The sequence below is a fragment of the Lutra lutra genome, chromosome 11 (genome assembly GCF_902655055.1).
Source record: "Lutra lutra chromosome 11, mLutLut1.2, whole genome shotgun sequence".
Classification (NCBI taxonomy): Eukaryota; Metazoa; Chordata; class Mammalia; order Carnivora; family Mustelidae; genus Lutra; species Lutra lutra.
The window spans coordinates 7,010,587-7,082,675 of record NC_062288.1 but is presented as its reverse complement, the minus strand read 5'-3'; the positions used below and the strand labels follow the sequence as shown (position 1 = coordinate 7,082,675).

General features: G+C 38.1%; 1 pseudogene; it reads right to left on the bottom strand.

The window, feature by feature from the left end:
• Window positions 1–40,541: 40,541 nt before the first annotated feature.
• On the bottom strand, window positions 40,542–41,591 carry LOC125081161 (mesoderm-specific transcript homolog protein-like; annotated as a pseudogene).
• Between the last annotated feature and the right edge of the window lie 30,498 nt (window positions 41,592–72,089).

Genomic DNA, 72,089 nt, shown 5'->3' with positions numbered 1-72,089 from the left:
CATCCAACATTAAAACTTTTGTCACTCTGAAAGGTGTGTCATGGTATCTGTGGTTTTAGCTTGCAAATCTGTGACTACTCTGATATTTACATGCTTAACAGCCATTTGGATTTCTTTTTTGTGAAGTGACAGTCCAAGTCATTAGCCCATTCTATAGAGTATGCTAACTTTTTTTAGTAATTTGTTGAACTTCTATTTTACATACCAATGTGAGTTATCATTGTGATAACGGAAATCTGTGTTCTAAGGTGGCTGACCAGTCCATCAGGGGAATCTCAGTCCTGGGCCCAGGGTCATTCCATACCCCACCACCACCACCCCACCAACCACAGCCATAAGAGTGGCAAAGATACGGAAGTAAAAGTATATAAATTAATCCTTTGTTTGTGCTCGGGGGTCAGACCTGGGGAGATTACTCCCTTCTGAGCCTCCTGGCATTGGTTTCCTAGTGCTGTCCGGTTTTTCCATCAGGAGATGCAGTCCAGGTTCCGTAACAATTATACCATTCAGTCACTAATTGCAATGTGTGGACTTTCCCCCACACCACCAGCAATTCTCCAACATCAGCCAAATGTCCTATAATTCACCTCAAAATTCTGACATTATCTACCTAGGAGTAGCATCAGATCTCAGTCCCATAAGATCTCAGGTTAAGGACTCAGTCCCATAAGACTGCCCCCACTTCAGAAGCTAATTGAAAGTCCAGGTTGCTCGCTGTGCCTCTGACTGACCACCTATAAATCAGAGGTTCTCACAACCCCTCCTTGGGTTCAATTAATTTGCTAGAGCAGCTCAAGGATGGAATTCAGGAAACCAGTTCACTCATGAGATGACTGGTTTATTACAGTGGATATTAAAGAATACTAATCAATATCCACATGAAGAAATACATAGGGTAACATATGAAAATGATGTATTTTGCTTCTCTTATATATAGAATTTTATGATTGAAATTTTGGGCCATCTATACAATAGAAATAAGCACACCTTATAGTAATACGAGATTTTGATACTAGTTTCTTTCCTGCCTCTTCTACATGAAAAAATTTAATCAACCTTAAAGACCATGTTCTAATATTATCAACTCCAAAAATATTTCTTAAGAATTTGTTCCTAATATATTACATTTATTAAATGAGATGATCATTATTTATTTGGCTAAATCTCAGGGGGACAGAGTTTTAAACAGATGGGCTAAATTTATTCATATTTTGTTTCATATAGAGCTCCTTGCCCTATGATAAGAATATGGTAGGTCCTCAAACCAGTATTTTTTTATTAATAAATATGTTAATTTCACAAACACATATTGAGTGGCTACTATGTCCAAGAACTGTTCTAGGAGCTTGGGAAACATTCATGAACAAAACAAAGATTTCTCTTCCTATGAGGCTGTTGCCTAATTGGGGAGATGTAGAAAATACTCAATAAACGTAAAGATGCATGTATTATATGGAATAATAAAAAACTATGAGTGCTTTGTCAAAGAGGAATCTCAAAGCAAGGTGTAAGAGTGTGGGCAAGGTGGTTGTGCCATTGCAAAGTGACTGTTTGAACATAGATGTCGTCTTTGAGGTGTTCACATGAGAATGGTTCAGGAATGGAGACAGTCATGCCCAATAGGGGAGGACAATGGAATGTTCCAGAAAGGCCAAAAGCTATTGTGGTCAGTGCAGTGTGGCTTGTGCGATAAAGGGTGAGGAAGGGAGAAGTAGGTGGTTTGGTTAGAAGATGACTGGGGCTGAGCCCAGTTCCTGTTGGAATCCTAGGTCGTAGTGAGTTCTTTGGCCCTAACTGAAGAAAGTAGACTTAGGAGGGACTGAACAGAAGGCACACCATTTGATTACTCTGTCAAAGGAAAATTTAAGTGACTAGGTAAGAATAGGAGATAGGTGACCAGTTGAGAAGCATGTACGGTTATCCAAGCGGACAGTACTTTGTAAAAAAAGAACAGTTAAAAATATTGAAAACAAATTTTAAAAATGGGTAAAAGCACTATTTGTGTGAGCAGAGAAGCTCAGAAAAAAAAAAAAAAAAGCCTTTTTTTTTCCTTAGTTTAAGCTTTGCCTATTCTCTTGCTTCATTTCATTCCAAGGCAGAAGCACAGATCAAAAGAGAGAAGACAAGACAAGCAGGGGCAGAGAATAATAAAGAAATTTAGATATCATGCTTGACTGCACTTACCCTGTGGAAACCCAGTAGAAAATGCACTCAAGACAGACTTTGAAAGGGTGAGAGATTACAAGCGTGGATATTTGAAGATGAAAATGACTCTAATCCTGTTTCCTCAAGGTGGAGTCTCCGATCACTTGTTTTCACTGTGTTATCCAAACAGGAGTGGCTTAGCTCTTTGCAGACTGTCCTGCTGACAGTACAACTTAGACCGGTCAAGGAGATTGAAATGAACTAGGATGTTTTTGACCATCACTCCCTAGAATTCGCAGCATGTGCAGTTGGCTTTTGATACTGACAACGACAGCTCCCTGCAGGGGTAGCTACGGAGGCTTTGTGTCTGTGATGACAGTCAGCAGGGCTTTCTTCTCCGACGAAGCCATCAAGCTCATATTCAAACGAGGCTGATGTGCCCACCTCTGGTGCGTGTGGTCCTCTAACGAACATCACCAACACGGTATATTATGGTGATTTCACTTCATAACGCCATCAGGAGCAAATAGATCAATGTTCTTTTCAGCATTTCTAACTGCCTGCTACAGACAATGTGAAATTTTTCTCCTGGCTAGAATTTCAGAACCCAGATCTGCCTCCTTTTGTGTGACACTTGTTTGCTTGTGGCCTGTGGACTTACAAATGGAAGGTCTCAGAAACACAGGGAGTCATTGTTTGGACCCTAGCCAATGCGGTTCTTTCTTATTTATTTATTTTTTTTCTTTAAACAACCTTATTGGGGCGCCTGGGTGGTTCAGTGGGTTAAGCCTCTGCCTTCGGCTCAGGTCATGGTCTCAGGGTCCTGGGATCGAGCCCCGCATCGGGCTCTCTGCTCAGCGGGGAGTCTGCTTCTCCTCTCTCTGCCTGCCTCTCTGCCTACTTGTGATCTCCCTCTGTCACATAAACAAATAAAACCTTAAAAAAAAAAACTTTGTTAAACAACCTTATTGATAATAGATACACAAAGAACTGAACACATTTAATGTATACAATTTGATGAATTCAGACATGGGCAAATACCCATGTTATCAGCATAATTGAGATAATAGAGATTCGGATGTTTTCCAAAGTTTCTTTGTGTCTCCTTAGCTTTCTCCTTTCCTTTCCTTCCCTCCCATTCCTTCCCCTCTCCTACCCCCTCCCTTTTCCTCTCCTACCCTCCCTGTCCTGCCCCCCTTCCCTTTCCTTTTTGTTTTGTGGTAACAAACAGCATGAGATCTCAACAAATTTTGAAAGGAGCCATACCATATGTGTCGTTACCTACAGACACTGTGTTCTACAGCAGAATTGAAACTTTATACTCACTGTAGTTCTTCATTATTTCTGCATTTTCTGCCAGGCCAGCCTCCAGCCTATGCATCAGCTTCTAAAATGACAGGGACCTGAGGTCCCTGCCATGTGGTATATTCTGTTTTCAGCTTGTTCTCCTACTTGGACAAAATTCTGTACTAATTCTGAGCTCCAGGGTCATGGGGAGTAATTCCAGTCCTCCTTCCCCAGAAAGCTCTTCATCTGTGTGAAGACAGTAGCTCTGCTATCCTGCAGGTATAAGCCTGTAATTCATACAGAGGTCCTGCTGCAGAAGAACCCCCACACCCTGGTTTTCATCTGTGTACCTTCTCCCGTCCCGTAATGCTCTTCTTTTTTTTTTTTTTTTAAGATTTTATTAATTAAATAAATAATTAAATAAATAATTTGACAGAGATCACAAGCAGGCAGAGAGGCAGGCAGAGAGAGGGAGGGGGAAGCAGGCTCCATTCCCTTCTTAAGTACTGGCAGTGAATTGACCAGCTAGTTACGATGTTTTCAGTCCTCTGAAGGTTGGAGTCCAACCCAGCCTCATTGCCAGGCCCGGTGTCCCTCCTTCTAGAGTTGAGACCACTTAAAGCCTCCTGTTGGCTCAGCTAACACCCAAGTCTATGGGGTTGTCCTGAGTGGAGTCAAGGTCATTGCTGAATCCCTATAGTGTGTCTGGTTGGAGAGACCCCTCTGTGGAGTTCTACTGAAGAGGTCCTATTCAGACCATAACAAGGAAATAAAATTCTCTAGTTTCTGGGGACTTTCAGGATTCTACTTAATCATATTCCTATTAGTAAGTAATAATAATAATCGATATTACTATTCTTTTTTAAGATGTTATTTATTTGACAGTGAGAAAGAGAGAGAGAGCACAAGCAGGAGGAGCGACAGGCAGAAGGAGAGGGAGAAGCAGGCTCCCTGCTGAACGGGGAACCTGATGTGGGGCTCGATCCCAGTACCCTGGGATCATGACCTGAGCCAAAGGAAGACACTTAACTGACTGAGCCACCCAGGCACCCCATAATAGATATTAATATTCTATAATAATAAAAGCAAAACAAAGTAGTATAGATTCTAAGTTTTAACCTCATTTTGCACAATTTCAGTGATTTGGGGGGGAATCCAACAGGTGGAGGCTAACAGGGAAAGAATTCACCAGAGGCAGAACAAAGAGACAGTGGTTTATAGAATATGCTGGAAAGGAGTGGTCGGCAGTGCAGCAGAAGAGAGACTGTCTGCCAGGAGACAGTGGTGGGGGGCTGTCGTTAAGGGGAGAGTGAGGAGGTGTAGGAACAAGGAATATATGGAATGATCCTTCTTTGTGACCTGTGCCTGGTTGAAAGAGGCCCATTGGTCAGCTAGGGGTTAAGGCTCTTTCGACATGTGTCACCTAAAGGGCCTGCTGGCATGGCAGCCCAGTGGTCATTGCGGGACCATTTACCTTTGATTGCTCAAGTCCGCTGCCTAAAAACAGCCTCTATAAGATCGTGTTCTTGCTATTCTATCCCAGTACTTACCATTTCTGCATTGTCCTAACACTTTACCTTTTCTGAAGTATTTTACATTTATTACTATCTCCTAGCTATTACATCCCCCCTTCATAGAGGGGCAGAAACTATGTAGTAGTGTTTTTTTTTTTTAATCTTTCAGAAGATAATTGCATTTATTCTGATGAAAAAATGATAATAGAGAGCCATTGTTTACATGTGGAAAAATCAGGAAAATCTATCACACTGGGGAGAAGAGACATTGCTGACTTTTTATAGGGTTTTCTATCTGCAGATCCTACCTCCTTGCCTCTTCTGTGCCATACCCCATAAGGAGCACCCCACCCTTTCCCCTTACCCCACTAACCGCCCTCCCCCCCCCCCGTTTCATCCCTCTGATTTTCCACCACTGCCAGGTTTTAAGTTCAACCACATTTTTTTAAAAAATTGAAGCATAATTGACATATAATATCATATTAGTTTCAGGTGTACAACAGGATGATTCCATATTTGTATATATTGAGGCAAGGTCACCACAGTAAGTACAGTTAGCATCCCTCACCATGCAGAGTAGATGAAATGTATATATATGTACACATTGAATACATAATGTGTACAATGTTGCTAAAACCAGCCTTTCTGTTCTCCTGATGCTGGACCTTTTATTCATGCCTTTTGATCTTTAAAAACCTAGGCTGACTTTGGTTCTGCCTTTTTTTTCTGTTTACTTTCCTCTCCCACTTTGACCTTCAAACCCTGAAATGCAAACCAAGTCCATCAATTGCACTAGGAAGCCTTAGAAACTGCCCTGGGGCTCTCTGTTCCCCAGCTGCCAAACCATTGGCAGCCTGTTCTTAGAACCAGGAGCAGCTGACGTTTGAATACAGAAACACCATCTTTAACATGGTGCAAGGAGCCACCTCCTCATGGATTCCCAGAAGTCTCCAGTCACATCAGATGTCCAGGCCATCCTGTTCAACCTCTCAGGCCCTTCCCCTTTTCTCCTCTGTGTACCCCTTCTCTCACTAGAGGATTTGAGGGGCTGGAGGAGCCCCTCAACTCAATGCGGGCTTCAGATCTCAGCTTCCTGAATTAGGGAAGTCTACACTGGGTTGCTGATGGACAGATCTCCTGATAATACAATGTTTAAAAGTGCTATGGGCCTCATACCATTGCACTTATTCGAAATGTTATTTTTAACCTGAGTGTAGTTAGGACTAAGTCTAAGACTTTTGTTTGGAAATAATTTCAAACTTACAGAAATGTTGCAAAATCATAATAATATAAAAATAATCCATATGCACTTTATCCAATACACTTGGTATCGACATTTTACCTCCTGAGTGTGCATTTTTTTTTTTAATGAACCATCTGAGAATCAGCTACAAAGTTCAAAGTGCATTTCTTAAGAACCAGATAGTCTCTCGTACAACCACGAAACAGTTATCAATGTCAGTAAGCTTAACATTTTTACCATACTCTTCTTGAAACAGTGCTCCATAGGGTAAATGAGCTTGAAACAGGAAATTCAAACCTTGTTTTTTAAGAACACTGTTTCTTCCTAATCTTATCAGACCCCATGAACAGATCTACTACTGTCTTGGCAGAGGCTTGGGCTGAAGGTCACTGGTACGAATAAGCAGGACCCTGCATTTCTTACCCCAGATGAGAGTCCAAGACCCCATCAGTTTGTATGTTTTCTGGAACATGCCCTGGGCCCCTCTTCTTCTCCTAAAGATACCCTCCTGATAACAGGGACCTCGTTCTAATGTTAAGTCTCCACCCCAAAGTGAACATGGTTGTATGTTACATGTCTGTTCAGTGTCCATGCCCCATATTTCCTCGTGACGGAGCTTCCCCATCCTCTCATCAATATGTGTTTCTCCAACCCTTATGATTTTTTTTTAAAGATTTTATTTATTTATTTGACAGAGATCCCAAGTAGGCAGAGAGGCAGGCAGAGAGAGAGAGAGGAGGAAGCAGGCTCCCTGCCAAGCAGAGAGCCCGATGCGGGACTCAATCCCAGGACCCTGAGATCATGACCTGAGCCGAAGGCAGAGGCTTAATCCACTGAGCCACCCAGGCGCCCATCTCCAACCCCTATGGTTATACAAATCCGGTTCTCTCCCACTTTGCGCAGGTGGATCTGAAGCTTGACCTCCTGTCTCCTCTTCTGGTTGCCTCTCGAGTAAACCCTTTCTTTGCTGCACATTCGAGGTTTTAGTGATTGGCTTTGCTGCATTTTGGGCAGATGAACTTGGGTATGGTATGTTATCTATTTTAATTTATGTTTTCAGTCGCTCCTTTATAATTTATTTTTTTCCCTTTGCTGTAGGGTCAGTCTAGGAACATGTATTACATTTGGTCATCATGTCTTTTTAATGTATTTTAATTTGGAACATTTGCCCTGCCTTCCTGCCTTCTCTCTTTTTTCTCTTTTTTCTTAAATTTCCCCCTCCCTCCTTCCCTTCTTCTTTCTTTCTTCCCCTTTCTTTCTCTCTCTCTCTCCCTTTCTTTCTATCTTTCTTTCTTTCTCTCTCTCTCTCCCTCTTCCTTCCTTCCTTCCTTTCTTTCTTTCTTTCTTTCTTTCTTTCTTTCTTTCTTTCTTCTTTCTTTCTTTTGTTATGCTTTATTGCATTTCTTCTTTTTTTATCCTTTTCATTAACAATACTGGTCTTTTCTCATTTTTAATAACAAACATTTCTTATTATGAGTTGCCTAATATTACCTTACGATTCTGGCCAGAATAATTGTGATTAAAGAATAAGAACAATGCCGGGCCCATCAAAACCTCTTTACCTCCAGGAAGGGTGCTCCTGCCACCCATCATACCACCATTATATCCCTATCCCTGGGCCAGTGATTGCTGCATAACAGGTGCTCAGTAAGTGAATAAATAAATGAAGTAAAGTATCTGTAGCATCTACAATTCACTACCCAGACGTAACTACCCTTGATCCATATTTATCTCCAGGGTTTTTTCCCCATGAGTACACTGAGCCAAGAGAATCCTAGAAGAGCTCTGCCTCAGCAGGCCAAGGTCATGACCATTTTCCAGGTGGCAGTGATCCACCTGTGAACACATAGGCTCAGGAGAGCCTCGAGCAAGCAGTCAGGCATAGCTGTTCTGTTATAAAAATTAATTTTTATGGGTTGTGTGTTTACTATTCATAATATCTCCAGCATTGACAAAGGTCACTCTTTAGTGTTCCAAATGGGAAAGGAAAAGCACGATTGAAAAGATGACTCTTTATCATCTTACCTTTCGGACAGGCAGGTGGGTCACGTCAAAGGTGAGAAGCCTGGGCCAGGTCATGCCGGAGAAGACAGGAAGGTGTGGTGAATGCTGGAGCTGGAAGCCTTGGCAACACCTCAGGCACTGGCAAAGAATGACAGATAACCTTGGATTTCCTGGGTAGAAACTTCTTTCCCACCCATGACCTTCTTGAAGTTTGACACTTTCGTCCATTGCCCTACCTCCTAAATGTTTGTAAATATGCATGTAAGCAGGCATGTCCTTCTGGATGTCTTCCAGGAGGCAGTATCTAGGTTAGCATGCTTTCTTATCAACTGCTATCACGTTTAGCTATGCATGTATTGACTGGTAATGGCTGCAGAGTATTTTATCTTATCGACACAATTAGTGCGAAACAATTTCTTATTTGATGATATTGAAGTCATTTAGAGTTTTTCTCATCTCAAAATAACACTACAATGAAAACTGTTGCAAAATCTTTCTGCATGTCTCTGATGATCAAAGAAGTTGAACAGATGGTCAAAGATACACGTATCTTTACAGATTTTGAGGATACTGTTAAAGCAATCTTGCAAATGTCTACACTAAGTTATATACCTAGTTGTGAAGAATGAAGGTCTATTTCTTTAAAACTCTTTCCATCACTGGTTAATAGTTTTTTTTTTTTCTAATTTAATGAATATATTACCATTTTTGTTGATTTAAATTTCACATATTTGATCACCATTTTATTAAATACGTCTCTGTCTTTAAAGTTACGGAATTTCCTTTTCAGATGCGGTCTTCCTTATTAAATAATTCTTTGTCTTGGCGGTCCTGGCTGACTCAGTCACTGAAGCATCCAATGCTTGGTTTCAGCTCAGGTCATGATCTCAGGGTCGTGAGATAGAGCCTAGCTCTGCACTTGGTGGGGAGTCTGCTTGAGATCCTCTCCCTCCTTCTTCCTCACCCCTCTGTACCTCCAAATAAATAAATAAATAAATAAAATCTTTTTAAAAATAATAGTCAATGTTCATATTATTGTACAAATCATAATTAATTCATTAAAGGTGTTAACAACATGCATATATTTCAAATTCCTTTTCATTTTGTCCTTGTTTATTTAGTGAATTTTTATTCTGTTTGCTTTTGATTTGTCTTGGGTATTTTTACTGTTTTCTTTACAGAATTAATAACGTCTAACTGGGGATCTGCACGGCATTAAGACTAATTAAGTGAGTCCATCTACATACAGGACAAGAAACTAGGGGAGGAGATGAAATTATGCTTAGAGTCCTCCCCTGGAGAGAGCGTGGGCAAACTCAGAGTTCAAACACCTAACATGGGAAGGTAGATGGACGTCTCAAGAGTCACCTGGTACCTTAGTTTTTCCAGAGGAACTTACTGAGGCATATTACTTTAAACATCCCTCGGTGCTCCAGCAATGCCATCCCAACTGGGTATTAATTTTAAATACCGGAGGAAAGGAAATATTTCACAAATACACTGCTGTCATCCCAGAAACAGACAGAAGGGGACAATTCAGGCTGCGATCATCATCTCTGCCTGCCTCTTTCCCTGCTCTATGTCAACCTCCCAATAAAGGGCAATTCATCCAGCTTTAAAACATAGTGCCTGTAACAATCTGATTTTCTTCAAAACGTTTTCAGTGATGTAAAATCTATATTAGTTTCTTTTTTGCTCTTATTTTTAGAAACTTATACCAGAGTGAGGCTGGACCGAGATCCATCATTTCCTCTTATTTCCTCTAGCCCTTTCTTTGCTTTTAATTAACCCTTCTAAACAAAGCTGACTTACTGTAAACGTTCAAAAAAATCTTCACGCTGATGTCCCTGCTTTAGTGTGCTTTTAAGGATTTTATTTTCCTGAAACAGAAAGGGGGCTGAGGGATAAAAATAAGGAAGTTTATTATCAATGAGATTAAGCAAATTAACTGCTACAAATAAGATGATAATTTTTTTAAAAAATGTCCAAATGCCAATCATCAGTCTCAGAATAAAATTACTTAAAACTGAAGATAAGCTAGAATGTTTTATTGTAACTTTTCAACATTATTAGAGTTTATTCAAAAACAAAAGTAAATAACAAAATAAAATCCAAGGCATGGTCTAACATGGTTGGTATACAAAAATATAAGGCTCATTTCTGCACCCCCCCCCACACAAACTCTGAGCACGTGAAGGGCAGAATGAACAAATTCTGGGATTATTGCTCATATGAATTTTGCAGATGAGAAACTTCAAGCTCAGACGTTAAAGTGATTCAGGGTCACATCATTTATTAGTATGACAGTTGAGGCACAAACTCATATTTTTAAACTACTAAATAACTCTCTTGCTTATAGTACGGTTGCTTCTATCAGGTGTTAAATTTATTCTCAATATTATTTCTGAAATGAATTAACACTGTGATAATCAGGTATTCCTAAGTAACAACAACCAACAAAAACACAGAAACAAACAAGCAGACGCTCTGATGGAGAATATTCCAGAAATGAAATGAGGAATCAGTTCAATGCTCCTGAAAGGGATCCTCAGGGAACTCATGGCAGGGTACCTTGAACTCCTGCATTTGGGGATCAGAATCCCCTGCAAGGCCAAGTTCTTGAAATGAAATAATTCTGCTGCACACACATCAGAAATAATTTTCTGCCTCACTCTCGGTTCAATTAGAGTCTCCGAATGGCTCCAGGTTAAATAAAGTGAAACTGGCATGCTGGCTGCTGGGAATGCTGATTTTGAGAAGGATCGTAAATAGGTATATATATTTTTTCTGTTTGTGGAAACTGTACACATGGACATTTCTGGTAGGCAGACACACAAGTGCACATGGCAGAGTGGAGTCTTGGCCCATCTTATGAGCCCAATTGGATCAACTGCACAGGTTCCTTGATTAATTGGGCGGGGATTGTTTAAGACAGCCAAAAGAAACCAATTTGGCCAAAAAATATCAACTTAATGGCCATTGAGCAAGACAGTGAGAAGCCTGGAATTACTAGAAGATGTGAGAAACATCGCGTTTCAAGGTGTTCCTTTGAATCTTTTGTGAAGAGGCGGGATGTGGGTTTCTCTACACAAATAATTATATCTGTGTTGATCTATTGTTGATATAATGGCTGAAAAGTAAAAATTATATTAGTTACAAGAAGCCAAATGACATTTGCGCAGATGTTTTAAACCCTGACTCCCTTCCCACCTTCTTAAGGTGGATGGGGCCTTTCCTGTGTTTCTGTTTGGGGGCGAGGGTAGGAGGGACTTGGCTTTGGGCCACTGGATTGCTCCCCCCTCCAGTTCAGTTTGCAGGGGTGCTGGGAGGAGGAGGAATGTATCATCCCAGTCCATGGATCCTTCTGAGATCGATGGGTGGTGTAAAAATGAAACAATGGGTCCACTCCTCCTACCCAGCCCTGGTCTTTTTACAGGAACTCTCGTTCCCCGGTATCACAGTGTATTCTACTATTGGGGCTCCAGAAAATCTACTTTTGCTTTTACTTTTCCTCCAGTTATTATGCTTTTCTCATTTGGAAAGTGGTCTGCTCTCCTATGAATATGTCCTTGGTAATATGTTTGTGGTTTTCTTCAAACATGGATCAACCATTTCAGAAGTGCATTATTGTATGCCCTGGATTCCTTTCATTAACAAGTAAGTTTGTCCTGTCACTTGTAAGCATGCACTTACTTCAGACTTGCATTTTCTTGGTCCATGTAAAAGGAACCTTCTGGATTTCTTTAAGACTACAGGTTCTTCAAGTTACTAGCTTCCAGTAAATGAATTTCTGAACAGATGTAAGAGACAAGACAGATGATAATGTAGGTGAGTAAGAAACAAAATGACAAGGGGTTGCATTTGACTACTAAAGACCCAGTTCTTGAATGATGGATGTAACTGGGAGCTGCTGCCATCCAGTTGTGGCCTCAGGAAAGGCCTGGGTAGGGAACGGTGCTCGGGCATGAGGGCGGGCTGCTTTTCAGTGCGAGGTGACAAGAAACACCAGACTTGTCATGGAAGGCTTTTGGACACAGTGAGAAACTGCAGAGACTGCCCAGAACACTTGTAGGAGAATGCTGGTCAGAACTGGGGCTCACAACACCATGATTTGAAGGGATTCCCTCCATATCTGTTCTAATTTTATGGTCGCACCTTTTTTTAGACTTCTTCCTTCCTTGGTGGGGATTCTGGCCCAGGAGACCATCTGTCCCCAGAGCTGTATTTCAGAGCTGGAGAGTTACATGGAGAGTGGCCCCGTTGACCCTATTTTAAGATCCAGTGTATAGTCCAAGAGTGTTGTAACTTTACTGTGAAAAAGTAAAAGGAAAACCAAACAGGATTCAAAGTACAACTATTTCCCTTTCCTAGGATTGGCCAAAAATGTTGGCTTTTGTGAAAAAAATAATTAAAAAGATTACAAAGATACAGAAAGAACTTTGGTTAAGTAGTTATTTGTGTAGATGAGGTAACAGGGTTAAGGATTTACATGTCATTTTCAGAGGTATTGCTTTTTGAAAGAAATAGAAAATCTCCCACATACTTCTTCTTCTCATGGAGTGGGGCTTAGGAAAAGCAAACTCAGTGGAGATAAAAGGGGGATCGTGCCATTTCCCAGTCAGGATCCTGAAGGAAAAGTCAGAAAGCAGTCTCTCCACGAGCCCAGTTTGCTCTAATTTCTCTAAGGAACAAATACTTTAACCAAATGTATTTTATGTTTCACCCTTTTTAGAACTGTCAAGTCTGTTAATAATTTTCTTCCTTGGTACAATTGGAAGAAAGATTAATCATTTCACTCTATATATATACCACGGCATCAATCTGGCATTCAATCAAAACCTAAAATTAGCTACTAAATTAAAATTTCTCTTGGTTTTCTACCTTTCTCATGGAAATTAGGTACAATTACTCATGTGGTTTTGTAGTCAGAGTCTCTTTCTTTTTCTATTTAAACATAGCTAATAAAACTAGTATGAATATAGAAAACAGGGAAAGAATGGAATCCAGTGGTCTAAAAATAATTGTTTATCAATGGGCTTTGACACAATGTTTGCGACAAGTTTTCTTTGTAACCTTCTAAATGTCAAATTCTCTCCCATTAAAGTGTATATTCAGATGCCTGAATACAGCTTTGCTCTGATGTTCGTCTGCGTAACTAATTGTTGCTTGATAATAAAATGCCATTTCAGAAACATTTGACTTATTTAATCCATGCTACCTTTCAGGAAATAGAAACATTAAAAAAATCAGCAAACTTCTTTAATGTTCTTTGAAATGTTTAAATAGACAGTGTCATGAAAGTCCAAATAAATTTAGATTTAAACATCGTCATCACCAGGCCTCACTTCCCGCTGCCAAATTCTGAAGCCTGGTTAATCTCCCGAAGGCAGGGCTACCTACCCGTCCACCTGCCCTTAGGCAGAGAAGCCAGGATGGGAGGCCACCAACCAATTAGAGAGAACAGAACTTCAAAAGCTCTATAGTACTTCTCTGAGAGAACATGGTCCCTACTTGAAGATGTCAAAGCGTAGAGTGTTGCTGATACTGTAAAATAATGTTTCCTCATTTTAAAGAAGCCAGTGATCAGATTTTTATACCTGTTATCTTCTGAGAAGTTTCTCTCGTCTTCCATAGCATGTATGAAATCACTTGCTTCTGAAAGCTCAAAATGCCATTTTCCTCGATGACCAAATTTAGCTGTCATTTGACATTTCTGAGCCTCCATGTCCCCATGACGAAAGAGTTATTTCCCATATTTTTGTAAGGGATAATTGCCACAAGGTAGTAAAGTACTTGGCAAAGTTATCTACATTCAAGGGGCTCACAAAACATATCAGAGACAGACAGGAGTTTGTCTCTGTCCTAGTTGGCAAAGTTTTCAATTTACATTGGAAAAACCATTTTTGTTTGTATAATAAGTGACCCAGAGAAAGAAAACCTGGGTTTGCTGCAAACACAGAGATGTGTCCAGACTCAGGCGATTCCTATCCTTCAATCCCTATTCCAAACTTTGGGTTTGCTCCAGTTTGCTACCTTTTCATGTCAGAGAAGTGTCCATCATTCCAGGAATCACTTTCTGACGTGAATGTTTCCAAAACAGCGAGGGAGGATTGAGGATCAGACGGACTTTCTCATCACACTTTCATCTGTGCGTAATCCTCCCTGTAGCTCTTACTAGCTGGAGATGGACCATGTGGGCAAGATTGGAGAAACCCATTTAACAGGACTTTTAAGACTCTTTAAGCTCTCTGTCAGTGAGTTGAGAAAGAAAAAGTAGATGGAGATCATATAATCACCCAACAATATTTGCATTAAATTGGTAATCCTATTTTTTATCCTGAAATCATCCATTCTGTGATCATTACACTCCCTTTCTGTTGCACTGAACTGTTTCCATTAGTTAATTACTAGCATCTTCTAGAATGTGTTTTATTTGGATTGCTGCAAATCCGGACGAATTAGATGACATAGCTCCTGGATGGTATAAGAATGCACAGTGAGTCCCCCTTTTGCCCAAGGCCAGATGCCAGCTGATATTTAACAACTGATTGCAAAGCCAAGGGTGTGTCAGAAAGAGGCAAAGTTGTCACGATGTTCATCTCTCCCCTAAAAGAATATACTGTGGCAGTGAGTTCAAAGAACCTAGAAACAATCACATTCATCACAAGCCCTTATTCATGTTAGGCAGAGAACTATCAAAAATTCAGTCCAACAAAAAAATGTTCACTCAGTTATGCGCAGGAATATTTTTAGCAATATTTGAAAGCGCTGTTTATTTAGTAAATAAATCTCTTCCTGCTTGTTCTGTTGAATACATTGGACACAAATCACAGGCTCCACAAAACGTATTAAATGTAACAATGATAAATTCTGACATCAATTTTTTTCCTCCAATAGTTTTGGAGTAGAATAATCAATAATCACTCTGTAGAAGACCAGTTCTATAAATGCCTCAATGTGGTTTGTGGTGTGTGTGTATTTAAAGGTAAAAATTTGTTTTTCTCTATCCAAGTGTTCTAAATGTTCTTGAATCAAATATTTTTAGATCTGCTTTTCAGTAGACTTCACCATTTTAGGACACCTATTTCATGAGTTGAGCTGAAATTGAGAAAAATGAAAAATGTGAATGACAGAATTCTAGAAACAACACAAAAAATGAAAAACGCAACCATGTTGACTCCTAGCCTGGTACTAGGCACTGCTCTTAATCCAAAGACAGAAAGAGAGATAATAAATTAAAGGGTCAGGACTCAAACAGTGTAGCTACAGAGGTTTCTCTTGGCAGAAAGGAAAGCTGGGCATGGAGGGGGGGGGTCTCCCATTTCTCTGAAAATCCTGTGTTTCATAAACAGTTCAGTGAGGATCAAGGGGACTGCTGTATCATTTCATATGTTGGCGTGTGTGGATTTGCAATGTTTTTGATAAGAAATAAGACTTTCTCTGTCATTGTAAAATCACCATGGAGTGGATTTAATGATGTAGGCACCAGAAAAGATGACATAGTGAGGGAAAAAAATGGCAACAATGGCTATGAATAGAGAAAGACAATCTCAGCACTGCCAGAAATGAATGAAGACACTTTGATGATGCACTGTGGCCTGATTTTACAGGTGTAAACCACAGCAAGCCAACTTTGGACCACTGCTTATTTGCGTGCTAAATTTGTCAGTCTTAGAAACAATACATTAATATCTTAATGTAGTATTTTCTATAATTCTATGTATTTTTCTTTTTTCTTTTTTTTTTTTTAAGATTTTCTTTATTTATCAGAGAGAGAGAGCGAGTGCACAAGCAGGAGTAGCAGCAGGGAGAGGGAGAAGCAGGCTCCCTGCTGAGCAAGGAGCCCAGCACAAGACTCCGATCCCAGGACCCTGGAATCATGACCTGAGTCAAAGGCAGATGCTTAACAGAAGGAGCCACCCAGGCATCCTGTGTTTATTTTCTGATACATGTTGATTTATGTGTTTTTATGTTATGTTTTTTGGCTTCCAAAGGTTCATATCTATTTAACTACATTACATACCTATAATGAAATGGAGCAGCAATTTTAAGAGTGGAGTCAAACCGTCCTCCCTCCCGTGCTCCCCTCCCCCCACAAGAAACTCAGGGAGAGTAACTACATCGTCCTGTATCTTAGGTCTCATTTATGTAAAATGGGCATTATACAAACTTCTTCACAAATGAAGAAGGAAGCAAATGATGAGCATAATCCCAGCATTGTTTAAACGTAAACTAGAAGTTAATAATATTAGCTGTACTCTTATTATTGTTAATATTATCATGACATGATAAAAGCAGACATTAGCTGGGAGTAAGCCTTCTTATTCTTGTTTCAGAGAAAATTTTCCCAGGACACAAGTAAAAAGCCTTTTGATACCTACAAATAAAGCCAAGTGTTAGTATGAGACCTAGTTTGCTTCCTATCAACTGCCTTAAGTGCGGAAACCAGTGGCTGCCGTGTATGGCACAATGCTCAAGACGATTTTGTAAAGAGAGCCAGGTAGTTGTACAATATTTTGCTCACAGGCTATGTGAAGTCTTTATTTTATGACTATGAGCTCTGTTTGGCAGTATTCCTTCTGTTATGCAGATACACAGTCTCATTACCCAGAAGAATAACACTCATTGACATTCTCTACCTTCTTCTTGTGTTCTGGAGGAGGATCAACTATTGATTAGGGACCCATCAAACAACAGATTTTAAATCCCCCTTTCAGATAAGGTATGTTGCAATGGCTAAGATCGCTTAGTTATTCAGAGCTTTGGAAAGTGTGACGCAAGAGTTACTCTGACGAACATAAACAACTCAACAGGGCATGTTTCAAATAAATAAAACTTTAGTAAGTTGTAGGTCAGCATTGGAGAAGATCTCCACGTTATTTTACCTTTTCTGTGACTCTGCAACTGAGGGGACCCCCTGACAGTGTATAATGGAACCATCCCCCCCCCAAAGAAAACAGAGAGAAAAAAGAATACAGAAATAAAACCAAAAGGGGGGGAACCCTGTGGGCTGATACGATGAAACATTCATTTTTGTGGGAAAGCAGCCAAAATGATTTATACTTCAATACTCCATACTGAAATCAAAGAGAATGGGGTAGAAATGCCGATACAACTCTGGATGGAGAGAGCTCTGAAGCATGGTACTGCAAAAGAATATTTTGATTGAGACATTTAATGGCAATTCAAACAGACTAATTATGAATTAAGGTACTAAAAATGCATGTGATTTCACTTCTGAGGCAACAGCTGAATTTTTATTTCTAGATGCAATATTTGGCTACTCATCATAGTATGATTGGGACAATATAACTTTATTGTGTAAGTGATTTTGTGCCAACAATGTGAAAAATGAATTTCAGAGCCCGCTTTTATGCAAAATGGAATGCGTTGAAGATATCACTTAGACTCTCTTGGTTCTTTAGCATTTACAAACAAATCACATGAAAACTAATGTTTTTCATGTGTTTCCAAAAATATTGTTATTAGCATTAGTCTCACAAAAATAGACATTTTCATCTTGACTACATACACATAATGCATTACGTTCAAATTCAGTTTTCCTTACCAAGAAGGTTCAAAAAGAGTTATGATTATAAACTACACGTAGAGTAATATCATAAATTGAAGTATGAGGAATTTATATATTTAAACCCCTTATATCATTTATGTGCAATTTATCTTTACTGTAAAGATGTGTAGACCTGCAGAGTACTGTGTGTATTGTTACGTAGTTCGAATCAGTGAGGTTGGAAGTGCAGGTGTGTGTTTCAGGTTTCTGGTTGTCACATACATGATTTTCTATAATAGATGAAGTGAATGTTGACCATTTATTCTAAAAACACTCTAAGGGCCTCATTTAGAAATAATTCTTGAGGGGTGCTGGGTGGCCCAGTTGGTTAAGCAGCTGCCTTTGGCTCAAGTCATGATCCCAGGGTTCTGGGGTTGAGCCCCACTTTGGGCTCCTTGCTCAGCGGGAAGCCTGCTTTCTCCCTCTCCCTCTGTCTGTTGCTCTGCCTACTGTGTTCTCTGTCTCAATGTCATATAAATAAAAAATAAAAAAAAAAAAGAAATTAAAAAAAATTCTTGACCTTATTCTCATTTTTCTTTTCCTGTTTATTTGTTACAATGTCCTTATCACTGATAGTATAGTTCTGCTTCTCCCTGAGTTATAGAAATGATAATGCCCAAATCAAAATGGTACCCTATCAACTTCCATCTCATTGCATTACTCAGGCAACTGAATCATGGGTGGTGCAGTGCTTTAAACAAAATAAGCAAAGGAAAGCACTCTGAAATTAGTTTAGAATATTAGTTTTAATATTTTTTGTCATTGATTTGAAGGTAGCTAACTTTAATTTTATATAATGGGGCCACTTCAAAATAAAAGATTATAATCCACAAAGTCCTTTTTTAAATTTTTTTAAACATTTTTTAAAGATTTTATTTATTTCTTTGACAGATGAAGATCACGAGTAGGAAGAGAGGCAGGCGGGGGTGGAGGGGCACAGGGACCCTGCTAAGCAGAAAGCCCAATGCAGGGCTCTATCCCAGGACCTTGAGATTATGACCTGAGCTGAAGGCAGAGGCCTAACCCACAGAGCCACCCAGATGCCCCCAAAATACTTTTTTAATTAAAGGAAAATACAGTCCATCTTCTCATAAGAATAACTTTTTTTAATGATCCTGTGAATGGGCTTTCTTCTTAAATATTGGAAATTTGACATGATTTAATCATTTAAACATTGGTAAACATATGCTTCTTATGTATAAAGACCTGAGAAGGAATATCAAATTTTATAGAGGATTTAAATTCATCTTTTCATGATAAATTAGAAGCATTTTAATATGTATATTGCATTACATAGTTAATTCCAAACATGTATTCAAGTGTCACAATTTCATAGAAATAAATCTAATTACAATGCAATATTTCTCATGGAAACAACAAATGAACTGATGTATTTATAGCTTTCTGGAGCTTTCTAATTTGGTAAAAGCTAAACACATTAAAAGTCATGAGTGTCTTATCAACAAAATTAAGAAATACTATTATTACAGAGTACCTGTGCAATGGCTATTAAGAAATGTCTTAGCTATGAACAGCATAAAATATGTAGATGCAAATAACAGAAAAATTGCTCTAATCAGACATCAGTTGATATTTCTGAATATCTTTCCACTGAAAAAAGATGACCTTACTAAAAAATATTAAGAGTCAGAAAACCAGGTCTGATGGGAGAATTTTTTTCCATTAATAAGATTCTAAAAGAAAGAGTCAGAGTATGTGGGCAGTCAGTTCTGATTAGTGAGTATGTTACAGTACTTTCAAAGTTCTGATGTATTACTTCCTAAATGTACTTCTTGAAGCATGTCCCTTGTTAATTAAAATTTCTGAATCACCCAGCTTTAACTTTATGAGCTCCATTCTGAACTCTATCCCTGAAACTTCCCTAAGATACTGGATAAGACCAGCCATTTCGGAAGGTAATCGAATATGGTCATGTAAATGGAAGTCTTTGGGGTCAAAAGACTCCACATTGGCATTTTAGGACTCATTTCTTGACATGGCCATGTAGGGAGAATAAATAAATGTACAAATTTAAAATACTAAATAAATAGCTTTCTAGCTTGTCTTCCTGATGGCATCCTGCTGATCCTCTAATGTTTTGCTTGAACACCACTTACTCCATGATCCTTTCCCTGACTGCCTTCTCCCTGCCTCTACATCAGGAGTTTTTTTTATCACATTGTCTGCTAAGCTACCAACACACCTCATCCCTGACATCCCTCTTTCATTGCATGTCATCATGGTGCCCATGTCTAGACTCACTAGACTCCACCTTGGAAAGAACATCAGTGACGTCTTTTTTAATGTCATATCTTGTCTCTTTGGTATAATACCCAGTACAGAGTAAATGCCTCAATAAATATTTGTGCATTAAGTTGAAGACTAGATAGGCTCCTTCCAGAGATTTGTGTCTGGAGCCTTACTTCACAGAGGAAAATATTTCCACTCAGCTAAATAACTACATTTCTTAGATCCCCTAGAGGTAAGCTATTGTCATGTGACTAAGTTCTGGTCAGTATTACATTATGCGAGTGTAGTCTGGATTTTCAGAAAATCGTCCTAAGAAGGGGTGCATCCCTCTTTATACTTTCTCCCTAGGGCATGCCTTAAATGTGTGCTAAATGCATCATAGGCAGCAACTGGAAGTCCAGCCACCATCTTGCACCATGAAAAAAGGGGCCTAACCCCGGGCATATGGGTGAAAGGAGCTGAAAGGATGCTTAGAGGCTTAGTGGCGCCACCACACTGGGCCAGTGACATGGGCTGAAGTGGTTCCCCCAAAGGTCTTACGTTTAAGTCGTAACCACAAGTATCTCAAAATGTGACTGGATTTGGAGGTTGGGTCTTATAGAGGTAATTAAGATAAAATGAGATCATTAGGTTGGGCCCTGAAGCAATACAACTACTATTTTTGTGAGAAGAGGGACAGACATGCACAGAAGGAAGACCTGGTGAAGACAGAGAAAAGACAGCCATCTAGACGTCAAGCAAAGGGGCCCCAGAAGGAACTGATCCTGCTGTCCCCCTGATCTTGACTTTCAGGCCCTAGAACTGTGAGAAAATAGATTTCTGTCATTTAATCCACACCCAGACCACAACACTTTGTTAAAGCAACCCTAGAAAACTAACACAGGTCTTGGTACAGAGAATTGGGATGTTGCTACAGCAAATGCCCAAAATACCAGAACTGTGTCATGGGCAGAGGCTGGGAAAATTTTGAGGTGCATGTTGGAAAATGCCTAGAATGCCTTGAAGAGGTTGCTGGTAGAAAAATGAGCACTAAAGAGATTCTGGTGACTGCTCAAGAAGAAAAGAGAGCTGTAGAGAAATCTACATGTTAGTGGTATACATGTATTGTTATGAACAGAATGCTGGCAGAATGTGAACATTGAAGTCACTTCTTGTTAGATCTCAGATGGAAATGTAGGGGATGTTATTGGAACCCGGAAGAAAGGTGATCCTTGTTAAAAAGTGGCAAAGGACTTGTTCAAAATGTTTTCTAGTGTATTGTGGAAAGTTGAACTTGTAAGTGATGGACAGTTACCTGAGATTTCTAAGCAAAATGTTGAAGATCCAGCCTGGTTTTTCTCTATTGCTTATAGTAAAATATAAGAGAGAGTTATATAAGTTGAAGAAGAAATTGTTAAGCAAAAAAGAACCAGAACGTGAAGATTTGGAAAATCCTCACCCTCTTCATATTGCAAAAAATTTAGAATGTTCTGGAGAGAACTTCAGGAGTATAAGTGGACAACCATTTTTTAAAAAAGATTATAATGTGTGACTTATGGATACAATCAGCCATCTCACCAGAAGTCGGGAATAGAGATGGGAAGCATACAGAGATCTGTGGGGGACCTTCTTATCTGATGCCTTGGCCTTGGGAACTGCATGAAAGACCAAAAAGGTTTTTGAGAAATTGTTACTAACAGAAATGTTCAGTTTTCACTGAAGGAGATAGAAACAAAATGAAGGAAGGTGTCAGACTTCTGTGATTCTTAGGATGGGGCCATACACATATCTGGTGGCAAACATTCACTATCCTCCAGGGAAGAACGACCTTGAAGGTGGTTCAAAGTTTGGCAGAACTGCCGCTCCCACCATAAGCCTAGAAGACACGGGTCCAGAAGGCAGGGCTGTCTTCTCAGTCCCAAAGATTAGAGCCATCTCCTCAGATTCTGAGGGTGGGGCTATCTTCTGCAGGGCTGAGGGGGGGGGTGGTTATTCCCATGGGCCCAGAGGACAGATCATGGAGCCAAAGGGAATGATGCTCAAACCTTACAATCTAATGGAATTGGGTAGTTCAGATGGCTAAACAACCGCCTTCAGCTCAGGTCATGATCCCAGGATCCTGGGATTGAGTCCTATTAGGCTCCTTGTTCCACAGGGAGCCTGCTTTTCCCTCTGCCCCTTTCCCCCATTTTTTTTACCCCTGTCTCTCTCAAATAAATAAATAAATAAAATCTTTTAAAAATTAAAAAAAAAAAATCCAATGCAATTAACTGTGTTAGCTTTCAGACTTGCTTGGGATCCATGACTCCTTTCTTCTTTCCTCCTTTATCCTTCTCTGTTTTGGAATGCGAATGCCCATCCTATGACTGTCTATACATTGTATTCTGGAGGCAGATAATTTTTTGTTTGGTTTCACAGTTTCAGAGCTGGAGAAGACTTTTGCTTCAGGATAAATTATAACCTGTCTCACCCTTACTTGATTAAGATGATATTTAGATGAGATTTTTAATTTAGAGCTGGGGCTGGTATTGGATGAGACTTTGGTGGCTGTTGTGATAGGGTGACCATATTTCCCCGGGGAGAAAGACGTGGATTTGGAAGGACAGATAGAAGAATGTTATGTGTAGAATTCTGTCCCTTCCAAACTCATAGGTTGATATCCTAACCCCCAGAAGCTCTGAATGTGACTCTTTGGAGACGGGGATTTTACGGAGGTAATTGAGGTAAAGTTAGGTTGTTAGGGTGGACCTAATCTGATTATTACTGGTATTCTTACAAGAAGTGTTAAGGACACAAAAATACAGAGAAGGAAGACCCATGAAGACACAGAAAGAAGATAAGTATCTACAAGCCCAGGAAAGAGGTCTTAGAAGAAACCAAACCTATTAGCACTTTAATATGAATTTTTAGCTTCCAGAATTATGAGAAAACAATTTTCTGTTGTTTAAGCTGCTCAGTCTATGGTACTTTGCTATGGTTGCCCTTACAAATTAATACATCCCAGATGCCTGCCTCAATACTTTTGTTATGTGAAAGAGAAATACACTTATATCCTATTGAAGACACCAGTACTTGGGGATTTTAGGTAATAGATAACTAAATCAAATCATATATAGTCCAGGGAGTTGGAGAATGAGATAGATCACAACAATGTCTGCAGACTTCTTAGTGGAAACTTTAAGCCAAAAGAAAACTTCACTCAAAATCATAAAGTATACTTTCCAGGTTAGAAGTCTGTATTGATCAAATTAAGAATCAAACATAATAGATTTTTTAATGCATATTTTCAGGTATGCCAATGGGCCCTTTCTCATGGAATACTAGGAGAAATGATCCATCAAAACAATAAACAAGTAGTGGGACCAAGTAGCAGGAATTTCTCTCATGACGCTGAAGAGAAGCTTCAGGGCAAAAATGTTGCAGCTGGTTTTTAGAGCAATAGCCAGATTGTAGCTGGGGAATAAAAAGGCAGTTAGGGTGGAATGCAAACTATTTAATGAGTCATATGCCATCAGCACTGAGCAGTTAGAAGCAATGCCAGCCCAATCACAATGGATGCAAGCTGTGAACATGATGAATAGCTAGATTGTGTTTTACTGACTAGATATTAGCCTCACTTGGGCTGGCTTCATGGTCACACCATTTATGCAGTAGGCACCAACACTTTCGCAAGAGCCCTGCGTTTTGTTTTATGTTCTGTTTTTCAGTCATTAAGTTCTCAACTTGATCCGTGCACTTGTGTTTTTTGTGAAGTCTGAAGGACCAGCGGAGCATGCATAAAAGCAGGGGGCATCCACCAGGTGGCGTTGTGTGCATGTGGGCTCAGGCCCAGGCCTGGGCAGTCTGCGCCCAGAGTAATTGGGCTGGAGGTTGTGTGTGCACATGAGGGCCAGTCCCAGGCGTAGAACCTGAGCTAAGATTAGTACCAGCAATGGCAGCAGAAGCAGGAGCTGCAGAGAGAGCCAGCTTGCTTTAGGAAAGGAGCCATTCCTCCTTGGGACAGTTTTCTCTGGCTTTTACAACTGCTGCAACATGTCAAAACAAATACCCACAATCTAATTAAACTTTAAAATCATCACCTTTGATAGAAAATAACACTATTTTCATATTGAAATGTCCTTGTCCTGAAAGACATAGCAATAAATGCACAAACATAAATTTTGAATTATATAAAAATCATGAAGCCATTTTCATTTCTGGTACAACCATTAGAAGTTACAACAGGTAACAGACTAAGCATTACTATGCCATTTTATAAATTTACATTTAAGCTAAGTTCAGACTTACATGAAACTGATATATATGAAGAGTTAAATCTTTTGAGAAAAATCATCCCAAAAGAACCATCAGCTCCCCTTACATTAAAATTTATATTCTGAAATAATTCATCAAGATGCATGCTAATATTGTCATTGCCTATAAAAGACTCAACTTCTGTACCAGTTGCAACAGCAGAAAGATCTTTCTCAAAATTAAAAATTATGCAAAATTATTGTGATCTTCCATTTGCCAAGAACAGCCAAAGTCATTTTCGATTATATTGATTGAAAACAAAGCTGGTAAAATAAATTTTGTTGAAGTAATAAATGAATTTACAGAAAAGGAAGCCAATAAAATCTTAAAATCAATCTATATATTAATAAATTAATATTACTTATTGTGTTATTTAAAATTTGATAACACAATTTTTCATAATTTATAAGTTTATGTCACGATTCATACAGTACTGTTACCCCTACTATGTTTTATAAGTAATGTAACATCTTTTAAGAAATAGACATAATCTCTTAGTACTTTAATTTATTTTTTAAGATTTTACTTATTTATTTGAGAGAGAGAGGATGAGAGAGAGAGCATGAGGAGGGTAAGGGTCAGAGGGAGAAGCAGACTCCCTACCCAGCAGGGAGCCCTATGCGGGACTCGATCCCGAAACTCCAGGATCACCACCCGAGCCGAAGACAAATGCCGAACCAAGTGAGCCACCGAGGCACCCCCTTTTAGTACTTTTAATGGGATGTTTGAACAAGGGTGCTTGAGTTTTCATTTTGAAATGATGCAGCTAGACCTTAATTGCCAAAAAACAAACAGCACAACGCTAACAGAATGACAGCTATTTGTCTACAAAATAAAAAGAGCTAAAAGTTTATTAAAATATTTGGAGATGAATTAATGGTAAGTGCAAAGAAAAAACTAAACAAACAATAAAATAAGGCATTGTTTATTCCAGAGGAAACCAAAAAGCATTAGGGGAAAAAAAAAATTTTTTTTTTTTGGGTGGCTCAGTCATTAAGCCGCTGCCTTTGGCTCAGGTCATGATCCCGGTGGTACTGGGATAGAGTCCTGCATCGAGCTCCCTGCTTAGCGGGAAGCCTGCTTCTCCTTCTTCCACTCCCGCTGCTTGTGTTCCCCTTCTCGTCGTCTCTCTCTCTCTGTCAAATAAATAAATAAATAAATCTTTTAAAAAAAAATGCAAACCATGAACTTTGATTATATTGTCATAATAATGACAACACTGGCTATGACAGCACCCAATTGTGTTATACCTTAATGGAGGCATTATAAGCATAGTAATATGAGGTGTGGGCATGAATGAAGGTGTAGGTAAACTAGCTCCTCACTTTCCAAAGTAGCAAGACAACAGTAAATGCAAAACCATGAAGTCAATTCAAAATGTTAATAGAAGCATGCTAATTAAATTAAATTATAGGTTTAAATAAGAGAAGAAATTTCCAACAGAGTTGAAAATACGACCTCCATAGAACACAAGTGAGTGAGGGGTGGGGGGGTATATGATATTGCTTTCTTTGTGATAAGCCTGAAAGAGCCTTTAAAAAAATATTTTATTGTAATATGTAGCACTTGATAATAATTTAAGTTGAAAAATAAATACTACTGCACAATATGGAAAATTATTGAGGAAAATATTAAGTAAAAATAAAAAACAATTATTAGACAGAAAACTTACATTTGTAGGTCAAAACATAGAAAAATAAAATAGATTTAATAATTTAGGGATTTAATAATTTAATAATTTTAGGGAACATTAAAACAAAAGTGATTCATACATAGATCATCCTTCTCTACTATTCCCTGGGATATATATATATATTTTACCAGTGTTATTCACAGCTATAGTTTTAAGGCAATTTTAACTTTTTTTTAATCCTTCAAGGTCCCTTAAAATGTCTGCGATGTGTCATTTAAGAGCATGGGGAGCCCCTGAGCACAGATAGCTCTGCACGTTTCTATCAACGTATTTTGTAGCAACCTTGCCTCAGGAGTGCTTTAATAACATCTGGAACACATGGATTCAAAATATTTGTTACTTGTAGCAGATATGTGCATAAATACCCATGGCGAGTTTTTCAAATTGTAAGCAGCTGAAAATAATTTGTTGACTTAGAGACCATTGACAACAAATAACCTGTTGCTGTGTTGATTTTGTATACATTTTTTCTCTAGCGGGTGATACTCAGAAATAACAAAAATCAAATTATGTTAATTGACTCAACAGTTTGCAACAATTGCCAAGCAAATATTGAATCCCCAAGGTTTGGTTACACAGGGTTGTTTGCTATCCTTAAATGAACAGACCAGATCAGAGAACTGGGCTTTCCAGGGAAACAATTCCTTTAAGTGTGTTCAGGTTCATTCTCTTCCCTGATTTTAGTGTAAACAGATATAAACAACAAATACATTGCTGCTAAGAACTACTTTTAGAAAACACCAACAACAACAACTCATGGTTCAATTAATGGCTAAGTTACTGCTTTAATCTGTTTGAGCATGAAATGTCTCCCTTCCATCACAAGGACCAGGTTCTACACATTGTAATGTCATACAAGGGAGGGTTTCACAGAGAAGGTGGAAAAGATTCAGTAAAATAGTTTATTTTTTTCCCCTAAAGACCATTCATAAATTTATGAAAGTAAATGCAAAAATAAAACAAATAGAAAAAACAACACCAACAAAAATTAATTAGTCACCACCTTATGCAACCATATTGAAAATGATTGGAAGGTAGTAGCGCTAAAGCAAAAATTGGCTTTAGGTAGAAGAGTCTAAAATACATGTTCATTTTTTCCTGAAAGCAGTCATGCTACCTCAGAACATATAAAAACCGTGAATGTATATTTGACATTTGACATGGAGATCTCTATTAGTGTTATTTTCAACTGCCAAGCTATCATTTGATTGTATAAATTTGTAATTAAATATAAACCTCTGGCGGGCCTGGGTGGCTCTCAGTTAGGTGTCTGCCTTCAGCTCAGGTCATGATCTCAGGGTCCTGGGATTGAGCCCCATACTGGGCTCGCCACTCAATGGGAGTCAGCTTTGCCCTCTCCCTCTGCTGCTCCCCCAGCTTGTGCTCTCTTTCTCAAGTAAATAAATAAAATCTTAAAAAATAATAAATATAAACCTCTGAAATAAGTCCTTTGTAACATGGTGGCTGTAAAGAGTTGGAATGACTACTGTTTTCTACCACCATTTTTTTTCCCCCTTGAAGACTTACTTTCCCAAACTAAGTATACTGAAAGGTTGTAGAATTTGGATGGCAAATAGAGGTTATGATACATTTTGTATTAGATTTCTCTTGATGCAACAAATCACCACAAACTGCATGCCTTAAAACAGCAGAATGTGGGGTACCTGGGTGGTACAGTCTGTTGAACCTTGTTCTTTTGGTTTCAGCTCAGGTTGTGATCGGGATCATAATCTCGTGATCAAGATTAAGCCCCACTATCAAATAACACGGTGGTAACCTTAATAGAGTATAAATTACACAAAATATGAAATGAGGTACCGCTTTTAAAAATAAATTACTAAATCTAGCAATTAAATGACCTAAGGCAAAGAAATCCTAGTATTAGTGACCAAACCCAATACCACCTTACAGTGCTCAGTATGGTTTAAGACCCTCCTTTCCCACCCCCACCACAGCTATGGTGCTCCTCTCTCAAATAAATAAATTTTTAAAAATCAGAATTTATTAGCTTATAGCACTGGAGGTCACACACCTAAAATGGATCACAAAAGGCTAAAATTCAGGTGTCAGTAAGGTTCCATTACTCTCTGGAGTTTCTAGGGAAGAATCCACGTTGTTGTCTTTTCCAGGTTCTAGAGGCTGACTGCATTCCTTGGCTTATGGACGCACCCCCCCACTTTTCTTTTTTTAATTTTCAAAGCCAGCAACAATGATTTGAATCCTTTGTATATCACATCTTTCTGAGCTGTCCATTTTAGTTTCTCTGCTTTTAATGATTTATTTGATTAAATTAAGTTCACCCAGATAATTAAAAATAATCTCCCCATCTCAAGGTCCTTAATCTTAATTACATCTGCAAAGTCCCTTTTGTCATGTAACCAAGTTAAATTATCCTCTGGCTCTGGGGATTAGGCTGTGGATATTTTGTGCAGACCATTATTCTGCCTACCACGTATTCCAATATATAGGATGAAAGCGTATTTGCACTTGTATGTTCTAATAATATTTTCATTTATGTTCTAAAATACCATCCATCATTGGAAGAATCTGTTGCAGTCTCAAATAGTAAAGGTAGATATTTTATTTATTTAATTCTTCTGAATATCTATGGTTCTCAAATTATGATTCAGGAAGAGCAGCATCAGTACTATAGGAAATTTGAATAAAATGCAAAAATTTTAAAAGATTGTATTTACTTGTTTGTCAGAGAGAGCACAAGCAGAGGAAGGGGCAGAAGGAGAAGACTCCCCGCTGAGCAGGAAGCCCGCTCAATCCCAGGACCCTGAGATCATGACCTAAGCCAAAGGCAGATGCTTAACTGACTGAGCCACCCACGCATCCTGATAAAAATGCAAAATTTTGAGCAATATCTCCAAGCTCCTGAATCAGAGTAAAGTCCCAAAACTGTGTTTCACGAAGACCTCTAGGAAATGCAGTTGTAGATTAAAGTTTGAGAACTAGTACTCTACCCTGTAGAATTGTAGGTTAAGAAAAATAGTTCGATACAAAGTTTCTAAAAAGCATAAGATTCCCCCGTTAATATTTCTGATAGAGAGTCATCAACAAATTGAATATTGTATATTTTTATTAATTTTATATCCCTAAAAGAGTCCGTAAGGGTTTATTATGAGCCATATGCCAGGCTAAGCTCTCATAATAACATGGGTGTGTCTCTCCCCAATTCTACCTTCAGTGACCTCATTGAAGAGTATCTACAAGATAATTGTGATAGTAATTTTATCAGGAAAATCATTAAGTGCCACTAACCAAGTCAGAATCTGATTTTCCTCCAAAAAGCTGGCTGTTAAATATTTGCCAGCAAACCTTTGAATATACTAAAATGTAATCTCTCTGTCCTTAAAGAATTTATATATAATACAGGATGAAAAATAGTGAAGAATGAGAAATGAGAAAACTACAGGAATAAATGTGTCCTGTAGAATTTGGAAAACCATGAAGGTTGTTCTTATGTTCTCAGTTTTGTTTTTTTTTTTCTTACAATTAAATTTTGTTGTAGTGCTACTATTCTACTAATAGCATGGAGTTAAAAACAATGAAAATAAATATTTGATCCACACTGGATAAATACACACACACACACACACACACACACACACAAACACAAGTACTTATTAAAAGGAAATGAATTCATGTTGCATTGCGACCTGAAATCCAATTCATTGTGATGTAAAAGAAATATGCCTACAAAGTGGGATTCAGAAATGCTAAAGATAAAAGAAATGAGGAAAACTATAACTAGGCAAAGTCAAACCAAATACACAGTGTTTGTAATCATGCTACCTAACAAAGTGAAATTCAGAATAAAAAGCATTAACCAGTCAAAAAGGACAACCTTTAGGCTAAGGGCTATGCTACACAAAGAAGATATAACATTTATGGAAGATGTACTATCAAATAACACAGTGGTAACCTTAATAAAGTATAAATTACACAAAATATGAAATGAGGTACCGCTTTTTTTTTTAAAGATTTTATTTATTTATTTGACAGACAGAGATCACAAGCAGGCAGAGAGGCAGGCAGAGAGAGAGGAGGAAGCAAGCTCCCCGCTGAGCAGAGAGCCCGATGCAGGGCTCGATCCCAGGACTCTGGGATCATAACCTGAGCCGAAGACAGAGGCATTAACAGACTGAGCCACCCAGGCACCCCTGAGGTACCGCATTTAAAAATAAATTACTAAATCTAGCAATTAAATGACCTAGGGCAAAGAAATCCTAGTATTAGTGACCAAACCCAATACCACCTTACAGTTTTTGAAATCCATTACTAATCAAAATGTTGTGATGTTTCTTGGAACAATGGCTCGTTCCTTGGACAAAGTTTGTGGCAGAAGAAAACAAGGTGAGCCTGGAGCATCTTATTGGGCAAAAAATTAAGAAGCTAGCCAAGAATTAATTGTTTCATAAGTGACAAAGAACACCATGACACAGAACTCAATGAAAGGACAGAACTAACCTAAAAGGAACAATTCATGCTTAAAAAAAATAATAATAATGTACTTATAATTTTGACTAAATAAAAATCCAGGTATGTATAATGATAGTCACAAAAGCAGAAGACAAACTGGTCCCTTCCAAAAGAGTATATCCATGCACGATGTTGTTATTTTGTTATACTTGTTGTATACATGTTATGCTTCATGCAAGTGGATATGGTTATGAATAAAAACAAAACAAACAGAATAAAAAACTAAGCTAAAACTCTCACACTTCTGTGTGGAACCTCTATTATTGCTCATCTAGTAAAATTCAAGGGTTTTGTTTTCTTTCCTATTAAATAGAAAACAAGATACCATGCATATAAAGAAACTACTATGAGAAAAAGAAAAGCTCGTGAGAATGTGTGCAATTGCTTTTGGTTTAAGCAAGTGGTTGTGGGAAAAGCAAAGTAAAAGGATTAACGTCAGCAAGATGGTGCACTGGGGAACCCTCAGCCCTCCTTCCTCCAGGGAGACACTGACTTCAAAACAATACATGAGCCAGATTTCTTTGCTGGATCTCTACTTGAGAAAGTATAGTGCCTCAACCAGGCACAAGACCGAAAAGAGGTGCATCGGAGCAGGTAGGAAACTCTGTTATACTTTCCTACCTTAGCCCAATACCTCCCAGCACATTTGAATATTCCCAACTCATTGGCATCTCCTTTGAGATGGAAAGAGGAGTGTGGAACATGAGTTCAGTATTCTGCCCTATGAGGATACTGCCCAAAGACTACTTTCTTTCTTTCCTTTTTTCTTTTTTTTAAAGATTTCATTTATTTATTTGACAGAGAGAGAGAGATCACACATAGACAGAGAGGCAGGCAGAGAGAGAAGAGAGAGGGGTAAGCAGGCTCCCCACTGAGCAGAGAGCCAGATGTGGAGCTCGATCCCAGGACTCTGAGATCATGACCTGAGCTGAAGGCAGAGGCCCAACCCACGGAGCCACCCAGGTGCCCCCAAAGACTACTTTCTATTTCACTTGACTGAGAGAATTTAGAAAAGGAAGCAGCACTTTGCATGCCTGTGTATCTATCACATCACAAAATAATGGCAAATCACACATCTGATATGTGGTTAATGCCCACTATACATAAAGGACTCCTACAACTCAACAACAATCACAAGAAAGCAATCCAATTAATAAATGTGTAAAATATATGAATAGATAGTTTTTCAAAGGAGATATACAAATGGTCAACAAGAAAATGAAAAGATATTCAGCATCACTAGGTATGAGGGAAATGTAAATCAAAACCAGAATGAGGTGTTACCTCACACCCATTAGGATGGCCACTATCAAAAACAACAGAGAACAAAAAGTGCTGATGGAGATGTGGGGACTCGGGCACTGCTGGTGGGAGTGTAAAATGGTGCAGTCACTATTGAAAACAGGATATTGTCCTCAAAACACTAAACACAGAATTATCATATGATCCAGCTCTCCCAATGCTGGTTATATATTCAAAAGAATTGAAAGCATGATCTTGAAGATATATTTCCACACCCTTGTTCATTGCAGCATTATTCACAATAGCCAAGAATTAGGAGGTGCTCAAATGTCCACCAATAGAGGGATAAAGAAAATGTAGTATATATGCAAAATGGAATATTTTTCAGCCTTCAAAAGGAAGGAAATTTTGACACCTGCCTCATGTATGAACTTTGAGGATACTATACTGAGTGAAATTGGCCAGTCAGAAGAGGACAAATTCTGTATGATTCCCCTTATGTGAGATATCAACAGCAGGCAAAATCATGGATTTGGAAAGTTTAATAGAGTTTGCTAATGGCTGGGGAGGAGAGAAAATAGGGAGCTGCTTTTTGACGGGTATAGTTTTAGTTTTTGCAAAATGAAAAACTTCTAGAGAGGTGTTACATGACAATGTGAATATAGTTAACACTAGTGAACTGTGCACTTAAAATGGTTGAGGGTAAATTATATATTATATGCTTTTTACCACAATTTTTTAAAAAGCTGAACAATATAGTCTACATTATTGATGAAATTATTTTTAAAGAAATAATCTATTAAATAAAAGTTGGAAAGAGGCGCCTGGGTGGCTCGGATGATTAAGGGCTGACTCTTGGTTTTAGCTCAGGTCATGATCTCAGGGTCATGGGATCCAGCCCCCTTCCCACCCCATGCTATCCCTGGGGCTCAACACTCAGTGTGGAGTCTGCTTAAAATTATATCTCCAGGGATGCCTGAGTGGCTCAGTCGGTTAGGCAGCTGCCTTCAGCTTGGGTCATGATCCCGGGGTCCTGGGATTGAGTCCCACATCGGACTCCTTGCTCAGCTGGGAGTCTGCTTCTCTCTCTCCCTCTGCCTGCTGCCCCCCCACTTGTGCTCTCTATCTCTGTCAAATAAATAAAATCTTTTAAAAAAATAATATCTCCCTCTCCCTTTGCCCCTTCCCCCACTCATGCTCTCTCTCAGATAAATAAATTAATTAAATCTTTAAAAAGAAGTTGGAGAAAGTTGGACAGTATAAACACAGATTGTGGAAAGGCCGACAGTCAAGGAGTCAATAGGGTGTGGGTTTAGTTAATATACAACAACAATAAAAATTAGCCCACAATGGAAAATGAATTAGTATCTTTACAACCAATTAAGTAATCATTCCTATAATTCGGGAAGACATTATAACAATCCAGGTTAGAAGACAGGTTGTAAGGTAGATAATCCAGCAATGAGAGAAAATAGCAGAGTGATAGAGATCTCATTAGTTATGATGACTAAGGAAAGAATGAGAGCTATTTCATCAAAAGCATTCACCCAAAATTTCCATTTCAACCATCCCATCCTTTAAATATTGGCTCTTACCTTTCCAATTACCTTCTTGTACATTGACCTAAAATTATACAAATCCAGAGACTTCCACTCCAATTATTTTACAATATTTTCACTGATCCCTTGGGTCCTCCTTTACTTCCTTAGCTTAGATTAGAACCCAGGCACAGCTGAATCGAGGGATAGGTAGAGAATGCTGAAAATATGAATATTAAGTGATAATCAATCTGGATAGCGAATTAGAAACCCTAAGCTCCTCCCCCTACTTGGCTACAGAAACACTAATAGTGAGGCTTATATACCCTGTTATGTCCCACCCATCCCTTGCTTTCTCATTCAAGAGAATGGAAGGTTTGTCCTTTGAAAAATAAGTCCAAGAATGGGAGCTAAACATAAAGACCAAAACTCTTCCCTCCTGAAGACCTCTAGCCATCCTTCTTAATCCTCACAGATTATGCTTTTAACTTGTTGAACAGATGTTGGTGTCAGATGACTAGCTACAATCTTCAAATATGTGGGAATTCTTCTTTCCAGGATTCCTTGTCCTCATCATTTTGTATTTACTCCAAAGTTTTCTGGAGCAGACCACTTAAGGATATTCTGAGAAAAGGTGCATGGGTTATGTATTATAAATTTTCATTAACTGAAAAGCTTTATTATTTTTTTTAGCTTTATGTTTTATGTGTAGTTTGTTTAGGTATAAAATTCTAGAGTATAAATGTCTCAGAATGTTGAAGCCACTGGTCCAATTTTCTTCCATCTTTCAATAATAATATGTGGATAACTGATCCCACTATGAAAAAAAATCTCATCATATAGTCTTCAGAGTTCATTTTCTTATTGGTTTTAGGTTACTATTCAACTATCATTTTGTTAAAATGGACAGCTACAACCCCCATTTTCTCCCTTACTGGATGAACTTTGTTGTTTTTATATCTATTGCCTACGGAAAACACTTCTTCAGTCTCCTGCAGAGATTTTTTTTTTTTTTTTTTACTTTTTTTTATTGTGTTACATTAGTTATTATATAGTATGTCATTAGTTTTTGATGTAGTGTTCCATGATTCATTGTTTACATATAACACCCAGTGCTCCATGCAATCCATGACCTCCTTGATACCCATCACCAGACCAACCCACTCCCTACTTCCCTCCCTTCTAAAACCAACCCTCAGTTTGTTTCTCAGAGTCTGTAGTCTTTCATGGTTCCTCTCCCCCTCCGATTCCCCCACCTCTTCATTTTTCCCTTCCTTCTCCTAATGTCCTCCATGATGTTCCTTATGCTCCACAAGTAAGAAACCATATGATAATTGACTTTCTCTGCTTCACTTATTTCACTCAGCATAGTCTCTTCCAGTCCTGCAGAAAATATTGAGGATGGACTGGGCTTTTAGTTTTCTCAGAGCAAGGTGGGAAAATCAGCTAGAAGATCGATCATTCAGTGTGTTATTTTCATTCATATCTTCTCTTGGATTGTCCCACCCACACCTCACACGGGGGGCTTTGTGGTCAACCTCTGACAAGGAAAACCTCACCTTGCCCTCCTTGGGAAGTCACCTCCAAGTTCAAGGTGGAGAAGGGGACTCGGTAGCCACCTGTTTCTGGAGGACACAGCAAATGCTCTTGTTTTAAGCTCATATGCACAATTAATTTTCAGAATCCTTAAGTTAATGGTGGTGATGGTGCACGGTTGTGGATGCATTCGAGTGCATTAAAGGAAAGAATGGCAAGGAAACAAATGACCAATTGGCTGCATAAAAGTGATCAAAATAAATCAAATTAAGAAAATACAATGTGAAAAACATAATGGAAATCATGACTCTCAGAGTGTTCCTATAAATTATTTTGAGGGTAGAAGCTAGAGAATACACTTCAGAATTCAGATCAAATTGGCTGGTCAAAAGTTAGATTTTCTTCAAAGACCCACCTTTGCTTAAAATTAACCCAAAATTTATATTCTTTTTTATATTATATCTATTTATCACTAAAATATTTTAATGACTTTACATTAATGGGTGTTCTAGGAAGTGTACCACATTAATCATATAGCTGTGGATACCTCCAGGAACTCTCCTGCCCTTCCATCCTAGGAGATAAGCATCACTTTAAGTTTGAGAGTTTGGGCTGAATTCAGATGTATAAGCTATACCATGCATAAACCTAACAGTCTTCCTTCAATTTAAGGTACCAATCACTAAAAAATGACAAAGCACTTGAACTTCCCGTGACTCGTCAAAGTCTGTGTTACTAATAAATTGCTTCTATAACATTATAGCATATTGATGTACTTCTGAAGTATGTAGCCTGAGAATCAAAAATTCTAAATGATAATTGGTTTAACACAGTACATTCAATGTGAATTTTTATAAAGCCACATATTTACATCTATTATTAATCAATCATTTTATAAAATATCATGTAGAGTTGGAGTTGACATAGATCAATTGAATTTTTATGATCACTGACACTGAGATATCAAATACCCTTAACCCAACGTAAAATACAAGAAAGTCAGTCAGAGCATCAGTGGGACTGGGATTAGAGTGATCCTCCTATATCAACTAAGGACATTCTCTAAATCATAGGAATAACATTTCTAACATAAAACCCTTCTATAAAAAATGGGGGCTGGACTGGGGAGAGGAACATATAGGAATCATTTCTCCCTTTAGGGCCAAGATGAGTGAGCTTACACATCGAAAACTTAGCAGCTTACTCAGAAAACTGAAAACACACATCTTGCTAAACTCTGAGGCCACTCCACCCACAGCTGCTCTGGATCTCCTTCAGAAGGTTTGTAGGGACTCTGTCCTCTTGTAGTCTTGAAGCACCATTTTCTTGAGAAACCACTGTGCTGTGTGCAACCTTCCCTTCTTCCAATGACATGTAATTCTTAGTGCCCCAGCTCATGTTCTACTTCTTTTTGTTCTTCTCTTTTCTCTTATTTCACATGCTTTATCAACACATACTGATGGTTTCTACTCTACATTGTCTGCCATATCTGCCACTTACTATTGCCAGATAGTCCCTTAATACCTGACTCCAGCTCTGTGTTTTTTTTTTTTTTATTTTAATAAACACTATTCTTGATTACCAACGGCACAAAACATAGGTGTCCCAGGCATTTTCTTAAAAATTACTTTACTGAGGGTCATTATAATTTTAACATTAAATAAGACATGTGTAGGATTTTGTTCAACCACTGTTTTCCAGTTTAGGGAAATAGTGTGTCTTTTTACAAAATGCTCCCCATTCTGTTGGGTGGTTCTGGTGAAACGTTGTACTAATTCTTCCTTCCTCCCTTCCTCCCCCCTTCCCTCCTCTCTCTCCCTCTCCTTTTCTTTCTTTCTTTCTTTCTTTCTTTCTTTCTTTCTTTCTTTCTTTCTTTCTTTCTTTCTTCTTTCTTTCTTTCTTTCTTTCTTTCTTCTTTCTTCTCCTTCCTCCCTTCCTTCCTCCCTCCCTCCTGTCTATCTTTCTTTCTTTCTTCTCCTTCCTTCCTTCCTTCCTTCCTTCCTTCCTTCCTTCCTTCCTTCCTTCTTTTCTCTCTACCACAGTGCTGTGAGGCAGTTGCAGTGTGACGGTGAGAATGTGCAAGCAAGCCAGCCTTTAGTATGGTGGTAATAACGGGGTTAGTATGTGTTTTGTGCTTACAAGGGCCCACTCTCTTAGCCACCTTTCCAATATAACTTGCTTAATGCTTCTAACAATCTTATGTTTTCTACTTTTCCCATTTCATAGAGAAGGATAAATTGGGTATACAATGCTAAATACAATTTGCCCAGCATCACAAAGATAGTAAAGTAAGGACCAGATTCAAACCCACAGTTTGGCTCCTGGGTGCATAGTTAAAACCAGTTACTGTTGGGGTGCCTGGGTGGCTCAGTCATTAAGCATATGCCTTCAGCTCAGGTCATGATCCCAGAGTCCTGGGATCCTGGGATAGAGCCCCACATCAGGCTCCATGCTCAGCGGGAAGCCTGCTTCTCCATCTCCCACTCCCCCTGCTTGCACTCTCTCTCTCGCTGTGTCTCTATCAAATAAATAAATAAAAATTCTAAAAAAAAAAAGTTACTGTTGTTTCATTTTTAGAAAAAAACTATTTTACACTCTATATTCATATGTTCTTCCCCAGAGAAACACAGCATCCCATGCTTATCACTGAAACATCACTCTTTGGTTCTTTTCTATCCCTACATAGTTTTTGGACCTTGATTCAGCTGTTGTTTTTAGCAGTAAGTCAGAGAATCCAGCTTTTGTGCTATCTGCCACTTTATTTCCTTCTACCAAACATAGCTGTTGTTTACCTTAGTGATTCATCAAAATTTCTCATCAATTCATTTCTTAAAGCCATCAAACTCCTCCAAAGCCACTCTCTTTAAAACTGGGGGAGATCTACTTTGTCAAAATAGTTACAGAAGCTGAAGGCAGAAAGGGCTGCTACATCTTTCTTTATGTTCTGGGGTCCTTTTCAAAGTGCCAATTTCATTTGTACCTATAAACTTTAAAGATACTTAGTTCACCCAAACTTTCTGGCTGACACAAAATGGAATTCTCCGTACCTGAATTGCAATCATGGAAGATAACAGGCTCACACTGTGTGCCTTGTACCGTGATTGATTTTCAGATGCTCTTCAGCAAACCACTTGCAGCTTAATTGGAAAAAAAAAAAATATCATTCCTCCAGGCTGTGTAAGGTGCAAACTTAGAGAAAAGTAGATTTTTTCTTGATTAGAAAGAATCCAAGTACATTAGAGAATAGGTATGAACAAAGACAATGCCTAAACACCAGGTGCCTAACCCCACTGGGATAGCTGGGATCTCCTGTTTTTCTGTAGCACAGTGGTTTCAAGAGTTAGGGATTCACAACCGTAAAATGTCAATAAAATATCTGGGGGTTGATATGAGGTTGTTAATATTTTATTTTTATTTTTTTATTATAAGAACACTTAAATAAATGCAGACACGCATTCATTCCCACATGGTCCAGTGATCATCATACCACATACACACAGATAGTACCACGTATAATCTAACCTTTTGAAAATGTCACTATAATGTTCTAATTTTTTCTAATTTCTCCATGAATCCAAGACGATATCTTTATAGAATAAGAGTGGTCAAAGGAAGAAATTATTTTGGAGGCTATAAAGATTCAGCTGGAATTCGAAAATCTGCTGAGAAATCCAATTCAATACCTTACTTGGATATCTACTCATGCAACAAATATTTGTTAAATTTCTATTACATGTCAAATTTCTGTATCTAAGCCAAGATATGACAGCCTTATAAATGAGTAAGAAGCAAGACCTTGTAGAGGGTGACATATAGTCACTGACATATAGTCACTGACATACTCTATCAGTGTATAGTGTATATCAAGTGACATATAGTCACTGTGCACATACTCTATCATGAAACAAAATAAATAATCCCATACAGTAGCCCCCACTTATCTGTGGGAAATATGTCTTACATATAGTCACTGTGCACATACTCTATCATGAAACAAAATAAATAATCCCATACAGTAGCCCCCACTTATCTGTGGGAAATATGTCTTAAAGCCTCAACGGATGCCCAAACCACTGATAGAACCAAACCCTATATATACTGATTTTTTTTTCCTGTACCTACATACCTATAATAAAGTTCAGTCTAAATCAGGCACAGTAAGATATTAGCAATGATAACTAGTAATGAATAATGATAACTAATAACTAATAATGAAGTAAGATAATTAGAACAATTCACTATAATAAAAGTTAGATGAATGTGATCTCTCTCTCTCCCTCTTTCTCAAAATACTTCATTGTCCTATACTCACCCTCCTTCTCCTTGTAATGATGTGAGAGGGTAGTTGCTTACGTGATGAGATGTGGTGAGGAGGATGGAACAGACGTAACATTGTGACATACTGTTAGGTTGCCACTGACCTTCTGACAGTGTATCAGAGGGAGGATCATGTACTTCCAGACCTATAGTTAGGGGGAGACGACTGTATAAAATGAAAACACAGCAATGAAATAAATTTAACAGAGGTCACATTTTTCTTTTCTTTCTTTTTTGGGGTTAAAGTCTATTTTTATTAATAGAAAATAAACACTTATTCCAGTTTCAGTTGTTATACTTGAAATTACTAATTAAAAAAATTAAAATAATCACTTAAAAATCCTGTTTTGACTAAGACAATAAAACTGTGTTTTGTTTTGTTTTTTAAATAAGTATCCAACACCATTTTTTCATAGACTTTTCAGAATTTGTTCTTAAAGTTTCTGGAACTTTCCTGCCTATAAAGTATAGGAATCACTGAGCTACATGAGGAAACCTCTCTGAGACAACCAGTGATAAGTTAAATAATAGTCTTTGTGTGAATAGGTATCCCTGTATGTCAACTCAGTAACACGGACTATACAACGATCCCCTCCCCTCCAGCTCAGGAGGGACAAGCTTCCAAGCCCTGAGGTATGAAGAGTCAGACTGTTATTTGCTGTTAGAATTAGCTAATAAGAGTTAATCTCTAGCACAGATGCTACTGGTCCTTAATACCATGTACTTTTAGGAAATTCTGTAAATAGTTTTGATTTAATTCAATTTATTCAGAAATTAAACATGTTTAATATGGTTCACTCTATATCAGAGTATCTGCTGCTTTAGTGTCCTTATAAAGGACACTAAATACATGTAGGTAAAGCATAGTCTTAAAGCATACTTAGAATTATGCATTATCCAAACCAAAACCTATTTTAACAAAATGTCTATAATTAAAAGCAGCCGATGAAACGAAATCCAAAGTTATGACAAGGGAGACTCATCTCATTTGAAGCTGTGTTGCTTAGAGAATTAAAAAAAAAAATGTGCCCTTAAAGGCATTCAAGGACAGGTAAGGAGACACCCTCTCCTCATTCTTTACCATAGGATTCCAATCAAGGATGGGCCAAAAATTAGCATTCTAAATATTTCAGAAAAGTCCACAGAAGTGTTAAGAAGACATTTAACAATGTCTCTATTTCTGTATTTTTGTATAGTAGTGCTTATATGAATTTCCTAATAACACAAGTCCAGAAGTCACTCAGATGTGCGAAGAATGGGAGGGGGGATTGTTAGGTCATCCTTAGCCGAAGATTCTATGGGCTTTTTCCATATGTTGATCACCAGTGTGAATCAGGTGGACTTCTGTGAGAGAACAGTGTTTGGTGGCCAGGACCAGGCATTTCTTCCTCATAGAATACACAACAGATAAGGGAGTAAGGGAGGTGATACTCTTTCCAGCTCAGAAGTGGTTGATACAGCCCATATATGCACTCAAGAAGTCCATGGGGTCCTCTAGCTGTGGAAAGTGGCCATTGTTGTCACCCAGAATCGACACTGGACTGCGTGGTAGCATTTTCCTGTATAGCTCCAAAAACTCTGGGTAGGGATTTATGGGATCCAATGGCCCATAGATAAAATAAATGTGAATTTATTATGAATAATAAATAATAATATTTATTATTAATTATTAATTATTATAAATAAAATAAATAATATGTGAATAATATTATTATATACAGAAGCAGGAGGTCCCACCCAGAATCTTCTAAATTTCCTCTGGTTGGTGAAAAGACTGTCAGTACCTAAGTTCCATCATTGTTGGGTATCCCTTCCTATGTGTCCACAGATCACTCTCAAAGAGCCTGGTGAAGGCCCCAAAACTGGGGTGAGACCTTAGGAGAATGAAAAGAAGTTCATCAATCATGTAAGGATGGATGACAGCATGCCTCCATCTTTGAGAAGCTTTTGGTGAAGGAGAAGACATTGAGTCTCAGGACATATACATCCATTTGACAGAGACTCTTTATGGTGAGCCGACCAGGTAGATCCTGCTTGAACCTATAGAGCAGCTCCAGATCAATGGTATCTCCATAATCATGAGACAAAGTTTGATCCTGTTATCCTGGAGCCCCAGGTGCCCCAGATGTGCCTCCACAATGCTGACCTACTCAAATATGGAATAGTGACATGGTCTTGGTTTGTCACTGAAGCCAAAGCTCAAGAAAGTTAGGCCAATCACTTGATAACACCTCAAGGTCATACCTTCCCAAATCTTGTACCAATCATAGTTGGATGTTGGAAAGCCATGTAAAAACACAACTCTCTCAGGACTTCCAACCACCTGTAGAAGATCTACAGTCCCTTACAGATGAAAAATTTTCCTAACAACTTCCATGAGTGATGAGTGAAGAACAAGAGAAAGTGGGGAGGGACCAGCAGGGGTAAGATATGCAGAGGCCACCACCAGAGGGACAGCTGGTAGCCCCATATGAACCCATCACTCCCTCATCCTGAGTCAGGTAACACCTGGGCTATAAGACTCCATGTCTGGGGGAAGCTCACACTTCATATTTAATTAGAACCCTGTGGCTGGAATGAGACCTGGGAGATGATTAAGACAGAGAAGTGAGGAGAAAGGAGAGATATATAATCTTAGAAATATATAACATAGGCAGGAAATGCAGTAGGGTCCTAGAGTTAGGGAATCCCCATCACAAAGAATCCCCTAGTGTTGTTGTTTATTATTATTATTATTGTTATTATGTTGAACAGATCCCCCTGATATTTGTATCTCATTCATGTATTATTTTTTAAAAGATTTTATTCATTTATTTGTCAGAGAGAGCAAAAAGCAGGAAGAGTGGCAGGCAGTGGGAGAAGGAGGATCCCCACTGAGCAAAAGCCCAACGCAGGACTTGATCCCAGGACCCTGGGACCATGATCCGAGCTGAAGGTAGATGCTCAACTGACTGAACCACCCAGGCGTCCCAACCCCCTATTGCTTATTAGGAATCAAGGAGAGATGGCATCTCAATTAAGTCATCTAGATCACAGGGACAAGGAGCATCGTTCTAAAGCAGTGCCCCAGATTCTTAGATGATTTAAGCAGGATGACGTGATCAAGCTAGGGTAGGGAGAACTTGCATTTAGTATACGTGCATATATGTCTTGTGGAAATGGCATTGGATTGGGTATCAGTAATTATGAATTCTGGTTCCAGATGTCTTGTGTGTAAATCAGGCCACCTCAATTTCCCTCTCTGTAAAGGTAACTTTAATCTATCTCTCAGGGACAACATATTAATAAAAATGTCTCATAAAAAAATGGGCAATACACACATGGCTATCAATTTTATTGTGCTCAGGGTGGTGTGGCAAATGAATTTCACCCTGTGTGAACACCAATATTCTGAATGGGAGTTGTTCTGGGAGCAAAGTATTGTGACAGCAATCCAGGAGCTAAACAAGCTATCATACGATTTGAAACCTATTCCCTGTATTATAGAAGCAACACATAATTATGGAATTGACCAGCAGAGGTCAATGATACCATTTTCATATGCAAGAGCTATACACAATCCTTTCCAAACACTTTCTGTATATTCTGCTTTTTCATTGGTTGTAATAGCCATAGTCTCTTGGTGTCTCCGTTTCTTTTAAGGATGTGATGAAACCTGATTATCTTCTATTCAGACTTAATTTTCACAGTTTCTTTTGAACTCATCTACTTGTTATCTAACAAAGGAAGAACTAGCATTGTTGCTAGGGGCAACATAAGAAATGAATTCTGTCCTGTGTGAAACAGGCTCTCCTCTTGAAAAGTCTGTCAATAATGATTTCCAGTCCAGACATCTCCAACAGGTAGATAGTGACCTATCAATCGCTTTATCACCCTGTGTTCTCAATCTCAGAGCATCTTCTTCAGTGCTCTTCTGACCCACAAAATGGGTAATGATTGGAAAGAATTTCCCATATCTCTGCTGTCCCAACCCCTAATTGATTATTAGGTAATGATTAGCAAAATTTGTTGGCATCAGGCAACTGTCAAGCTCTTTGCAAATGTTAACTCACTTAATCTACTTGACAATGGGCATGAAATAGGGACAATTAGCATCTCCATATAACAGAAGAAAAAAGAAAAGTATGCAGTTTGCCTAAATTTGTACAAGTAGAGCTGCGATCTGAACCCAGGTAATCTGCATGAAATGTGTTCAGCCACTAGCCAGGTTGACGCCGAATACTTGAGTTGAGGATGTATGTGAATGAGTAATAAATCCGTCCAATTATATTTTAAAATTGTTTATAAAATTCTCTGATAAAAATTTGTTTCTATTTTCCATTTTTGCTTAATTTTTAACTCTTTGGTTTGATCTTACACTTTTTGCTGTGACAACATGGCATCACATCAAGTTAGGACTGAGTTTACAGCAGAAGGTCAAGGGGATAGCATGGGGCTTCATAGCTCTTACCTGGACACAAAGCACCTCTATTTTTAGGGCAGCTTTTCCATTACTAAATTACACACCCTAGTGCTAGATCTATAAACTGGTGAAGGTCATTGAAGTAAAGTATCTTTTTGTGGCCAGAAGCAAATGTTAAGATTTGTCCTGGTCTTCCAGCATGGAGGAAACCAACACCCACAGTCCTTTACTTGCAACTGAGTTGATGTGCCATGATGTCGCTGAAGGCCTGCATGGGTGTCTTTCCTAAGATCTCCCACTGCCATGTCCTCTGGCTTCCCTAAGACCAGGGCTCATCTACCAGTATTAAAGGCAGGGAGTAAGCTTGCCATTTGTTTACTTCAAGCCAACTGTGATCAAAAGCCCCTAACATAAGCTAAAAAGATAGCTTAGTGGAATCAACATCTGGTAGATAATACTTAAATTCCCTACAATCCTGCTTTTACATCCTAGTAGGGTAAAATCAATCTTCCCTTTACTGGGAAAAATGCAATAAGCTATAACTTTCTCAGTGTGAATTTGTTGGTTTTAAACTTTTAAAACTAAATCATATTTGTTTTACACAGAGACAACCGATAACTTTTGAAGTGATTTGTCACATCTCCGGACTAGCTGAGTATCTGATGAAAATGTGTCGATATCTTTTTATGACTGCTGGATCAAACACAAGGTTTAAGTTGAGAAGCAGTATCTTAATGAAGTCTTAAAGTATATTTATTTTTATTATGAAATGATGAAAGTATCCCATAGAGAACTCAAAAGTAAAGCAGGATTTATTCTTTAACTTAGATATATAGAAAGCTGGGTTTAAATTTGAAAATAACAATAATAAAAATAAAATAAAATTATATTTTACATGTATTTTTTTCTAATTAGGTGACTTTGAAAGATTTATCTTTTTTCAACTGTGTCGACCTTCCCATTCTGAAGTGAATCTGAACAAATGAAAGTTATTGCCATAGTGAGTCACTATTTTCTAATGAAATGATTTCAGTTGTCTTGGCGTAGAAAATATTTGAGACTAGTAACTTGAAAATTATCGTACACCTTCATTATATATGGTTTTATTATTATTAACTTATTATTAATTATATGCTATTGATTTAACTTTCTCCAGACTGAATAAAGGTGTAAATAACTAGAAAGTAGTACATTATAAAGAAAACAGACCCTTAAATAAATGTTTTGATTTTCAATAAAAGTCACCTTGCACTCAAAATTTACTAAGTCATATATAATTATAGGAATATTTAATTTGGATTTCAAGTTCCAAAGACAGACCAAATCAAATATCCTTAAGATGCAAGTATTGAAATTGATACACCATAACAAGTAATCAGTAGATAAAAATTATTTAAACCAAACTTTATTTTTATTTTGTAAACTTAAGTTATAAGATAAATCTGGTTGAACTCAGACACCAATCTAGTATAATTTTTTTTTCCAGTTCAAGAGACTCTCTACAAAGTCCTATTAGAAAGGAAAGAGAAAAATACCTCTTTCTTTTCTCACAAATCTTCTCTTAGACTGCCCATTGAAAGTTATTTCCTGTATAATTACCACGTACAGAACAACTTGTTAGGAAAATGGATGGATAGGATGCTCACACCAAACGAACACATCATTTTAGAAAACGTTTTGTGTACTTGGTCATCCTTCTTGGAGCAATGAGACCTCAGTGCGGCTTTTGGACGCTAGGAAAGCAAAGAACCCAGGTCCTTCTCTATGAAAATTCTAACAGAATTTCAGTAGTTTGAGATACTGCACAGAAAACAAATAGGTAATTTGAGAATAACTGTACTTATGCAATCCTTGGAGCTATATGCAATTTACATAATTATATTAAACAGTAACATAGCAGAAACCTATCATGGGACACGTCCACCAAATACAACACCATGTAGTACATATTTGGATTCTGGTATTAATTTCTTTTTTTTTTTTAAGAGTATTTATTTATTTGACAGACAGAGATCACAAGTAGGTAGAGAGGCAGGCAGAGAGAGAGGAAGGGAAGCAGGCTCCCTGCTGAGCAGAGAGCCTGATGCAGGGCTCGATCCCAGGACCCTGAGATCATGACCTGAGCTGAAGGCAGAGGCTTACCCCACTGAGCCACCCAGTCACCCCCTGGTATTAATTTCTAACAAAGCCACACATTGATGAAACACAGCCCTATGGCATAAACCAACAACAACCAACAAGAACATCAGCAAAAACCTGTCTTTCCCTGGGTTTGGAGTGCTTTAACAAAACATTACATACCATATGATTTAGACAATGAAAATTCTGAAGGCTGGGAAGTCGGAGATCAGGGTGTCACCATGGCAGGTTCTGGTGAGTGTGAGTGCCTTCTGTTTTGCTCATAACCTTTCACTTGCTGTGTCCTCACATAGCAGAGGGAGAGAGAGCAAGCTTGGGCACTTCCTCTTCTTAGAAGGACACTAACCTCATCATTACCTGCCAAAGGCCCTATCTCAGAATATTGTCACATGGAGAATTAAAGCCTCCACATATGAATTTGGGAATGGGACTCAAACATTCAATCCATTGCACAGATCAAAAAGGAGGAATTACAATATGTTATAGTCTAGGTAACAGATGCTGAATGCTGTCAAATGCTTATTCTGTATCTATTATGGTTATATAGTTTTTATCCCTTATTTCATTAATGGGTTATATCACATTTATTCCTTTGTGTTGAACCATCCTTGCATCTGAGTGGTAAATTCCACTTGGCCATGGTGTATGATTCTTTTAATATACTGTTGAATTTACTTTGCTAATATTTTGTGGAGAATTTTGCATCTATATGCATCAGAATACTGCACTCTGATTTTCTTGTCATATAGTGTCCTTACCTTGCTTTTTTCTCAGGTAACATTGGCCTCATAAAATGAATTGGAAGTGTTCCTTCCTCTTTAATTTTTGGAACAATTTCAAGAAAGATTTGGTTAATTTTTCTTTATTTTGAAAAAAAAGATTTTACTTATTTATTGAGAAAGCCAGAGAGAGAAAGCATGGGCGGGGGTGTGGGGAGGGGGAGAAGGGAAGAAGGAGAAAGAAACTTCCCGCTGAGCGGGAAGCTAGATGCCAGGTTCCATTGCAGAACTCCAGGATCATGACCTGAGCTGAAAGCAGATGCTTAACTGACTGAGCCACCCAGGCGCCCCTAATTTTTCTTTAAATATTTGGTAGACTTCACCAAGGAAGCTATTAGGCTGTGGGCTTCCCTTTGTTGGGAAGTTTTCATAACTAATTCTATCTCCTGCAGTCATCATTGATGTAGTTTCTATTTTGTCTTCATAATTTAGTCTTGGTAGGTTGTATGTTCTAGCAATTTATCCTTTTCTTCTAGGTCATCCAATTTGTTGGTGTATCAATGTTCATAGTGTTTCTTCTTGTGTTCCTTCATACACCCTTCATATATGATGGTATCAGTTATAATGTCTCTTCTTTAATTTCTGATTTTGAGTCCTCTTTCTCTTTTTCTTGGTTAGTTTAAGTAAAGTTTTGTTAATTTTGTTTATCTTTCTGAAAACCAACTCAGTTTCACTGATATTTCCTACTATTCTTCTATTCTTTATTTTATTTATTTTTATTCTGATCTTTATTATTTCTTTTCCTCTGCTAACTTGAGTTTCGTTTATTACTTTTTCTAGTTCACTTAGATATAATGTTAAATTGTTTATTTACATCTTTCTTTTTTTAAGTGTAGGTATTTATAGCTATAAATTTGTTCTTAGTATAACTTTTGCTGCATCTCATAAGATTTAGAATGTTGTGCTTCCACATTTACTTGTCTCAAGATTTTTTTTTTTTTTAATTCATTGGTCATTCAGGAGTCTGTTGTTTAATTTCCACATGTCTGAGTTTTCTTCCTGCTATTGATTTCTTGTTTCACATCTTTATAGTTGTAAAAGATACTTGATATAATTTCAATTTTCTTGACTTTTTAATACTTGTCTTATATCCTAACATATGATCTACCCCAGAGAAGTGATGTGTGCTTGAGAAGAATATGTATTTTGCTGCTGATGCATGTTCTGTTAGAAAGTTAAAAATGCCCGTTAGGTCCATTTGGTCTACGGTGCTGTGAAAATCTGCTTTTTTCTTATTGATTTTCTGCCCAGATGATTTATCCTATGTTTATAGTAGAGTCGCCTACTAAAGTTTCTTACTATTATTGTCTTGCTGTTCATTTCTCCTTTCAGTTCTGTTAGTATTTGCTTTATATATTTATTTTTTTTAGGATTTTATTTATTTATTTGTCAGAGAGAGAGCGCGCGCAAGCACAAGCCAGGGGAAAGGCAGGCAGAGGGAGAAGCAGGCTCCCTGATGAGCAAGGAGCCTGAAGGGGACTGGATCCCAGGACCCTGGGATGATGACCTGAGACAAAGGCAGATGATTAACCACCTGAGCCACCAGGTGTCCTGGCATTATATATTCAGATATTCTCATGTTGGATGCATAACTATTTACAATTGTTACATTTTCTTAACTAATTGACTGTTTTACCATTATGTAATGACCCTCCATGTCCCTCATGACCATCTTTAATTAATTTATTAATTTATTATTTATTAACATATAATGTATTATTTGCCCCAGGGGTACAGGTCTGTGAATCATCAGTCTTACTCAATTCACAGCACTCACCATAGCACATATCCTCCCCAATGTGGATCACCCAGCCACCCTCTTCCTCCCTCACAATCCCTAGCAACCCTCAGTTTGTTTTCCTGAGATTAAGAGTCTCTTAAGGTTTGTCTCCATCCCCTTTCTTATCTTGTTTCATTTTTTTCCCTCCCTACCCCCCACAATGCCTCACCCTGCCTCTTAAATTCCTCATATCAGGGAGATCATATGATAATCGCCTAATGACCATTTTTAACTTACATTCTATTTTGGTACTCCACGTATAGCTACTCCTACTCTCTTGGTTACCATGTACTTTGAATACCTTTTCTACCCTTTCATTTTCAGAGTATATGTGTCCTTAAAGCTTCTTCTTCCTTTTCCTTTTCTTCTTTTCCTTCCCCTCCTTCTCCTCCTTCTTTTCCTTTCTCCTCTTCTTCATATTTTAATATATTTAGCCACCCTAGGTTTGTTGATTGGAGAATTAATTCATTTACATTTTTATATTTACTTACTATTGCAACATTATTCATTGTTTTTTTACTGTTTCATAGTTCCTTTCCTCATTTTTCTTCTCTTGCTGCCTTCCTTTGGATTTGAACACTTTTTGGGGAGTATGCTTTAATTCATTTATAGTCACCTTTTTGTGTATCTATTATACAGGCTTATCTTTGTTATGACTTACAATAAATACATTATCATTATATCATCTATTTAGGTTAGGGACAACTTGATACCATAGCAGAACTATATTTTATAGTTCACATTTTAGGTTATTGATATAATTTACATTTTTATATTATGTATCCAATATTAAATGATTGTAGTTATAATGATTTTTAATGTGTTTGTTATTCAACTTTTAAAGTAGAGTTTAAAGTGATATAGAGACCACCATATAATATTAGAAAATCTGATTTTGACTATGTATTTACCATTACTGGTGAGTTTTACCTCATAGGTTTTACAATATTAATTAGCATCTTTTCATTTCAGCTTGAAAAACTTCCTCTCTTATTTATTATAAACAAGGTCTAGTGGTGATGAACTTTCTCAGCTTATATTTTTGGTTTTGGGTTTATTTTGGAAAGTCTTTATCATTTCTCCTTTTCTGAAGGATGGAGCTTTGCTCTGAAGTCTACTGTACCTGAAGTTAATATAGCTATCCCAGCTTTCTTTTATTTGTATTGGCATGATCTATCATTCTTTACCCTTTGCTTTTAACCTATGTGTCTTTATATTTGAAGTGTTTTGTACAGACACATGCAGTTAAGTCTTATTTTGGGGTTCAACCTGACCCTGTCTTTTAATTGGTATGTTAAGACCATTGATGTTTAAAGCAATTATTGGCATAGAATGGATTAATATCTACTATATTTGTTTTGCTTTATGTCTATGACACTTATTCTTTGTTCCTATTTTTGTCTTCCACTCTGTTTTCTGCCATTTATGGTTTTAATTGAACATTGTATATGATTCCATTTTTTTCTGCTTTCTTAGCATATCAATTATCCTTTTCTTTTTAACTTGTTCTTAGTTGCTGTCTTAGAGTTTGCAATATACATTGACAACAAATTCAATCCCACTTTCAAATAACCTTATATGACTTCTTGAGTAATGTTAATACCTTACAATAGCAAAATACCATAAATCCATCCTCCCAAATATTGAATCATTTATTTCACTTATATATAGTATATAATCATCAACAATATTATTGCTATTATTATTTTGACCAGTATTTTCTGGTAGATCAATTAAAATTTTTATTATACCTTCATTTATTCCTTTGCTAATTCTCTTCCTTTCTTTATGTAGATCTGAATTTCTAACAAGTGTCATCCTCCTTCTCTTGAAGATCTTTTAACATTTCTTGTAAGGCAGGTCTATTGACCAGAAAATCTTCACAATATTTGTTAGTCTAAGAAAATCTTCATTGCTCCTTCACTTTTGAAAGATAACTTTTCAGGATACAGAATACTAGTTTGTTTTTGTTTGTTTATCTGTTTGGTGTTTTTTAAGCTTTTTTTCCCACTTTTGTTATTTTTATTTTGTTTTGTTTTTAAGGATTTTATTTATTTGTTTGCTGGAGAAATAGAGAGTGCACAAGTTGGGGATGGGGGTCAGAGAGAAGGAGAAGGAGGTTCCACTCTGAGCAAGCAGCCCAAGGCAGGCCCTGGGATCATGTCCTGAGCTAAAGGCAGGTGCTTAACCAACTGACTCACACAGGTGTCCCTCACTTACCACTTTATTATTTTTTTAAGATTTTATTTATTTATTTAACAGACAGAGATCACAAGTAGGCAGAGAGGCAGACAAAGATAGATGTGGGGGGGGAGCAGGCTCCCCACCAAGCAGAGAGCCCCGATGAGGGGCTTGATCCCAGGACCCTGAGATCATGACTTGAGCTGAAGGCAGAGGCCTAACCCGCTGAGCCACCCAGGTGCCCCCCTCATTTACCACTTTAAATGTTTCACTCCACTCTCTTCTTGCTTGTGAGGTTTCTGAGCTGAGCGGTTAGATGTAATTCTTCTATTTTCTTCTTTTAAAGGCACAGTGCTTTCCTCTGATTCCTTTCAACATTTTATCTTTGATTTTCTGGGTAGTTTGAATGCTTAGGAGAAGTGGGCTTTTTTATTTGTTTGTTTTTTATTTGATTTGTTTTGCATTTACTTTGCTTGGTGTTCTCTGTGTTTTGTGGACCTATGGTTTGATGTCTGACATTTATTTGGGGGAGGATTTCAGTTCTCATTGCTTTAAATACTCCTTCTATCCCTTTCTTTCTTCTCCCTGTGGTATTCCCATTATGCATATGTTACATACAACTTTTATAGTTGACCCATAGTAACTGGATATTCTGTTCCCTGCACTTATTTTCCCCCCCGTTTTTTCTTACCCCATTACTTTTTAGTTGTCAAACAGCTATTCACAGATTCACAAATTTAAGAATCTTTTTCTTTAGCCATACCTGGTTTACTAAGGAGCCCATCAAAGGTGTTCTTGATTTTTATCATAGCATTCATTTTGATTTTTTCTTAGAATTTCCATCTCTCTGCTTACATTATCATTCAATCTTGCATGCTGTCCACATTTTTTCATCGTTCTTTTAAACAGAATGTTTGATAATTCCAACGTCCCTGCCATAGGTGAGTCTTATTTTGATGCTTACCTTGTCATTTTAAATTGTGTCTTTTACTTTTTAGTGTGCATTATACTTTTTTTTGTGGAAAGGTGTACATGATGTACTAGGTAAAAGGAACACTACTAAATAGGCCTTTAGTAAGGTGGTGGCTTTTAGTGAGATGAAGAGGCAAATAATTCTATTGTCTCTGTGATGAGATCCCAACCTTCTAGGGAGTCCATGCCCCTGGGCTATGAACTTCACAAATACTTCACTTAGGTGAGGCAGGATAGCTTGAGGTTGACTGGATTTGGGTCTTTCCATTCCCTCAAGTAGTTAGGATCTGATAAAACTCTAATAGGTTTTGGTAATAGGCTCTGGTAAAATAATTTATCTTGAGAGCAGTCTTTTTTAGAAGAACAGAATGTTCTGGCACATTTCCACATAGTTACTTTTCAACTTCCCCTGCCTAAAGCCCAGGAGGATTTTTCTCAGCTATTCACTGTCAAAACCTGGTAGAACTCCAGGAAATAAAACTCACAAAAGTGTGGGGGACCCCCTGGAGTTTTTAACTCTCAGACTTGTCCATGAGGATCCCCCAGCAATTTGTTAATCACAGTTCAGGTTTTCCTGCCCCAGCACTGGTTTCCACTGAAGTTTCTGTTCCTGGGTTGGACTTCTGCTCTAGTAAGTTGTGATTCCCAGTGTCAGCCTATTTGTGTCTCTAATTTTGGGGGGTAGCTCTTTGCCCTGTGACCTCAACTGACCTCTGATAGCCCTCAGAGGTGATATTGAATTTTCAGGATGTTGGACTTTTTACTTGTTAAGATGAAGTGGAGCATTCCATGCTTCTTACATGCTGACTAGAATCAGGAAATACTAAATATCTTTCTCTTTCAGAAATAAAACACAATTGGGGCACCTGGGTGGCTTAGTGGGTTAAAGCCTCTGCCTTCTGCTCAGGTCATGATCCCAGGGTCCTGGGATCGAGCCAGGCTCTCTGCTCTGTGGGGAGCGTGCTTCCTCCTCTCTCTCTTTGCCTGCCTCTCCACCTACATGGGATAACGAAGAGTCACCAGAGACCTCTCTACACACACAGAAGAAAGACCATGTGAAGACATAGCAAGAAGGTGGCTATCTATGAGCCAGGAAGAGAACTCTTTTCAGAAACTCTGTTTACCTGTAACTTAATCATGAACTTCCAGAATCCAGAACTGTGAGAAAATAAATGTCTGTGGTTTAAGCCACAAGTCTGTGGTCATTTACTGTGACAGCCTGAGCTGACTGATAGGGGTACACATATATAAGCATAGCTATGCATATCCCAAGAAAGACCAGAGATTGACCCTGATACGTCATCTATGGCTGACCTTGAGGTCCTGCCTTACAGGAAATGACAGATAAGGATGACTTATGTTAGCTTTTTATCATCCTAAAATTTGAAGTTGTGTCTTTAACCAACCACAAATCCCCATGCTAATGTGTGTAATACTTACTAGGGCAAGTCATTTTAGGGACTCTTCTGACCCATCATTAGCTAATCATCACACTATGCTGACTGAGAGGCAGCCCTTGAGAAGGTCAGGCTTTAAAAAAGCATTCTAAAAATAAAAATGATCAGAGAACACAGTGGCTGCACACAGCCTTGAATACAGAATCTATTAAATCAGTTCTGGAAATCTGTTAGGCAGAAAAACAGAACAAGGAAAAAAACGTGTTAGGAACAAACCCCATGGGAAAGAGAGAACAAATTTCAGATTTGCTATATTATTTAACACTCCTGCTTTCCAACCAAAAAAAAAAAAAAAAAAAGAGAGAGAGAGAGAGAGACAACAAAGCAAAACAAGAAACAAGAAACAACCCAAACCAGAAAACCTGTGTTGATGGGCTTATCTGCATAAAGGTAATATACAATGTATACAACATTGTTGTATAAATCAAGTTGATTGATTTATACTGTATAAAGATGTAATCTGTATGATAATAATAGTACAAAAAAGGGAGAAGTAAGAGAATGATAGGGGAGCCATTTCTATGCATTATGTAATCAAATTAGCATTAAAGTGAAATATATTGTTTTAGGTTAAAATGCATATGGTAATATTCAGAGAAGCCACAAAGAAAGTAATTCAAGAAAACAGTTTTTTTTTTAAAGAAATTTAAGTGGTACACAAGAAAATACCTGTTAAACAAAAAAGCAAGACTAAAGGAACACATAAGACATAGAGCACAAAGAAAACAAATTACAAAACCCAATCATACTAATAATTAGACTAAATGACGGGACTGAATACTCCAATTCAAAGGCAAGCTGACTGATGAGGGAACAGAAGGCTGGCTGAGGACAAAGCAAAAGTCGACACCCTCCAACCTTCCTCCATCCCCACTCCCGGGTGGGACCTATGTGACATTCTTTAGGAATCTCCCACCCATCTTAATGTTAATACCTTGCTAGGGGCAAAATGACATTGGCAAAAGCAAGGCCTCTGGTATCAGTATCTTGTAGGTCCTCTTTAGCATATGAAAGTTCTACTGAAACCTCCCTTTTCCTCACCTCCCCGCAACTCCATGGTACATAACCTACAACCCTTCAAAATCCCGGGGCAGCAGCTCATCCTGCCCACGGGTCCTGTCCCCGTGCTTTAATAAACCACCATTTTGCACCAAAGATGTCTCAAGAATTCTTTCTTGGTCATCGGCTCTGGACTCCACCCCGCGGGACCTCACATTATGAAACTTCATCAGTTATGCTAATATACAAAATAGATTTTAAGGCAAAAAGTATAACACAAATACTATTACTAGAGATGAAAAGAGATATTTTACAGTGATAAAAGATTCCATTCAACAGAAAACAATTACATATAATTATCTAACAACAGAACCCCCAAATGCATGCTACTTAGAACTGAAGGCAGAAATAGTTAAACACAAATAGTTGAAAATTGCAATGTTGCATGCTCAATAATTGACAGAACATCTAGTCAAAAAATCAGAAAAAATAGAAACAACTTGAAAAACACTATCAACTTGACTAGAACAGGACAACCAATAACAACAGAGAACACATTATTTTTTAAAGACTTATTTACTTATGTAAGGTGAGGGGCAGAAGGAGAGGGAGAGAGAGCATCTCAAGCAGGCTCCCAGCTAAGCACAAAGCCAGAGGCAGGGCTGGATGTCATGACCCCAAGATGATGACCTGAGCCAAAATCAAGAGTGAGAGTCTTTACTGACTGAGCCACCTAGCACCCCAAACACATTATTTTCAAGAGAACACAGAACATGCAAAAGTAATATAATATTAATAAAATAAAGAATATAAACCACATGATTAACTCCATATGCACAGGTAAAACATTGGGGAAAATCCAACACCCATTCACAATTAAACATGCTGAAATTTTTTAGACAGTAACTCTTTTAACCTAATAATGGTCATCTATACAACACTTACAATGAACATTGTACTTAATGGTGAAAGACGATGTTCTGCCCAAAAGCAGGAATAAGGGAAACATGTTTGCTCCTGCCACTTCTATTAAATGTTGTACTGGAAATTCTAGCTAGTCTAATCGGCAATGAAAAGAAATAAAAGGCATCTAGATTGGGAAGGAGAAGGTAAAACTACCTTTTCTCACAGACAACATGATTTTGTATTAAAAACATAACAAAACAAAAAAAATAAGGGCATCTACAAAAATAATTAGAAGTAAAATACACAGAGAGCAGGGGTGCCTGGGTGGCTCAGTGGGTTAAAGTCTCTGCCTTCGGCTCAGGTCATGATCCCAGAGTCTTGGGATCTAGCCCTGCATTGGGCTCTCTGCTCAGCAGGGAGCCTGCTTTCCACCTCTGCGCCATCCACCCCCACCTGCCTGCCACTGCCTGTCTCTCTGCCTATTTGTGATCTTTATCTGTCAAATAAATAAATAAATAAATCTTAAGAAACAAACAAAAAAAACACAGAGAGCAAGGTTTTAGAATATTAGGTCAATACTGAAAAATCAATCGCATTTTTATATACAAGCAACGACCAATAAGAAAATGAAATTAAGGGACACCTGGGTGGCTCAGTGGGTTAAAGCCTCTGCCTTCAGCTCAAGTCATGGTCTCAGGGTCTCTGCTCAGCGGGGAGCCTGCTTCCTCCTCTCTGCCTGCCTCTCTGCCTACTTGTGATCTCTGTTTGTCAAATAAATAAATAAAATCTTAAAAAAAAAGAAAGAAGAAAATGAAATTAAGAATACAATTTTGCACAATCACATCAGAAAGGATAAAACAGGGATGAATAAATTTGACAAGACTAGTGTAAGACTTGTACATTAAGAAATAATAAAATAAGAATTGCTGAGGGAAATTAAAGAAGGTCAAAATAAATAGGGCATGTTCTTGGATTGGAAAACCCAATATTATTATGATGTCATTTCTCCCTATTTTGATCCATTGATCCAACAAATAGGATTCAAAAAATATAGGCTGTCAATAGGATCTATAAATATTCTATAAATATTGAAACAAACTTTTTTTTTGTGCAGAAACTTTCAAGCAGATTCTAAAATGTATATGGAAATGTAAAAGTCCAGAGAAACTAATTTTTTTTTAATTTCAATAGACTATTTTTTTAGAGTAGTTTTAGGTTCACAGTAAAATGAAGCAGAAGTTACAAAGTTTCCCAATACTCTGCCTCCACCCCCACAGCTTGTCTCTCCCATGATCACATCCTGCATTCGAGCCATTTCTTGCTACAGATAAACCTACATTGGCAAATGATGTCATTATCACCCAAAGTCTATACTCCACATTAGGGTTCCCTCTTGGTGTATATTCTCTAGGTTTCAGCAAATGTATCATGACATGTGGGCAACATTATAGTTTCTCACAGAAAAGTTTCACTGTCCCCCAAATTCTCTGTGGTCTACCCTATTCCCTAACCCCTTGTTACCTCTGATCTTTTTACTGTCTCCATAATTTTGCTTTCTTCCACAATGTCATACAGTATATTGAGTTTCAGACTGAATGTTCAGAAAAAGCAAATCTATAGAAACAGAAAATAAATGATTGGTTGCATGAGGCAGAGCATGAAAATTGGGATTAATAGTAAATGTGACTAAGGATCCTATTGTTTGGAGAAAATGTTCGAATACTGCTTACTCATGATGATGACTTCACAACGCAGTAATTTTCCTAAAAATCACAGAGTTGAGAACATGAAGTGGGTAAATTTAATGATATATAAAATGTGACTTGTTATAATATTTTTCACAATAGCCAAGATATAGAAACAACTTAAATGTCAGTTGATGAATAAAGAAAATGGGAAACTATAAATACAATATATACAATAGTGTCTTTTATTTTTAAAGATTTTATTTATTTGACAGACAGATTGCAAGTAGGCAGAGAGGCAGGCAGAGAGAGAGAGGGGGAAGCAGGCTCCCCGATGAGCATAGAGCCTGATGTGGGGCTCCATCCCAGGACCCTAAGACCATGACCTGAGCCAAAGGCAGAGGCTTTAACCCACTGAGCCACCCAGGTGCCCCTATAAAATAGTATCTTATTCAGCCTTTAAAAGGAAGAAAATTATGGCATTCATGACAACATGGATGAACTTGGAGGACATTTTTAAAGTGCGCTAAGAGCCACAAAAAGCAAATACTGCATGATCTCACTTTTATGTAGAATCAGAAAAGTTGGACTCATAAGCACAGTCCAGTTGTTATCAGGGTATGGAGGGTGGGGGAAATGAGATATTGGTCCAAGTATACAAAGTTTAGATTATGGGGGATAAAGTTCTGAAGATCTAATATATAACATGACAACTATAGTTAGTAATACCCTACAGTATACTTGAAGTCTGCTGAGAGTTTTACACACACACACACACACACACACACACACACACACACACAGAGTAACTGTGTGAGTTAAGGATATGTTAATTAGCTTGATTGTGGTAATCATTTCACAATGTATTCCCATATCAAAACATCAGGTTGTATACTTCCAATATACACAATTTTTATTTGCCAGTTATACCTCAATAAAGCTGGAAAACCTGTAAGCTATAAGAGCAAGTAATCAACCAAAAAGTAAATATTTCCCACATGCACATCAGATATTCACTTTGAGGAATAATGACTTCCTTCTCAATAGGAGTCAAATCAAAGGGACTGACTCTGTGGAATGTAAGGGGAACAGGAAAGAAATGTGTTATGCAGTCTCTAGTGTTCTCTGTGGCAAAACTGCAGCCCCGAAATATTAAGGACAGAGCCACAAGAATCATGTTCAAACATGATTTCAAATACTGTGAATTTTGACAAGTTGAAAAACCAGTTTTAAAATTTTCAGCAGTATTAAACAATTGCAACCATCATTATCTCACAACTCACCAGGAGCGCACTGTCGGGAACGTAGAGGCAGACTGTCCTGGTTCCAAGAAACACAAATCACCATACCCCATGTGAGGATCCAATAGTTCCCATGAAATTCAAAGGAATTGTAAGTGCATCTTGTTCGATGGTGGTCATTGGCTGATAGTCTTTAACAGCTTGATAAAACTACAAGCAAGAAGAGAGGAAGGAATTTTCCTTTCAGAATTCATCATTAGAGAAATTCTGTGATTTTGTTATTGACCTGGGATTTTTGCAGAACTTGGATCAAAATATCCTATGGCGATACCTTTCTAACAGGTATTTATTCTGGAACAGGGTCCTGGCAGTGATGGACTCTTGTACCCTTACTTACATTAAAAATGTGTAGAATGGTTTTATTTTATTTTATTTTTTTTCTTAAGATTTTATTTATTTATTTGACAGACAGAGATCACAAGGAGGCAGAGAGGCAGGCAGAGAGAGAGGGGGAAGCAGGCTCCCCGCTGAGCAGAGAGCCCGATGCGGGGCTCGATCCCAGGACTCTGAGATCATGACCTGAGTTGAAGGCAGAGGCTTAACCACTGAGCCACCCAGGCGCCCCTAGAATGGTTTTCTTCAATGCAATACGGACTCTTCTGCCTTAGAAGGTGGAGAAAAACAAGTGTTACCAGAAACCAACGGTGGCTTTAAGAAGTATGTGATTCCCCTGTCTCATTTTACAGTCCTCCCCCCAACCCACAAAGAAATGCCAAAACAGCTGGTTGATACACATTCTTTAATTTTCAGATGGATAAATAAAATCAACACAGGTCGAGTTTGTTCTCTCACAGGGCACTGAAATTCTGCTTGCTTTCACCAGGAAATACGATCACTTAAAAACTGACATCAGTTTCCACGTCAGGCAACCAACTATTAGATAAATTACATTTGTCATGTTTTGTGTGTACTAAAATAAAATTTTCAAGCCTATGTTCAGCATTGTTGGAGTTTTAGGTACTGTGGATTTATCTATAAGTTGCTCTTCGAGGAAAACTTTTGGTTTTCCATAAAGAAATATTAAATACTACCTACACGAGTTTAAAAAGTAATGTTTTTTTAAACTGACAACCTAAAAAACCTAATATTCAGTAACTACAAATCTACAAACCTACAAATCTCAATTTGATGAGGATATAATCTCACCAAGTTCAATCTTGAATGATTTTGCTTGTTCAAAGAAAAATCATTCACTTTTCCCCCAAATCCTGGCGCAGACATATACTTGAGTGAGAAAATGCATAAGAATATTTCTTAGGAATCAGCTACTTAAAACATTGTCTGTTGGCTGGTGTGGGATCACAAACTTTTTCTTTTCAGTCCTTAATAGGTTAAAAACAGCAAAATCTAGAAACTTTCATAGTAACTTGAAAAAAATTTTTTTTTGTCTTTTGAAGATAATCATTAAAAATAGATTTTTTTCTTTTGAAGATAATAATTAAAGATCATTAAAAATAGAATGTTTTATGTTATTTTTGTTTCATTTTGTAAAAGTGTACATCTGAGAGGTACTGGAAAACAAAAATTGTCCTTTCACCATAGAAACGGTTTGAGAAACAGTAGTCTAGAAGGTGTGAGATTTGGGAAATAATAATGATTTCTTGTTTGCAGAGGATCTCATGGATATGCAAATAAAATGGGAGGTGGTTGTGTTGATAATTCTTCAAAGTAGACCATGTCTTTACTTAATTTTAACAGTAGCTAAAACAAAGCCACAGCAACTGCTCAAAGTGTGAGGACAGACGCAAACCTCTCGGCAAGAGGTGTGCACACACACGTGAACACACAGATATGCATGTGCCTTGCTTCACTTCTTCACACCCTCTACCCCTGCCCTTGCCCTTGCTGACACCCGTGTCTCCACACCTGCCACTCAAGGCAGTAGCTCTAACCCTGGATCTGCGCCCAGCCAGGCCCCAGCCTGAGAACTCTCTAAGCACAACAGGTACCTCGGCCAGGACAGGTGTGTGACCGGGTCTCACCAGCTCGTGCCTGCACTGCCCTCATCTCTGCATGGATGTCGGCGTGGGATTGTTTCTAAAACAAAAAGAAAACAAAAACAAAACAAAAAACTACATAATAATCAATTCTCCAAATATCTAATGTGTCTAAAATACAACTCGCTGAGTGTTTTGGCATCTGATTTTGTGTTCTACCACTTCCGACGTAGTTTTGGATTTTTAAGACTATTTTTAGCACCTGCGTTTATTACTATGGATTTCTATAAAGCATTTAAAAAAGCTTAGATTTTAGGAATGGTAGACTTGTTTTGTACACATGGGATTCTCTTTTAAACATCGTATCATCTTCAGCAGTAGAGGAACTTTAGTGAGTTTACATAAAGGCAGGACAAAACATTTAATTCTGCTTTTAGTTTTATTTCTAATTAAAATAAACAAATCTATTAAAATGACTTCAAAAGTGATTTTGGGGGGCATCTGGGTTGCTCAGTCAGTTAAGAGTCCAAGTTTTGGTATGGGCTCAGGTCTTGATCTCTTTCTTAGTCCTGAGATTGAGCCCCACAATGGGCTTTATGCTCGGTGTGGAGTCTGCTTCAAACTTTCTCCCTCTCCTTCCCCCTCTGCCCCTCCCTGCTCAGGCACACTCGTACTCTCTCTCTCTCAAATAAATAAACAAAATCTTTTTTTTTTTTAAGTGATTTCTTTTGCATCAAAAATATCATTAAGTAATTCCTCATTGAGAAAATGGCTAAAGGTGAAGAGATCCACGTGGGGACTTTTCCACAATTCAGCCCTGCTGAATCCATGTAAGTTCCTGTTTAGCTTATTTGCTTGATTTTTCAGTAACCCCCTGACTTATTTGTGTAACCCCACTAGAGATTGTGTTTAGGAGTTTTCAGGTTAATTTCCTACTCTCTCTCAGAGCTATAATTTACGGATTTACTTAATCCTCTAGCAGGGTAAGAGCCACTTCTCCAGGGTAGGGTAGTAGTAGTAAGGGGGAAGGGGCAGTCTGTTTTATTGGTCCCTCTGCCAGTTATAAATATTAAATCCTAAAACAGTGTACATTTTTACCTCCCCCCTTCTAACACACAAACACACACACACACACAGAGGGAAAGTAAACAGTATCAGTGATTGATGGCATGTGTCATTGCAAGTTGAAAATCAATGGATGCCTACATTCTATCCATTCATTCCAACAAATTTCAAATTTGTCCTTGCCTCAGGTTAGGTGTTAAATCTCATTTGATTAGCTTCTCACGAATATCACTTCAGTGAGTAATGGCACCGGGGATGTTTTGCTTTTTTCTGAGGATAAACACAAGCTATTGCCACATAAAAATTTCTGTATAAAACCACTTTTTAAGTTTGTCCAATTCCTTGTTCAGTGACCATATGGCAATTTTGTTGAGGTAATTAGTTTCAGTGATTAGTTTCTGTAAAAAAAATTAATGATATTTTCTTTTATTAGGCATTGAAAACAGATACAATATGTTTTGATGGGTGCAAAGCGTAAGCCAAATTTCCTATAAAACTGGGATAATAATCACCGTAGCTTAAATATCTGATATATATATTTTTATCTCCACCCTGGGGTTTCAAAATTTTGTTCTACTTGTATTCTAATCATCACAGGCCAATGCTTCCCTTCTATGCAAAGTTCTTCAAGTCTTGTCAGTCACTCACACGTTGCCACTGAATGCATTATTACTATATTTCCTTTGCTGTTTTTTGTTCTCAACAATTTGCTTTAATTCCACATTGTAATTTTTCACTCAATCCTCTCTAAACAGAAAATATTAATTCCTTAAAACACTTCACAAAAATGCCCTTAATTTTCCTCATGACAAAATTATGCTTCAGTTTAAATAGGTGTATTTCATATTGAGGATTGTGTATGTATGTGTAACTCTCCCTACACACACACACGCACGCACACACCAAATACAACAAACAGACATTTTGAACACAGTTAGCAACATGACGACGTGCTCAACTGTGAAATTACCTGTTCGACAATCCACATACTTGTTAAGGGCGGTAATTCACCTTCCAACAGCTGCTGCAATTTCCATGGGGTCGCTCTCTGATCAATACTGGAAGCACTTCTTTACATTTGGGTTATAAAAACCCAAAAATGATACACGAAATCACCAAATCCACACTATAAATTAAAATTTCAATTTCATACAATAAATTAAAATTTTACATAAACATAAGCTAGGCATCCCTAAATTAGTATTTCCAAGTAGAATTGATTAAATTGTAACCTGTGTGGGCTGAAACTGTTTCCTTCTTCCTGTTTCTGTGTCTGCAATTGGGGGGGGGGGTCCTCTCTCTTCTCTGTCCTGTACTTGCTTGAGTGTGTTTGTATCAGTACCTCTGAAAATCATGGCTGAGGATTTCCAGTCCCTTCTTTCTTGGATCTTATTTTTATGTCTCTACCTATTTCTGATCTTAATTCCATAGGTATTAACCCCCTTCTGTTACTCACTTGTGCATGTGGTGTTCCTTTGTCTGTAAGATACTGCATCTCTCTCCTCATAATTCCATGGTTTTCCCTCTAAATTGTGGTGTCTCTAATTTTGATTTTGACCTCAACAATGTTATGTTTAAATCTTTGCTTTTAACCTTGACCTCTACCTTATTTAGCACAGTGGGGTCTAATCCCCAATTACCACTGAGTCAGTTTATCTGTTTTTAACACTACTTCTAACCTCTTATGAGCTCAAACAGACAGACTGCTATGGTGAGTCCCACACTTCTTTCATCTGATTAAAAAATATATATATTTCTAAGGAAAGAAAAAGCAAAAACTGTATCCTTGGCATCTGACTCTGACTGGAAAGGATTCAAGTTTGGATGGGCATGTCAGGGGCTACTAGTCCAAAGCTCAAGTTAGATAGATTCAAAGGTAATGAGGAATTTATGATCTGTTGGTTGATGTTACAAATAATCCTAGAAATCTCAGTGGCTGAACAAGAATAGAAAACTATTTTTTGCTTATGTAGAATCAAACACTGGTTGGTGGGTGGGTTTGCTCATGTCATTCAAGGACTTAGGTTTGTCTAAGCTGTCTTCTGTTTTCTTTAGGTCCTGGGATTCCTTGCCATTCAGCTAATGAGCATGGAGGACATATACCTTCTTTGGACATAAGATCCAAACACAAAAGTCCATTCATATTCTATCTGGAAAAATGAGTCACATGACTAACAGATGCAAAGACAACTGAAACCATAGCCCAACCAGATAAGGCCCTCTCCAGAATCCTGCCTGATGGAAAGTAAGCACAAAGAGAAGTAGTCAGAGCTATGTTTGGAAAATCTTCTTTCCCCTCAAATCTTTAATTTCCTTCATGCTAAAACTAAAGCCCAGGAATATACATTATATATCCCAAAACACCAAGATAAGTGGTAGCAGATTCAGCTGTGAGCCACTTACACTTTCTGCCCTGCTGCCTTCGATCATGTTCCTATGATGCAAGATCTCGGGCAGGGCTTGGTTCCGTTCATCATTAGTGACTCAGGAATTGTGGCTTTCATGGAGGATGAGGATTGGCTGAAAGAAAAAATATAAGTTGTAACTAGGGTAAGCATATAATTTATAGTCCAGAATAGGACACTTTGAGACTGTCATGGGCAAACCAGGAAAAAAATAGTTCCTTCAAGTGTAATTTAACTCACAAAATTCACCTGTGAAGTTTTTGTAGCAAATACTTCAAGGTGAGAGTTGGTAACATAGTAGTTTCACTTTTGTAGTCCCAATTTAACAATTATAACACATTTCTTGAGCAGAAATTCTTCCCTGTTGACATACCCATTGATTTTTAAAAAGACTCAAAATATAATTCTAAAAACTCTATAAAGACCTTCAAAGAGCAACTTCCATAAAGACCAACAACTGCATCGAACGTAATTCTGAACAAGTTGTTTCCACATTGTGTCTAAAAATTTCAGAATGATCTATTAGCGAGACATGGTGGACAGACAGAAGATGGAAGCCAAGGGTAGAGATTGGGAAGTCACATTTTATATTCAGTCTCCAAATCATCCCAGATATATAAAGTCTTTTAAATATGGCGCAAAAGAAAAAAATTGAAAACAGAAAAAATACTTGATAAAAAAACATACCTTTATGTCATCTTTCCTGGGCAAGCTTCTCTAAGTGCCAAGCCTCGCAACACAAGGAACGTCTCCCTCAAAGCATCTGTAAACATTTGCAATCCCCTGTGGAGTGCCAACTGTAGCTAACATATGGTGCTATCAACGAAGTAGTCCAAAAATGCCTGCCCACACAGATGAATTCACTTTTAGCTGTCCTGTTATTCCAGCTTAATGATGTAGTGTTGGCTAACTCCTGTGATACCTTCCAGCGGGAGACAAAACGGAGTGACTCCCAAATCCTGTTTCAAGCACATTCTTTAAGCAAATTACACCATCATCTATATCAATTTTGCCATGCCATCACCAGTTTTTATCACATCTAAAACATAATTCCTGTTTGGAGATGTTGATATATGGTTGCATGTGATGAGCAAACGTCACATCCAGACAGCTTGGGATTAACAGCCCAATGAAGAGAGAAGCAGGAGTTGGAGCTTCCATTTGGCACTGGAAGAAACAGTGGGTTTCCTTAGGAAATGGATATTTTTGCTTACTTATACAGTTTATAACTTTGTTTATGCAACTGTTAAATTAATAATTTATTATAAGGGGTGCCTAGGTGGCTCAGTTGATTAAGTGTCCAACTCTTGATTTCGGTTCAGGCCATGATCTTAGGGTCTTGAGATTGAGTCCCACATCAGGCTCTGTGCTGGGTGTGGAGCCTCCCAGGGATTCTCTCTCTCCCTCTCCCTCAATCTTCCCCCTTCCCTCTCTAAAAATAATAATAATAATTAATAATAATAATAATAATAATAATAATAATAAAAGATCTATTATCAGAACATAATAATTCCTATTCCTAGCATAAGACAATGGGTGCTTAGAAATGTTGGACTTCGGGCGCCTGGGTGGCTCAGTTGGTTAAGTGACTGCCTTCAGATCAGGTCATGATCCTGGAGTCCCAGAATCGAGTCCCGCATCAGGCTCCCAGCTCCACGGGGAGTCTGCTTCTCCCTCTGACCTTCTCCTCGCTCATGCTCTCTCTCACTGTCTCTCTCTTCTCTCAAATAAATAAATAAAATTAAAAAAAAAAAAGAAATGTTGGACTTCACATTCTGTTAAAAAAGAAAAGCGTTGTGTACATTATCTGGCACAGTGCATTAACAATAGTAGCAAGGGCTGTGGATGGGGGTTTACTCTGCACCAGACCCGGGTCTTAGTGCTTCCCTTGTTAGTTCACTTAATTTTTCCAACTGAAACCCCATGAGGTAGGTGAGCTTAGCAGCCCTGTTGTATTATTAAGGAAACTGAAGCTAAATACGTTTCTCAAGGTAGTTATTTATTTAGTAATAGATCAAAATAGACACATATATGTATATAAGTATATGTATATGTATATGTGTATATATATATATATATATATATATATATACACACACACACAAGTGTGTGTGTGTGTGTGGCATATATATTCTATCACATAGTATAATTGTCAGAATACACATTCACACATATACGTATATCTAGCATATATATGGTGTGTATATAATTCAGAATATATACATCTGTATATATATCTGTCTAGTATATCTGTTTATACACACTATATACTATTTACATAAATACATAGTTTAAATGATACGTGTATATACATATTCTGATATTTATCTTCTCCAGTTCAATGAAATCTTTCCTTATAATCCTAACCAAAAATTCAACCCTCTCTTTTATTTCCTCTAACTTCTTTTTACAGACTTTTGCACAGTAGTCACTATCAGCTCCTTTTTTTTTTTTTTTCCATTAAACTAAAGCCTCTCTCATGGTCCCCTCAACTCTGTAGGTGCCAGGAGCCTTGTCTTCTTCATTGCTGACTGCATCTGTAATAGTGTCTGCACACAACAGCCATTCAGTATTTGGCTAAACAATTTGGTTCATAGTCACTGTTGTATCCAACCTGCTCCTCCCACCCCCATCGCCTGGAATTTACATTGCAAGGGGGAAAAGCCATCAGTTTGAAAGATCAGTGGATAAAGTTTAAATAAAATAATCCTGGTTAAATCCTCAAATCTTTATTCTTCAGGTTTCTTACCTGTACTATAGGGGTACAACCAAACTCAGAAGATTGTAAGAGCCATTATACAATTGCACATCAAATCTGCTACATGTAACTTTGTGATACTCGAACTTGATTTCCACCAGGATTTCAACATGAGTGAATGTCCTGTTTATCTTTTTGGACATCATAACCCCTAAATCACTATCATGCATGACCTTACACTTTTAAACAAGTCAAAGTCAGTTTTTCCCTTCCAAGCCAGCAGGACAGTTAGACCTAAGTCCAGAGGGGAAGCAAAGCCATCAGCCCCCACCACTGGCACCTGTACCTTGCCATGTGGTGTTCCTCGTGAGCACCTCTGGCCAGTTGGCCCCATGCTCTCCATGCAAATGGAAAGAGTGAGAACAGTGAACCTAAAACTCTCCAAGTGTATGCTTCCTGAGGTCTCCATTTCTTTTTATGGAGCACACAAATGCTTTATGAGAAAGTGTTATTTATCGAGCATCTATTTCTCAGATGTTGTACTAAACATACGTATTTTCTCTAATATTCATGGCATTGCTTGAATGAATAGATCTGTTTGGTGAGCTAAACAGAAGCTGGGAGGTAAGTAGATATATTAACATTCACACAGCAAGGAAGAGAGGCTGCAGTGCTCATGTCAGGCATGAAGGACAGAGTGAATGGTTCTCCCTAACAGGCTGGCGAAGGAGTTAAACACTGAAGATAAACAAGTGCAGGCTTCGTGGGCTCTCTCTCTCTCACACCACCTGACAGTGTTCTGGGATGGCTCTTAGCAAAGTGTTTTGATTAAAATACGTGAGTGTGAGATTTTCATTCTTATAATGTGCCCCTCCTTCTCAGCTTCAGCGTTCACAAATCATGAATGTGTCTCTGTCCTTCAGTGCTCAAATTTAGTCTTTTATGCCTGCCTCTTCTGCTCTTAAATCCTGGGGAAAACGATTCTTGAAGCCTGACAAATAAAGTTAATTTGGTCTTTTCTGAGGAGTCTCTGTGTGTGTCTCTCTTTATGCATGTGCACACTCACACACACACACAGACACACACACACACCCTTGGTCAGGCTAGCCAAAAGACAGCATTTAATGTATGCTGAGTAGAGTTCTACTCTCATATTATTACACTCAAAGAATTTGTAATGCAGAAAGTGAGATCCAACCAATGTTGATGAGGAGAGGGTATGCAATCATACCTGGAGTATTCATTTAAGGTTTCTGGATATTTAGACTATTTGTGGATTACTATATTATGTGGATTATTACTATTTAACACCACATATCATACAGTCATATAATAAGGCAAAAATGGGTTGGACATACCTCAACATAATAAAGGCCATGTATGAAAAACATTAGGGATGCTTGGCTAGCTCAGCTGGTAAAACATGCAACTCTTGATCTTGAGGTTGTGGGTTTGAGCCCCACATTGGGTGTAGAGATTACCTAAACATAAAACCGAAAAAGAAAAACAAACAAAAGACACAGCTAATATCACCTTCAATGAAAACAACTGGGAGCTTTTCCTCTATGGTCAGAAACAAGACAGGGATGTCCACCTCATAACTTTTACTTAAAATAATATTGGAAGTCCTAGCTACAGTAATCAGACAATAAAAATAAGCTAAAGACATCCAAATCAGCAAGGAATAAGTCAAGCTTTCAATATTCACAGGCAACATGATACTCTATGTAGAAAACCTGAAAGAGTCCACCAAAAATTTGCTAGAACTGATACACAAATTCAGTAAAATTGCAGACTATAAATCCCATGTACAGAAATCTGTTGCAGTCTTTACACAAATAATGAAGAAGCAAAAAAGAGAAATTAAGGGACCAATTCCATTTATAATTGCTCCAAAAACCATAAGATACCTAGAAATAAACCAAACCAATGAGGTGAGCAACCTGTATTCTGAGAACTGTAAAATACTGATGAAAGAAATTGAAGATGCCACAAAGTAATGGAAAGACCTTCCATTTTTTCAGAAGTAGAACAAATAACTCCAAAATTTTTATGTAACCACAAAAGGCCCTGAATATCCAAAACAATGTTGAAAAAGAAAAGTAAAGCTGGAAGCATCACAATTCCAGACTTCAACAATTTGCCTTCAACAAATGGTATTGGTAAAACTGGACAGCTACATGCAAAACAATAAAACTGGAACACTTTCTTACACCAAACACAAAAATAAATTCAAAGTGAATTAAAGACCTAAATATGAGACCTGAAACCATTAAAATCCAAGAGGAGAGCACAGGTAGTAACTTACTTGACATTGCCCATAGCAACTTCTTACTAGATACGTCTTTGGAGGCAAGGCAAACAAAAGCAAAAAAGAACTATAGGGACTTCAAAATAAAAACCCTCTGCACAATGAAGGAAACAAAACTAAAAGGCAATTTACAGAATGGGAAAGATATTTGTAAATGACATATTTGATAAAGGGTTAGTATCCAAAATAGATGAACTTATCAAACTCAATACCCAAAAATGAATAATCTAATAAAAATGAATAGTCTAATTAAAACATGAGCAAAAGACATGATTACACATTTTTCCAAAGAAGGCATACAGATGACCAACAGATACATGAAAAGATGCTCAAGATCACTCATTATGAGAGAAGTACAAACAAAATTATGATGAGATATCACCTCACACCTGTCATAATGACTAAAATCAAAAACACAAGAAACAACATGGGTTGGTGAGGATATGGAGAAAAAGGAAACTTCTTGGCCTGTTGGTGGGAATGCAAACTGGTGTGGCCACTCTGGAAAACAGTATGGCAGTGCCTCAAAAGTAAAAAAAATAGAGCTGCCCTAGATCCAGCAAGTGTATGACAAGGTATTTCCCAAAGAATTAAGAAAAAAAAAAAAAGACTCATTCAAGGAGATTCATTTACCCTGATGTTTATAGCAGCATTGTCCATGATAGCTGAATTATGGAAAAAAGCCCAAATGTCCCCATCTGATGAATGGATAAAGAAAATATGGTGCAATAATGTAGAGTAGAGCAACTTGCTAGATTGGCAATTATACTCCTGCTGGAAAGAATATTATACAGAAACCCTCCATTTTTGTATGGGCAAATTACCTCAGTGTGGGGCACCTTGAATGTCCTCTCTGCCACCACTGTTGCTAGCCTTCCTGGAATAGGTGCTGGTTATTGACCTTTACGTCTGCTTAGCATGTGCTCTTCATGAGGGAAAAAGGTGGCTATGGAGAGAACATGGGATGCCCTTAAAAATCTCCAACAGTTTCCCTTAAGAATTTTCCCTTGCAGGGCGCCTGGGTGGCTCAGTGGGTTAAGCCGCTGCCTTCAGCTCAGGTCATGATCTCAGGGTCCTGGGATCGAGGCCCGCATCGGGCTCTCTGCTCAGCGGGGAGCCTGCTTCCCTCTCTCTCTCTCTCTCTCTCTGCCTGCCTCTCTGTCTACTTGTGATCTCTCTCTATCAAATAAATAAAATCTTAAAAAAAAAAAAAAAAAGAATTTTCCCTTGCAGTATTTCGATCCCACAAGCCACCACACATCTGGCTCTCGTTCTATGAATTCCCACAGCTACTCAGAGAGAATATTACAGGAAGATATTAAACCCACCGTGGCTGAGCCCTCGCAGTGGAGGATGACGAATGAAAAGCCCAGTTGAAAGAGCCATCTATTTTCCTTAGGTGACATCCAGCACAACATTTGTAATGGGATTAACATTATTCCTTCCAGTCTGAGTCAGGAATGTCCCCGCTTTATCTGCAAAGGTACTCCACTTAATTTGTTTTCCCGTGATGGATGTGTGATTGGATTTAAGACCATCATGGGGAATCAGATGTGCATGCCCAGAGTGAAAGTGCACAGTAAAGGATTACGGGTAGAATGATACAAAAGTAATATTTTTGGTAGAGTCATTTGGACAAAAGAGAAAAAATAAGTGACATAAAGCTGGAAGGCCCTAGTAGCAGAATCATTCCAATGCTTCTGTGTATACCAAAGGAAGGAGAGTTCGACCCTTAGGTTTGGGTGGGTGATGACAAAGCATGAACGCTCTTTCTTCCTGACCGAGGAGTAAATGATCCTCTGTACCCCGCTAACGACAGCATTCTCTGCTCCTCAGAATCCTGCTTCCATTAAGACAGAATTCCCAGCTCCTTTGCATTGTTAAAATACAGGAATAAAACACAAAAGAACATACACAGCACTTGCAGCTTACAAGATGAGGTTAACTCCTATACTTGGTAGTCTGCCTTGGCTACCGACTCATTACCTGAAAATAGACATGAGTAATGTATTAAAATCTGAGACATCCTGCATTGCTTACGTCTTAGCAGCCGTTTACTTTGTGGGGACAGGATGATTAATAATATTAATCAGCTTAATTTAAATGCCAGAGGGTAAATATTTTAGGTCACATGTTTTGGTGCACCATTTTTGCAAATGTTACTAGAGATAAATGAGTGTATTTTACATACACAAAGTCTATATGCGTTTTCTAAGCACTGATATATGATTAATTTTAAATCTTTTATGACCCGAATGTGAACATTTTAAAAGCTCATTAACAAGTCTCCCGGTTTTCAATACTTCTAGGAAAATTATTTACAGCTCTTTTTAAACCATATTTGACAGAAAAAAAAAAATAAAAAAAAAATCTTATTGCCTTAAAAATATAACAGAGAAAATCTAGGATTCCGGAGCACCTGGGTGGCTCAGTTGGTTGAGCAGCTGACTCTTGGTTTCCTCTGGGGTAATGATCTCAGGGGATGTGGGATAGAGCCCCCTGTTGGGCTCCACACATTCCTCAGGGAGTCTGCTTAAAGACCCTGTCTCTCCACCCCTTCCCCCACCTGCATTCATGCATGAATACTCTTTCTCTCTAAGATAAATAAATCTTAAAAAAAAAAGAAAACCTGGGATTTTCAATACATATATTCTTGCTTTTGTTAATTAAAATGTAAATATTTTAAGTATAATTAAAATATGCTAATTACCATAAAACCTCCTTGCGGGAGTCCTATTATTTTGGTGACAATCATTTTGGAAAAGGTAGTGTCTACTCTCGTCTTCCAAGCTCAGCTGCAAGTGCTTCAAATTCTGTCTTTGATTCCTGAGTCACCTGGTCTGATGCGGCGCTCATTTCCTGGACCTTCATAGCAGAATGGGCTTGCTTGTCACTTAGCACTTTAAGGATCCCACAGTTGGTTATTTCCAGTTGAACTTTTATCTTCCCTTTTGTGCCTCTCCCAGTCCAGGCAACCAGGGGTCCTGTCTATCATGGAACCTGAATTAGATCCATCACATAAGGCGCCTGGGTGCCTCAGTGGGTTAAGTGTCTGCCTTTGGCTCAAGTCATGATCCCAGTGTCCTGGGATCAAGGCCTGCATTGGGCTCCCTGCTTGGCAGGAAGCTTGCTTCTTCCTTTCCCACTCCCCCTGCTGTGTCTTCCTCTCTGTCAAATGAATAAATAAATAAATAATCTTAAAAAAAATTAGATCCATCATGTAATGGTTAGCCCTCTGGACTCTGAACTTGGGCTAGATACTTGCTCAGTGTGGGATGCATAAATAAATGGGCACATGGATAAATGACCTCATGTGTAAATAAATGAATACACTTAGGAGGGACACAGATCAGTTATGACTCCTGTCTCCATGTATTCACAGTCTTGTACACATTTAATCCAATAATAAGAGTGAAATGCAAAGCAGAGTAGGTTTAAGTGTTATGAGAATATCCAAATATCCATCAACTGAAAACATTTCATAATTCTTCTCTAAAGAGAATGGACAGGCATCATGGCCCTTCACTGGGGGGCCCCAGTGGACCCCAAATAACCTTCCTGACGGTCTTAATAAACCCCAGGCTCTTCTTTGACTAATAGATATTCAATGGAATGTCCAAAGTCATAACTGCTTCATCTTCCACTCCAAAAACCTCCTTGATTCAATAGAAGTTTCAGTCTCCCAGTTTCTTCTATAAAATCCTGTTCTCTTTTTTTTTTTTTAAAGATTTTATTTATTTATTTTTTTTTGACAGAGAGAGATCACAAGTAGACAGAGAGGCAGGCAGAGAGAGAGAGAGAGAGAGGGAAGCAGGCTCCCTGCCGAGCAGAGAGCCCGATGCGGGCCTCGATCCCAGGACCCTGAGATCATGACCTGAGCCGAAGGCAGCGGCTTAACCCACTGAGCCACCCAGGAGCCCTAAAATCCTGTCTCTTTCTTGTTTTTTAATTTTATTCTCACATTCCCAATAC